This window comes from Salarias fasciatus, chromosome 5, assembly GCF_902148845.1.
Source record: "Salarias fasciatus chromosome 5, fSalaFa1.1, whole genome shotgun sequence".
In the NCBI taxonomy this organism is placed as follows: Eukaryota; Metazoa; Chordata; class Actinopteri; order Blenniiformes; family Blenniidae; genus Salarias; species Salarias fasciatus.
This window is the reverse complement of record NC_043749.1, coordinates 6,342,096-6,401,443: the sequence shown is the minus strand read 5'-3', so window position 1 is coordinate 6,401,443 and position 59,348 is coordinate 6,342,096. Positions and strand designations below refer to the sequence as shown.

The following is a 59,348-nucleotide window of genomic DNA, read 5'->3' as shown; positions in this document are numbered from 1 at the left end:
ACAGGAGGCCTAATCACATGGCCAAAACAACTGCACACCTCCTCAGGTACAGGTGCAGGAGCAGCTGGTGGGGCAACTGCAGGTGCAGGGGGCATAGTGGCAGCAGCCGATTTGGGGGGACGACCCCACCGCGGAGGCTGTTCCACCTCCATTGGCTCCTCTGGCAGAACGTGCGCAGGCTTCAAGCTATTTACTGAAATCCGGACCTGCATCCCGCCAATTTCCAAAAGAAAGTTCTTGGGCTCCGCTTCCAGGACGTGGAACGGGCCATCATAAGGAGGCTGCAGCGGGGCCTGGTGGGCATCATGGCAAAAAAATACAAACTTAGCTGCCATCAGCATCCTCGGTACATAGGAGCGGGGGAGGCAGTGATGAGCCAGAACCAGGACAAAATGCCGACTGGCCTCCATGGAAACGAGCCGTCCAACCGCCATTGACCAGGGTTCCAACAGATAAGGGAGGAATTCTCCGGGAACCCGCAGCGGCTGACCCAGGATCAGTTCTGCAGAAGATGCCTGCAGATCCTCCTTTGGGGCCGAAAACAGGCCCAGTATGACCCCCGGCAGCCGATCAACCCAGTTGCAGTCCGTAAGGCTGGCACAGAGAGCCGCCTTCATGGAGCGATGGAAACACTTGCACAGCCCATTAGCCTGAGGGTTGAATGCCGTGGTGCCTTGCAGTTTCTCGCTGAGGTTCGTTGCCACTGCTATCCAGAGCTCGAAGGTGAACTGGGGGCCTCTGTCCGATGCCACATCCAGTGGCGTGCCGAAACGGGCCACCCAGGAGGATATGAAGGCCTGAGCCACCACTGCTGACGTTGCCGACGCCAGCAGGACCACCTCCAGTCATCCGGTGGTCCGGTCCACCATTGTGAGGAGGTGCGTAATGCCTTAGGAGGGGGGCAGCGGACCAACCAAGTCCAGATGGACATAGTCAAACCTCCGTTCAGGAACAAAAAACGGTTCCAGTGTGGCGTTGAATCTTGGCCTTCTGACACGCCACGCAGGAGGCTGCCCAACTCCTGACGTCCTTCCTGAGACCTGGCCAGACAAACCTTGGCCCCACCAGCTTCACGGATGCCCTCACCCCAGGGTGCGACAGTGCATGGATAGCGTCGAACACCTGGCGGCGCCAGCCTGCAGGGACCATAGGGTGGGGCTGTCCTGTGGAGACATCACACAGGATCACAGTCCCATTCCCCTGGAATGAAACGTCCTCCAACCGTAACCCTGTGGCAGCTGTCCTGTATGCCTGGACCTCAGAATCAGCCTGCTGGTCAGCGGCCATAGCAGTGTAATCCAGCCCCAGCTGAACAGAGCCCACGTGCGCTCTGGAGAGGCAGTCATCCACCACATTGCTTTTACCAGCTACATGACGAATGTCCATGGTAAACTCCAAGATGACAGAGAGGTGGCGCTGTTGTCTAGCAGACCAAGACTCACTGGTCTTGGACATGGTGAGGTGAGGGGTTTGTGGTCCAAAAATGCAGTGAACTGCCATCCCTCCTGCAGGAACCAAAAACGGCATACAGCGAGGAAAAGGGCCAAAAGTTCTTGGTCAAACGTGCTGCATTTCTTCTCGCTGTCACTCAACTGTTTACTGAAAAATGTCAGAGGCTGCCAGGTTCATTCACCCACTGTTCACACACCGCACCCGCCGTGTGTGAGGCATCAGTTGTGAGCGCGACCGGCACCGCTCGGTGAACTATGCCTGGGCAGGGCGAAGCCAGAGGAAACTCTGGTGGAGGCCCACAGCGGTCCTGACGTGCAAATCGGTTGTCTGACCTGGGTATAGGGGCAAAAGTCTCATCGAACCATCTAGTATGGTTCCATAATTCCGAAGTGTCCCTCGGGACTTCTGAATCTCAGACTCATGGTATTATCTGGTAAAGTGAAAGGATTGACATATTCATAGCTCCAGTTAGTTTGTTAGTTAGACTTTATACCTGACAGGGTAGAAGGTTTAAAATTGCCTAAGTCACAAAGGCATGTACAAAAATTTGCCTCAGTCATTTAATTCTCTCATGTTGCATGTTTGACTGACCTTGTTGTTTGTATGTCAATATGCATCTGTTGGAATAGCTGTTTTGATTAATATTGTTAGTAACTAACATATATTCAACCAATGGTTCAGTTTTTTTTGTTTCCTGAAAAATCTCAAAAAATGACTTAGGTGATTATTTTAAGAAGGCGTCGTTATGTATGTATGTATGTATGTATGTATGCATGTATGTATGTATGTATGCATGTATGTATGCATGTATGTATGTATTTATTTATTTATTTATTTATTTATTTATTTAGCTGTTAACTGAGACATTGTGTCTTTTGAGGAGTCGTTTGATTATTTATCGCTTTTCCAGTTGACTCTGCTGAAATGATTGGATAAATTCACAACAAATTTTCCAGTGTTGAATTAACTCTGAAAGTGTTAAAGAGTGGTCTCATATATACACTTTTGTAGTGTTAAAATCTCAACACTGACCAGTGTTAATTTTCTAATGCTGACACTCTGTAGAGTTATATTAATATTCCTCTCTGTTGACCAGTGTTCCTATTTAACTCTATACAGTGTTAATTCTTAGAATGAACACTTTAAAGTGTATATTTTAACACTTACATTTAACACTACAGCAGTGTATATATGAGACCACTCTTTCAGACTCTTTCAGACACTTTCAGAGTTAATTCAACACTGGAAAATTTGCTGTGCAGGACCTCCATTAAAACCACGACCAACTAATCAGTGTTCCTTCTATTGACGACGCACGCCGGTCGATGAAAGGAACTCCTCCGCTTTTCGGCGCAGGTGAGTCAGTCAGCCACACGTGCGTCGGCGCTCGTCGTATAAAGCGCTAGCAGGTGTCTGCTGATTGTGTGCTTTTTTTTTCTTTCTTCCATTAGTCAGTGTTCCCGCGCCGTGGCTTCATGCTTTGTGATCTCGCTGCTGCTGCTTAATCTCACAACTCATCTTCACCACAAAAATGAGCGCTGGAGGAGGAACTCCTTACATCGGCAGTAAAATAAGTTTGATCTCCAAGGCTCAGATCCGGTATGAGGGCATTTTGTCCTCCGTGGACACGGACAGGTCCACGGTTGCTCTAGCTAAAGGTAAGATTTTACTTCAAAGCAATTATCTCCTGCATTTAATGTTGCTGCGGCTGAAGAAGCATCTTGTGGTTTGACGTTTCGCCAGTTAAATCCCATGGAACCGAGCACAGGCCCACTGACAGACCAGTGCCGCCCAAAGATGAGATCTATGAGTACATCATATTCAGAGGCAGTGATATCCGAGACATCACTGTGTCTGAACCACCAAAGCCACACCATGGACTTCCTCGTGACCCTGCTATTGTTCAGGTATGTGAGTCCAAGAAATTTGTTTTAATCTTATTTCTTGTAGTCTATCTTTTTTTCCTTCTTCTTCTTCTACCCCCTCTGCTTGGTGATTTCAGTCATCCCTTGGCGGCTCCTCTGCTGGGTATCATCCACGCTGGAGTCCATACAGAGAAATGATGCCTAACTACAACCAGCTGGCTGCAAGTTCTCTCCTCAACCAGCAGTACAATGCAGCACTAGGCCTAGGTAATAATGAAAAGGATAAGTTCCACAGCATTTTTTTTTTTTTTTTTAATCCAGAAATTTTGAGCCTCTTTTTCATGTTAAGTGTCAGGACTGCATGCTCCGGTCAGAAGAGCCCCCACGGTGGAGCAGGCGGTACAGACTGTGCCTCTGGCCAGTGCTGCACAGAGAAAAGGAAAGACGGCAACCCCGCCACAGACCAAGCCGGTCACCCGTCCACCTCCGCGCTCCGGTCGCACTGGCGTGCAGGTTCCGAAGAAAAGCACGCCCACCAGTAAGCAGACTGTTATTGCATGTTTAATCCCACTTCAGTTAACAAATCTTTTCACTTTTTTTTTTTTTCCTCCCTCCTGTTTGTAGGTCAGACACAGTCGCAGCCAACTCCACCGAAGGCCCCAGGCACTGAGAACCAGAAACCAAGGCAAAAACAAGGTGTTCGTCACAAAATGCACATTATATAAGCAGTCCTCCTGACAGAATGGTGGTTTAGTTTGACAGGCATTTAAAAAATGACACGTATGTTTCCACAAGGGATAGCTCTCCAAATTACCACAGATGACCCTGGTTTAAGTTGTTCCTAAACCAGTTTCACTGCAGTGTTTTGCTAATTTGAAACCCGTGCACCTGTTTTCAGGTAATCGCAGGCCAAGGAACAGGAGTCGAGGTCAACTTCTTGTGAAAAACCCCAAGGCCACAACTCTAGAGTTCGATTCCGATTTTGACTTTGAGACGGCGAATGCTCAGTTTAAAGACGATCTCACCAAGGAGGTTGTTGGTGCGTTCAGCTCACAGCCAGACAGTCCTTTAGCTTTGCTGAACCCAGTCAATGTTCATTTGTTTCTGTATCTTGCTGCAGTTGAGAAAACGGAGTCTGAAGCCCGGGACGGTCAGGCCACGCAGGAGGAGGAAACCATCGGAGAGAAGTTCTACGACAAAGCCAAATGCTTCTTTGACAATATCTCATCAGATCTGAAGCCCAGGTACTTGCATAACCTCTTTCTCATTTGTCAAAGTGTTGTGAAGTTTTGTCATTAATTTCACGTCGCGTGCTCTCAGGCGGACCACCTGGGCCGAGGAGAAGAAGCTGAACATCGAAACGTTTGGAGTGCCGGGCCGCTTTCTGAGAGGCCGAGGATTCAGGGGTCGTGGGCGAAAAGGCCAGAGCACCCCGGAGCAGCGAGCTCCTCTGAATATCAGCAGTGCAAGAGTGTGAAGGTTTTTGGTTGAAATGTGTTGTAAATAGTGCAGATTTCTATTTATTTGAAGTACCTCCCCCATTCCTCGCTTTTGGAGGATTTTTTTTTTTCTTTATCCGAAATGTACTTTGAATCCTTAAATGAGATGGGAGGGTAATTTCTTTTTAATCCAGCAGCTGTGAGCTGATTTGTAAGAATTCAGCATTAGAGCAAAGGCATGCAATGTGAATTAGTCTTGTAAGTTGCCCAGCTGGCATGCGTTTTTTTTTTTTTTTTGGTTGCAAAAAGTCAGTGTATTAAATATCTGATTGTCCAAATGTGAGCTGTATTTGAAAGACCAGTCAGTAAAATATTAATGGACAGATGCTTTATTTCCCTCTTTTTTGTGAAAGTGAAAATGAAAAACAGTTGCTATTAAATATGTGAAACAGACCTTACTTTCTGTTTGTATTTATTGTGGAAACTTAATTGACACAAGTTCATAAAATAAGATGGTGTTGAACAGAATTTACCTCAATCCCAAAAATAAAATAAAAGAAGCCCATAAAATAGGAATTCAGTTGCTGGTTTGCAGTGGCTCGCAAACAGAAGCCAGTTCATTAAACCTTGGTCCCAGGTCATTGAGTAGGTCCTGAATCGAGTCCTCATCGGGAACAATGGCATCGAGCTCTGTGAGGCTGGCGCAGGATCCCTCCTCTGTGTAGAAGTGAGGCCTGTAGTCCAGGTGGTTTTCTGTCTCCCAGAGAGCCGAGAGTCTCTGGAGTCGCGGTAAGAATCACAGGATGGGTGAGTACAGTTTTTAGCACAGCTGCAAGCTTCTGCAGCTACACGTAGTGCTTTAGGGAGCAGAGGAGAACCGATGACGACACAAACCTCCTGGATCAAGGTGGAGATGGTGGCATCCATCGCACAGCTGGAGCTCCATTTTTGTTGGAAGGTGACGTCTGTATCTTCAAACTGTGAACAAAGCACATGACTTCTGTTCCCCGCATGCCTCAAAAAGCACAATACCAAATGAATTTTACCTCGTGGGTTCGGTCATGGCTGGTTATCAAGGAATTCCAGTTCGTCTAAAAATTGATCAAAAGTAAAGATTAAATGAATGCGACTGTCCTTTGGACGAGGTCATGAAATTTGAATGAGCACACAAACCTGGCACCAGTTGTCGTCATACAGGTAAGAAATATCCTCTATGTTGTCTCTGAATTCTTTGTAAGTGGAAGTGTGCTTTACATCCTGTTAAGAATGACAAGAGCAACAGTCCTTTATAGTCTGGTCTAACATGTCCTTTCACATTTCTGTAAGGAATGCTTTTTCCAGAAGAATGCATAAAAACAGCCTGAAAGTACATTTAAAGAATGTTGACACACTTATTTTGCCCTGAAAAGAAACCTTCCGTCTCACCAATACTCACTTTCACTGTGTTCTGCATTCCTTGCTGAATTTGCCATTTTGTTGAGTTGTGGGAAGTTTTCTCAGAGGACACAACCAGAACATTATCAGGTAACTAAGGAGAGGAAAGAGCTCAGTCCTTTTTGCATGGAAAACAGTGAACACTTTCATGTGGAACATTGTTTTGAGCAGAACCTTGCAGTCTTTTCCTGGTATTTCGATGTTTGAGGCTACAAGGATTTCTTCGGAGCCATCACTGGGCTGCAAAGCAGTGAACTCTTGTTTGCAGGAAATGTAAACTGCAAACAGCAGAACTGTAATAAAATGAAATTTAACCTATGAATTATGAAGGTTGTAACAATACATATTACAATATATAGCATTACAATATACTGTATACATATAACAAACTACAGCCTGAGCTGTCAGTAATACTAATTTGTACCCAAACATGCTGTGGTTAGTCTCCCTATTTGTGCATTCAGTCTATTAATAGAAAGAGCGGGAAACATTTAACTCAAGCACTTTCACATCTACCACATGCTGGAAGTCAGAGGAACATTAACTCACCCCTGCCTGCTACAGTACAAAGGTGGCAAAACAAAATGTAATGTACCTTTAAAGAAAAATAGGGTTGGATTCCTTACACAGAAACAGGAGCAGTGAAACCAGCACTATGGCGATAGCACCAGAGCCAGCTTTTCCTCCTGTGGTTTGTCTGCTCCGACAGTTTGGCGTCTCGGAGCAGTCGCACACGGTTACACTGAGGTTGTAGACACCAAAGGTCCCCTGCATATCAGAAATCTTCAGGTCAACTGTGTGATGGCCGGCGTAAACATCAGGCTCTTTCACCAGACCAGCTGTGTAACCTGAGAGAAAAAAAAAAAAAAAATCAAAGAAACTGTCTAGCAGTTGTTGAAATGTTTGCTTTGATATATCACCACATGGCTCGGCTCTTCACCATATGTAGGATTCAGTTTCCATTTCCCTTTGACATTTCCCAGCAATTCAAAAGTGAAAGGCCCTCCGAAGGGAGTTCCGTCCGGGTCGAAGGCCGTGATGTTGGTGGTTGTGGCGCTGTCAGACAGACACACATCTATAAAGCTCACTGCTGGCTTTGGCACGTTGTCATTCTTGTCCGTCACTCGGATCTGCAATGTAGCTGTGCCTGTCATGGGTGGATCACCTGTTCAGGAAGAAAAACAGTCACCAAGTGCTCAATTGGTTGCTTTTCCAAAGAGACATTGAGTGTATTTACCATCATCAACAGCAAGCATTAAGACAGTGTAGAGGCCGTTGATAACGTGAGGAGATTCTCTGTCCGGCGTCTTCACTGTGGTGATGTCCCCCGTGTGAGGATCTACCGTCACCCAGCCTGCGGGATCATGCCCCACCTTGTAACTGTGGACAAACAGAGGTCACTATAGCCTAAAGAATGAAGATAACAACTTATATTTAACAGATTAAACATCCCACTTACACAAAACTGCTTGCATGGCTCATGTCAGGATCCACAGCTGTCACCTTCTCTACCCAGGTTCCAATGGCGGCATTCTCCTCCAGCTGGGCCTCTTTCACCATTACGCTGAAGGCTGGTGGATCATTGACATCCTCCACTTCGACGACCACCTTCACAGAATGAGGCTGGCCAGCAGCAGAATCAGCGCCTGTGCTGGTGTCCACTCTCCAGAGGCCAGAGGGCGTCTTCTCTTCCACTTTACAGGAGAAATAAGGAGCCTCGTTTTCCACCGAGATCGTCAGTTCCCTCTGTGCTCCTTTCTCAAAGTCTAAAGGCTTCAACAGTTAGAGAAGGAAAAAAAACCCTTAGGTAATTCAGTGATTCATAGAAAGTATTGGGCTTCGGCAGAAGTCTGGAAAACAAGATATAATTACAAGTCACAGCCATGGTGGGTGGAGCTGTAATGTAAAGCATGCAGCCGAGCCGTCTTTACCTTTACTACTGTCAGCACCCCATCATTGGTGTCTGGATCCGTTTCTACCCTGAAGTGGTCAACGTCATCACCATGTATAGTATATTTCACACGCCATGCCTCAGTCTTGGGACTGTCTCCGTCTGTCACGTGCAGCCGCAGCGGAGACGAGCCGGTCTCATCCTCCTTCACTTTGCCAGTCCCCTGTTGTTTCGGTTCAGGAAGTCGCGGTCATTGATACGTATGTTGGTGCATGTGACTGAGACTGGTTGGAAACTATGTCACCACAGTTTGTGAACAGGGATGAAGACCTACTGTTTGACCGCTGATGACTGGAAGGTGGTTGTTGCCGTCCTTGACGTTGATGACGACGGTGGTTGAGCTGGACAGACTGATAACTTCGCCGTGGTCTTTGGCTTCCACCAGTACGATCACTCGTTTAGCCGCCTTAAAACCAAATGATGCAAGTCGTAGCCTAAATATTAAAGTACTGATGCTTGTTGAGGTTTATGTAACGTGAATTCCACAGAATTGTAATCTGACAATCACGTGCACTCTCATGAGAGAAATACTATCTGTACTATGTACATGTGGAACGTTACAAATATGTGTCTTGCCTCATAATTCAAACATCCTTTAAATGAGATCAGCCCCGACTTATCGGTGAAGAACTCGGCGTCTGGAAGGTTTGGAGACACAGACTTGACTTCATAGTGAAAGGTGGAGTTTGGTGTTCCTCTCTGGTCTCTGTCAGATGCCAGCACAGTCAGGAGATGAGAGCCTGTTCGATGGGATCATAAAACAAAATATGCAGTGTGTACTTGTGGGAATTCTATAAACTGTGGCTTGCAAAAAAGAGGTCATTTCTTTACCTTGTGTTAAATCTTCGTTCACGTCGATTTCATACAGATCTTTCTGAAAGCGTGGTGGGTTGTCGTTGATGTCCCGGATGATGACCTCCACCCCTAATTTAGTGTCTGTCGATAAATCCGACTTTCTGGCCTCAAATTTGAGCTTAAGATTGACAAAGAGGATCCAAAATTAGTCACAGGTACAAAAAAAAAAAAAGTTTGATATTGTACATGTACTAGGAGATATGGTAAACCAGAGCCTGTGGAACAAGCCTGAATTTTTTTTTAGACAGTTTCCACTCATGAATGTGTAATAGCACCAGTCCTCCACATGACCTACAGGCAATCACCTGCCTTCCATTAATTTCTGATACACTGACACAGGCTTCAGACTAACGTGTTATGTAATTTTGAAATATGAAGAATTCCAAATCCTAGCATGCAATTTCACAGAAGTATTTCGACAGAGATCATAATCTGTTAGAAGGTAATGTGTTCATCCAAACCTTTAGCAGGGACCTCTCCTCATAGTCTACAGCCTTGTGGACGTACAGCGTTCCAGACTCTCTGTGGATGGAGAGAACTCCCTTTGGCTCCTCGTCCACTCCTTCACCAGTCAGTTCAAAGAAGACTCGATACTTCCGGTCTACATTTATCTACAATGAAACAATAGAGCTCTCACAATGTGCTTGGTTCTTGTTAGGTCTTTAAATTGGCACATTGTGGTTTTTACATGGGGCAAATTACATTATACTTGAAAAATAATCTCACTTGCAATAAATTCAGGTCTGGAAATTGTTAGTTTCAACCTCCTGAGTAAGGAAAATTTCCCTGGTTGATGAATCTTCTTTAAAGGTGTCCCCCAAAAAGAGATCCACAATACAATTCAACCAGTAAACGCCTCATTGTCCTGGGAGTAACCGTGTCAGTTTTAGCCAGTTTAAATTGATGAGGTTAGATTCCCTCACCGTGCCCAACTTGTAAGGAAATGGCCCAGGATGCTCCTCCTCAATCTCAAAGGAGTCAATAATCCAGACCCTTCTGTGACGGATCAGAACCTCTGAGCATGTTGCACTTGACAAAATACAAACCTGGAAAAACAAATGGAGACGGTCAAACTTGAACCTGTGCAATAAGGTTTGTCCTGTTCAAAGAAGGAATGTGTGTTTAAAGCTGTGGGAAGGGGTTTCAGTGCCATCTTTGCTCTGGGGGATGAACCTGGACAACACTCATTTCTGCAGAGTTGATGAACCGGTTCCTAGAGGCCAAGGAGAAACTGTTTTTCACAGGAACAGGAGTTTTACGATGTGACAGAGAATTTGAGACGTTACAGAAAGAAAAAATAAAAAAGGCATTTCTATTATTGATATTAAACTAAAACTCACACCAGCTTGACATTATTTAAGATAGCACTGTGTCACACACTTTCATGAGAAATCAATGAAATTCATATTAAATTGAGAACAGATTTGAAGGTTAAAAAACATTAAAGAAATAGCATTTTAAAAAAAAGAAAGGTATGAAATAGTGTGAAAATACATACCAGGAGGAAGAAGCCCAGCATGATGCTTGTTCATGTACTTTCAGCTCACTGTGTGTGAAGACCGATGTTCTTTTTGCTTTTAAAGACAGAAGAGACCCGGCCCCCGGCGGTCTCCTCCCACTCTGCATCGCCACAGTAATCACAGGTGACAGCGTTTCCCATAAGTCACCTTTAAAATGAAGCAATAGCCTTAAGCGTGAGGTGTATTTATTGAGAAAACGAGACATGTGGAGGTTTGATCTGATACCAAAGAAAACTAAAAAAAAAAAAAAAAAGGTCTGTGTGGAAAATGCAAAGCAATAACACTGGTTTTTATTTCCCTTAATTCAGTATTCCATTAACAGCAGAACATGAGCAGCAAATTAGATGTTCATTGTCATACTACTTGTCTTTTATTGGAAAATATTTGCTTATTGTATTTGAAGAAGGCATCACTGTCTTAAAACCTCCCCTAATTTTTATTTAGAGACTCTCATATTTTCACTTACCTCCATTGTTTGTAAAATGCTCCTGCAGCATTTTTCTTTGCCTCTTGTTTGCTCTTTCCACTGCTATTTTGGGACGTTTTGCTCCCACCCATTGAGTGAAATCTATACTTTCTTGATCTTTTCTTGTACATAAACTATATATGTTTATCAGAATTATAAATCAAGAGTTTCTCTTCTATTTACTTGTCATACAAGATTGAAACAAAACAATAAAATAACTGACACGTGGCGACTTCTATCTTTAACTTCCTCTGTGCTGTTTAATTTTGTTCTGTCAAGTTTTTCTGCTTCAAACATGAAAGCGTTTGTGTTGATTTGAGATCTTTTGTGCGTTTCCCTTTGGATTCAGGCTGCAGCTTCCTCGGGCCTCGGATGTTGCCTTGAAGAAAGTGACGTTTATCTCACTTTAATTGCCACAAGGAAAAACTGGAGATAGAAAACTGAGTATTCGCACTGGAAGTATGTTTTCAAAAACAGGGAGTTTAATAAGCACACATCACCCCAAGCTATGTTACATTTAGTTGCTCTTATTCTGGGTATCGCTTTGCTGCTGAGTTAATACAGTACAAAATTATTCATCCATCAACTACAATCCATGTGGTTAAAAACATTGGAGGGAATTGTGTCCGTTGCTACACCAGGAATGGAGAAGAAGAAAAAAAAGGAAATCTCGATATATTAACAGTTCGTGGCCTCCATCACACACACTGAACACTATGCAACCCATAAATCAGTGGTAAAGGTTGAAAGTACTGAGAAGAGAGAGTTTTTGGAAGACAGTCGAAGCTGACAGTCTTGTGACAATATTTGTCGTCCCAGAATCCTTTCTTTGCCCCCCGGCTGAGCCGTTCCACCACCGGGCTGCAGGTGAAGATCTACTGCTGAGCGGACGGATCCCCTGACGACGGAGACGGATTCGGACTTTTCGCCTTCTCTGCCTCGGCGGCTGCGGCCCTTCTCTTTATCGTGCTGGTGTGTGTTTCCTCGTCGTCCGATTCGATCGCCGGGGCGTCCACACCGTTGACGTTGATAGTCTGGCTGTCGGTGGAGGACTCTGACGACGTGGACGACATGCGGGACTTTGCATCAAGACTCTCGAGAACATGTCGAAAGAGTCCATTGCTGATTGCTTCCTCGTCGTCGTTGTTTCCTTCCTCTGGAAAATTGGGGAAAAAGTAACATTTGATGATTTGGGTTGTTTTCTTTTACCCTGATGTATGGAGGAGTCAACACACCTTCTTCTCCCACAGAGCTGAAGAAAACATCCAAACTCTCTTGATCAGAAATGTCTATTAGCTCCATCTGATCCAGAAGGTCCACATTCACCTCCATGGATGAGACGCTGCCAATGGGAGCTAGAAAAAAAACAAACAAAGGGAAAACAGTGGCAGTCTATGCATATTTCCACGAATACCAATGTGAATTTCTCCCACTTGAACTCACGTCTCTTGTAGTCCCTGATGCAGAGATGTGCTGAGGACAGGTAGACGTCCACGTCGTGCTGGAAGACTTCTTCAAAGAAACGCTGCCTCTCTCTGAGCTTGAGCTGCTGCGCTGCATCCACATCTGGCAGCCTCTGGGCTCGCTCCGTCTCCGCTGCTGACCACAAAGAAGAGACAAGACTGAAGACTGCAGACAAGTCAGAGACCATCTGGCGCTGCAGCATCCTGAGACACCGAGAGGTCAGAGACGTAGGAGCCAGAAGGGGGAGACCTTGAGCTGCAAGTGGAATGTACACAAAGTGTAAAGGGAACTGAATTTGGTGTGTGTTGCCATCATAAAGTCAAATTACACATTTCCAAGTTAATTTCAGGTATTTTTATACAAGGTTCCTTCTTGTAAATTGTAGACTCATGAAGCGAGTGACAATTCAGTGATTGCTATGCAAGAAAAAGCCATGAGTTCTCTGCACGCACGCACACACACACACACACACACACACACACACACCCCTGCTGTAATAACACTGTGTGCCATACCGATGTGAGAACATGGAGTTGTGATATCGTGATAGTGTGACAGCATTAGAAGTGAAGGGAGGGGGAAACATGTACATACCAGAGCCTGACTGCACATGAAGCAGCACATGAGATGACATAACAGATTCATTCAAACGGAAAACCACAGAGAAGGAAATCAAATATACAAATATATATGAATGAGGAGGTGAAAACATTCAGCCTTTTTATCATTTTTATGTCCTCATAATGCACCATTATTATTATTATTATTATTATTATTATTATTATTATTATTATTATTATTATTATTATTATTATTATTATTATTAAGAAGAAGTTCAGAAGCTTGTTTCATATATGTGACATGAATGTGTTTACTAGAAGAATATTCATGATTTTTTGGGAGAGTTTTTTTTTTTCATTTCTTCATACAATTGACAAAATACATGCTGCACTTAACTCAACCCATAGCAGTCCATGTTACACCGCTGCTAAAGCTGCGTCTGGCTTCTCAAGCACTTTTACGAGCTGCAGACAGGGATTGAGCTAATTGGATGAGGCCTCTAAGTCTGAACTGGGAATAATGGAGTGGTCTCGGCTGAGAGCAGCAGTCACTGCCGCTCTATAAATACACCAGAGAGTGATGGACAATCGACTCGTGAAGTCAACGAGGAATACCAGGAAGAGAAAACAATGTGTCTAAATCTGCTGTGTCTGATGAGAAGAAGAGACTGACTTTGCTACAAGGTCTTTTTATGTCCTCATAACGCACCATAAAACCTTGATAATTGCTGCTTAATCTGCTAATGCAGTAAGTCCCAAAACTGCAGGGTCGGCATAAAAGCAGCAACAGGTCGCCTTCTTCGGACTGCTGCATCAGCGCACTCGTGCCGAGGCACATGTCAGCGGCGAAAGTACAACATGAGCCTGTCACCGCGCCCCGGATCGTCCCCGTTTGACAGGATGCCTCCGGGGTGCAGAGGAGACGGCTCCAGAGAGGACACAGAGCAGCCCAACCTCAGGGTCCTGCTGACAGCAGCTACAGGCACGCAGGCTGTGGGTACAGACAGGATCACGGAATGTGGAAGCGAACGAATCTATCAGCAAGCTGACAGCAAAAACATCTCGCTGTACTTAATTTTCTTGCAGTTTTATTTTCACAATTGCTTCTTTATTCTGAAGTAAGGCCCTGCACGAAGAGCCTGATGATGGATCAATAATGCTGATGTCTAATCTTTACATTTTCACTTTGTGTCTTTGTTTTCATCACATTTGAACCCACTTTCCCTCCTTTTTCTTCAAATCGCATGAGTACATACTGATAGTGAAATGCAATAATAATAGCTGCTTAAAGTGAAGTGTTTCATCAATCACGTCTTGGATCTGTATTCCTGCTTGTCGACATGTTAGCTGTGAATGAAGCGGATTCCTGCAGTTCACTCTGGAGAACCTGAACACTTTTTACGGCTCGTCGTTTTCCCACAAGGAGCAGTACTTTGAACCGCTCACTTCCACTCTCCCACTTTGAGTCGTTTTTCGATCTCCTCTTTAAAAGAGACAGAAAGCAGTCATCAGTACCTGCAATCCCCTGCAGGAGGGGATGTTAGCGATCACAATCATGCATCGTGAGAGTGAGACGGCGCTGTCAGTACACCTGTTACAAGTGTTTTATTCCTGAAATGTTACAGAAAACGCTCATACCCCGAGGAGACTCGCGTAATCATGCATACTGTCTATTTTTTTTTTTTTTTTTTTTGCATTTTTCGTCTTTCCAGCATTTCCGTCGGGGCGTGGATGTGGAGAGGGGGTGGCGGGGTGTTGCAGGGTTGGGATGGCTTCTTTTGTCATCGCACTGTTACACAATCACAAATGCTATTGTCTTCAGAGCCTGAAGGAAGCATGAGGGAGCAGTGCTGACGAGGCAAGATGCCAGTGACAATCAGGAGCTGCCGGTCTGATGTGCGAGTTCAGATGAGCACCGCTTCTGGTTCAGGGTGATGATTTGAGGACATTTTGTGAGACAAAACACAGAACGTGGACAGCTATCATTATTCTCTTATCTACAGAACAATCAATCATCCCTAGAATGTTTGTGCTCAAAGATAATGAAGGTTCCCACAGACGTGTGTATCATTACATCCTTCAGTGTTTTCTCGCTCAGGTAAATAATGATTGATCACCGCATTGATTGTTTCTACTTTGAGGCCGAGGCCCATGGAGAGCTAAAGGTTAGCTACAGATGTATATCCTCACATTGATTTTTTTCCCTCCCTATCCAGTTCTTCTTTTCTATTGAATCGCCTTAATCAATATGAGTTCCCCTCGCTGCAGACGACCCCCGTGACCTCTGATTAGCACAACTGCTCACATGGGAGAAGCTCTGCTGTCTAAAGAGAAAAGCTTGGCTGCAGCATTCACCGCCGGTGAGATGATCATGTGCTCTGCTACAAGCTTCCCACAAAGCAAAGTCTTCAGTTTCAGGCTCTGAAACCTCGGAGGGACGCGCTGCTGGAGGGGGAGGGGGGGCGGCGAGAGGACGGAGGCGAAAACAACCTGCAGCCATGACTTTGGCCAGATATGTTTTTTTTTATTTCTTTTTTTCTCTTTGGAGAGCATCCCCTTTTCTGCCACTGTTAATCCACTTCCCTCTTCCTCCACCACTACACTTACCCTCCCTCCTTCTTTTATACCCCACTCCGTCTTCTCCGTCTCCCCTGCCCTCCTTCCTGTGCCATGCCCCGGGACTTCGGAAAGGGAAAGGTCATAGATCAGCTGGACATGCACAATGACTGGAACGGACAGAAAGATAGAGACACACAGGGCAGGCTGTACGTGTCTGCCAATACCCCCCACCCCCACCCCACATAAAGACAAACCCAGATCCTCCGCTCGCAGAGGAAGAAAGAGCCCATTCAGGACCAGACAAAAGCAGAGATGTAAGGGAAGGGGACTGGCCTGCCCTCCTCAAACATGACGCCACAGACAGGAAATCATTTCAGATTAAACGCAGCGGTAATATTAGAGTGAATTTATCTTTAAAGGGACAGAAAAACCCCACACCAAACTGTTAAATGGATGAAGTAGGACTACACCTCTGTGTTACGTTCTGAGGAAACTGTGTCATAGTTACATTTTACAGAAGAACAAGGTACGGCTTTCGACGAATACAGCGTTATGTAACGATGAACTCTCTGCTCTAATGTATTCACTCGTACTATCTATCACAGTTAAACACCACAACATCTATAACGTGGCTCTTTTCTCCATCCTGTTTTGAAGGACAGGCCTTTTGAAATGCCAGCTTAGAGCCACCAGCTGCACAGATATAAGCAGCATCACATTGATCTGAGGGCTGAACGGAGGGATAGGAGAGCTCGGTGTCGCCCACAGGCTGCCATTAGCCCATCGCTGCGCTAAATGAAAATGTGAGCTCACAGGCAGGCTCCCCAGCGACAGACTGAGAGAAGGTCAGAGAAGCACACAGCCAAGAAAGAAAAGTCGCTCCAGATGATCCAGTTGTTTCTGGTCGTCATGGGATGAAACTCCTGGGTTTGCAGCAGTTAAACGGAATCTCAGTGGGACCACGGTTTCCTCTCCTGCTCTGATTATAGAGCCGGTTGCCGTGCTCTGGGTCTCAGACTGCCGCAGCCTTTTCTGGGAAGTGGTTTTCTTACACAAACGGATGAAGTCATCCCTCTTTAAATGACGGCGGTGGTACATAAAACCGCCTCGCCGTGCACGCTGCCAAGAAAAAGAAGAAAAAAAAATGCCTTTGCATCCCGACTTTCTGCTTGTTTGTTGATTCTGTTGTTGTTTATTCTGAGTATTTAAAAGAACTCTTTATTAACTCTTCATCATCAACCTGGCGATGTGTATCCATGAACTCTGCACACACAACTCAAGGTGTCGGTTTTACATCCTCTCCACTGATTCTTGTGATCTTCATGGACAGGGCGTGAAGGCTGAGCTGACATCAGGAGGGACTGAATGGTGGCGCCTCTGCTCTATGCAGATGATATTGTCCTTTTGGCTTCATCTCATGATTGCCTCCAGCACTGGAAAAGCTCTCCTCAGGTCAGATTTGTGTTTGACTGTGTGTGGCGTTGTTCATCGGACTACAGGAGCCTTCTCAGCTCAAATTTGTGGCATTTGGTGCATATTCTACCGCAGCTGCTTTCGCATTCACGGTGCACCAGAATTGGATTGCTGCAAGAGTTTCGTTGTTCTTTCACACCGGCATAACGGCACTGCAGGAAGATCAAACACTCAGTAAGGTCGAGCCTGATGTGACCGGGGGTGGGGTTGGGGGTGGGGTTGGGGGGGGGAAGCAGCTTTAACGTAGCTGGTGTTGTGCCACAAAAGAAACAAGCAGAAGTTGAGGGAGACAAGGAAACGTAGGCGTCTTTGAAAACCCACACAGACGAAGCTGAAGGGCCTTTGCACAGGTAGCACAGTGATTAGCCAGAAGGTTTCAATCTTTTTTTTTTTTTTTTTTTTTTTTTTTTTTTGGTGGTGGTGTTTTCTCAGTGGGTGTGAGATTCTTACAGTTTTGTTTTTTTTTGTTTGTTTTTAGTTTTCATGCTTAGTCCCACAAGTTAGAGTCGAAGTCGAGTCAAATTGACATTATCTATTAGGGTTTTTTTTTTGTGTTTTATCTCTGATGGACTTTACTTTATTCAACCAAGTTACAAAACAAACCAATACAGATTTTTAAAAATTGTTTAATTACTTTATCTACTTTTCTTTTTACCATTTACCTGCTTTACTTTTTGTCATGTATTTAACCCTTTTTTTGTTTGTTGTTTGTTTGTTCTTCACACAACAGTTCTGTGAAGTTATGTAGGCTATGTTAAATGGAAAAAAACATGAGCATCTTCTTCTGTGTGATTTCTATACAACAGAGCAAACTAAACAGTACCGGTTGTTCCTATTCAGACACTTTGAAAGAACAAAAGGTTTATTTCACACTGACAGAGTCTAAACCGTGTCAAGACTGAGCAGAAACAGACTGTAAACACAGAGAGAAGGCGAGCATGCGAGGACAGGGACTTGAGGTGCCTGTAGAAAGTCTAAAAATGAAGTGTGGGAGCAGAGGGGATTTTCAGAAATGAGTCAACACACCAGTGTGGGAGTGGAGATGAAGAGACAAGATGGAGGGAAATCTGCATGGGCTTATTAGGTGTTATTTTCACCGAGAGTGTCTTCTGTACCTCTCAGCGCTGTGTTGACCTTAGCAGCGACAGCAGGCTGTTAGCAGCCTACAACTGGTCATTAGCGGATCGGTGTAGCTGCGGTAAAAAAATAGCGTCTCAGTGGTCATGAAGGACTGCGGAGGGAGAAGCTTTATCCCACTGTAACTCTGAAAGCCAGGACGCCACCAGGAATTGTTGAACTGAGAGCGTCTTACTCTGGATCGCTCCTCTAGCTTTTTATACGCTTCACGCTGAAAGCATCTTGCTGTAGATCATTTAAAATGACAGAAGGAGCTTTGAACTGAAGTGAAACTGAGATGTGCTCACACTAGTAAAACAAAGAAAGAAAGATGTCTTTAGACATCATGTTGTTTGTTGTTTTTGGGTTCTCTCTGAGTTTCATGCTTCGCTCCCATCGCTGACATTTACTGGGCTCCTGTTGCAACGTGGCTGAATTATTCATGACAGCTGCTGAGATGTGTCTGGACCGCCGTTTGAACTGTATTTCATGGCATGTGCTATATGTGTGTTGATTGTGTGTGGAACGAAGCACTGTCCTGCGCAGTCCAACAACAAGGGCATCAGTGTTAACGCTCTCCGTCCTCTCCTCTAACTGGATTTCGCTCAGAATTACAAAGCGCTGTTTGTAGGTCGCTTTCCTGTCCTACTGCCCTCCATGAGCCCCCAGCAGACCGTCATGAGTTTTCATCAACACAATGGGCACGAACAGATGACAAAGCACGGCCCATAGCTGTGTTTTTCACACTCTGGCGAATGAGATTCAGCCTGTTTATAATGGACAAATGAGGACGCGGTTCAGTGAATCAGCAGGTGACATGAATGAGTCTCTTCCTCTTTCAGGGGAATTCACTGCCAAATAACACCGAAATATATTGTGGTTTGTTTTGTCTGCATGACTGAGACAGAAATGTTCCGTTTTTATCAAAGGCTGACATGATGATAAACAACATCCAAACTGCTTTCTGTCCCTTCGCTAAAAGCTGTACTTATAATTTTGATGGATTTAAAGACAAAAAAAAAAAAAAACTCAGGGTCTGACATTTTTACTGTGTTGATGGAGACTTCAGCAGGATTTCTACAAGCTTCACCATGAACTGTAAACATACAGATGTAATTATAATGACATTATTCCACAGTTTGACTTTCTCTGGGTTATTAAGTGAAAGCAGGGATTGAAATCCATACAGCCATCATACGAGTATATGAACAGCTGGAGTATAATTCCACTTTGAGTAATTAAGAAATTACTGCGATGTTTGGGCAATGAGTTTGTGCTTGCTTGAATAATGATCCGACTCAGAAGTTATCAATCCATTTAAAAGCCAGTGAACCGTTGTTATTAGTTCTATAGATCTGGGTTAATAGAGCAAAGCTGCATCTGCTGGAGCGAGGACGTAAACTTCTCTGTGACCGGAGTCTCATCCTTCCTCTAATGCCTCTTTATCCAACTTAGGGTTGTAGGATCTGACTCCAACGTGGACAAAAAAAGCTACATCCTGTACATCCTGGTCCGAGACGACAGACAACTGCATACAAATGCATGCACGTGTAGAACATGGAAACTCACAGAAAGACCATCAATCCTGACCCGAACCATGAATACCACGAGTCCCTTGAACCACAAAGCGATAGTAAAAGATAACAAAGGTCTCTAAGTAGAGCAGGAGAGTGGCCGACTGAGCCGACTCCCAGAGGTCAACGTTATTATCTGACTTCAATGGAGGAAATGGACTGGAAGCACAAGAGCAGGACGCTGAGATTCACTCTGTTTGTGTTTGACTGGTCACAACGTCATAATAAAGAACTGGTCAAGTTCTGCTATGGTCATAGAATTTGCTATTAAACTTCTCATAATAGTTTCTTTAAAGCAGTATCTATAAAATTGTTTCTTGAGCAAGCAAGTGTGTCGCTTTCTTCAGTATTCAAAAGAACTGATGACATACTGATAGTCAGCGGCTCACTGAACCTGACAGAAGACTCAGGAAGGAAAAAGCAACTGACCCCAAGACCCCAGGTAATCAGCTTTTCTGCTGCCGCGAATGGTGTCAAGCAATATGTCGCAAACGTATAGTATAATAACAACTACATACCACATGAACATCATTCAGGATTTGTCTGCCTGATGAATAAAACTCTAACATCTACTCACCTTTTTCTCTGCACCTTAAGTTGATTGAGAATTGAACTATTCAATTCTCTCTGTGTATTCTCTTTAACTGACCAACCACACGCATGTTTAGCTCTTTTATAATGGGCAGCCCAGGCCAGAGGCTACAGTTGTTTTTCCCTTCTGGGCTCTGAGCTCCGGTGATATTTGCTTTATCTCTGCACGGATTCCGCTGAGCAGCGGGTAAATGGATTTGTGAGAGAACTAATGAAGAGCGCTGGTGTGTGTGTCTCTGGGGACACAGCGCAGACCTCTGATCTGATGGGAACCATAACTAGCCATCCAGACGTGACTGTTTCACTCTAATCTCATGCAAGCGCGGGTTTGAATCCGAGTGACAGTAAACTGCAGCACAACTGCGTTAAAGCTTTTAATCTGAGCCCGCATTGATAATATTTCTTCTGATTACGGTTTGTTTTTCCTCCAGCTCAGAGGCACGTCCAGTGTAAATCCTGCAGCATGTGATCAACTGTCACATTTTCAGCACGATGATTTGCCCATTAAGCAGCATTTATACTTCCTCAACCATATGTGGGTCATACCCACAGGGATCCAGCGAAGACAGGACTGAAACGGTCCGTCCTACGGCCAGTGCGCTTCCGTCTCTCAACTCTCAACAGCTGGTCGGCCCTGCTCTCCACTGCACACCGGCTCTCTCTGGCACATTCCCACAACGATCAGAAAGTGACAGTGCACACCGAGCACAGTCTCCCCGGGCAGAGCAACAGATGGGACGCGTCTTCTCTGGAGTCCCAGCCCTGATCCTTTTTAGCCTCATGAAATCGCTGATCTCGGTGGGACTAATTTGATTCCAGGTCCTATCTGGGTTGATGTCTGCGAAACATGTCGCAGACCCCGCCGCGGCGAGTCCACCCTGATGAGATCTGCACACACAATCCCATTAGAAATAACAGATCTTTGTCTTGAGCCGTGCGGTGGCCCCAATCCAAGGCTGCCTCAGTCTGTGTAACGTGTGTGTGTGTGTGTATGTGTGTGTATGTGTGTGTGTATGTGTGTGTGTGTGTGGGTGTGTGTGTGTGTCTTTGTGTGGGAATGCGTCCCTGTTTCCGTGTAAGAGAGTGACCCATTCATTTGGTATTAGTGAACATTACTCAGTGATGATTCAACATTCCTGTCTGAATTTGGGCTGCCGGCACCGCGCTCAGACCCGTCACCTCAGGCAGCATCAACACAACAGCAGCTTTAACACGTCGCCACAGCAGCTTCCACATTACACCTGACAAACACACACACACACACTGTTACATCGGTTACAATTAAGTTGGGAAATGAAAGAAGAATGAAGACTACGACATTTTCAGAAACAGGCACATTTGCCTTTTTGTCCTCTGCTTCATCAGAGCTTGAACATTAAAATTCAGATTTTTTAAACATGATTTCTATCAAGTTATAATGTGATTTAAGTGGATACTTGCTCTCGCTCACACACTCCTCTAATTTATTTAGAACAACTGACCAAATTGAGCACATATGAAGTTATAAAGAAGAGGCACTCACAGGACAGGCGTTTGCTGTGCAGGTTGGCCGACGAGGAGTTCATGATGCCTGGAAGTTGTCAGAGGCTTCAGGACAGTCGGGGAGGCAGGATGTGTCAGTGGTGGCCGATCAGCCCTGTGAGAGTCCAGCGGAGAGTCCGATGAGCATCTCCCGCCTCCTCTGGCTCCTGGAGGGACGGATGTGAGCTCTGACGCCCCGCTGCTCCCCTTCCCCACTTCCCTTCTTCCCTCACTGGACTCCCGGCCACTCGGACGAGAGCAAGAACAAGATTGTGGCTCTGTGGAGAGAAGCAGCTGACCAGTGACAGGAGGAGGGAGGAGCTGGGAGAGGGAGGGAGGGGGGAGAGACAGAGAGAGAGAGGGAGAGAGACAGAGAGAGAGAGGGGAGAAGGGATTGGGACGAGGGAAGAGGGAAGATTTTATGTAACTGCGTGGAAAATACCAAGGAAATACAGACACATGCATGTGTTATTTTTGTCTCCCCCCCTCCTCCCTCATCTCCCCCCTCTGTGTTTCATGTTTTAGTTGGAGAGTTAAACCCTCTCCCTCGCTCTCAAAAAAAACTTATTTGTCCACTTTTATTTAGTTATAACATGAAGTGCATTAACAATTTTTTCCCACACATGAAAACATTAAAAAAAATGTAAATTGAGATTTTTTCTGTATGTGTAACAAAAAAAAATGACAAACTGCCTTCAGAAAGTATTGTAATCTGTAAATAGATAAATAATTATTGATTTTTCCTTTTAGCTGACATACATGACAGTTTATTTAGTTTACAAAAATGCAGAAATTGACTTCATAATCATTCGATTTGATTTTTTTTCCTCTTAAATCTTAATAAAGGACATTTTTGTGGTGGTCAGTTTTGGGGAGGGGTCAGCCTTGCGATCACTGAAGGCTTCCACTCACTTGATCCTTGTGTCATTTGTGTTGTGTGCATTTCCTCAAAAACTCCTTTACTCTTTCATAGTTACACATACTTTTACTTTTTGTCCAAGGTTCAAGTCCAGGTCAGGCTTTAGGGGAATTATTTATATTTTATTATTATTTCCACCTGTTAAGGATTAACACTTGAGCCTCACTGGGAAACATTCTGATGGTTCAGTCATGAGACCTGCCAGAGCAGCGTCGATCCTCGATGTATCCTCAACACCATCTAGTGGACACCAGCTGTCTGCTCCAGGTTCTCGAGCAGGACTTGATGATTTCACAATATTTGCTTGCGAAGCCTCACAAAGCAGCATTGCATCACAGACTTTTCCCAAACCCAGCATCAGCATCCGAGACAGGCCTTTGAAGTGTGTGTTTTTCACAGATGCATACGAGGATAAATGCAGATGTGAGTCATTGTGAGAACATTTGTAATAATGACTCTGCACAAAACAACTAACTTGTTGATCTGCGGCAAAAACTGCAATTTAAAAAAAATTAAATGATACAAGTGTTTAAAAAAAACTCCAAATGATTTTTATTTATTGAAAAATCCAAATTAAAAGAATAATCCACAAAAAGTCGGTGATGATGTGCTTATTTTTGAAAGTGCATCAGTATGGAAACTTTCATTACCGAACCTCACGCTCGGTGTTTGTGCCAAGCTGCCAAGTGAAACTGCAAATACAAGCTGTAATGTGGCAGTTGGGAAGTGGTGGGAGTTGCTGGTGATTTCTAACAATACAAACACACTCTCTGCAAATGTCAGCGGTGGAGGTGGTTTTGTCTAAATGTGTTAGTTGTGGCAAAGGCTGCAGTGCTACACTTTGAAACAGTTGTGAGCCTGCGTGTGTGTGTATGTGTGTGCACACCGATCAGCCACAACATTATGAACGCTGACAGATGATGTGAATAACACGGCGGAGAGATTATCTCAGTCAGCAAGTTCACAGTTTCCCTTGCTGATGAGCTTTGAGGAGTAAAACTGGGGAAAGTTTAACGACGAGTTTAGCAAAGACCAGATTGTGATGGGTCAGAGCGTCTGCCAGATCTTGGCTCTGCAACGGTCAGTATCGTTCGAGAGCGGACCGAGGAGGGAAATGAGGTCAAGAGTGGTTCAGAAGAACCTCAAGGTCCCGTGGAGGATCCATTTGTTACCGTCAGGACTTAAAAAGACCTGCCGCTAGCCTTTTGGTGGCCGATCCCACGATCAGGAGGTTGAATGGAGTCCCGGGCTCCGGGCTGTTTTGGAGAAAGGGAAGAACGAACACCGTATTAGGCAAGTGTTCATACTGTTATAGCTGCTGGTTACAAATGAGAGAGGCGAGAAAGAGAGACGCACAAAAAAAAAGGCAGTGGGCAGAGGAAGCATGATGTGACTCAAAGTGAGAAATCCTCCTCACCACAAACTAAATCATGCGTAGGCTTTCCCCTGACTGGGGGTTCACCTGCTGAGGCCCTGCAAAATCGATCGCTGAGAGCCGAGCTGCCGAGCTGCTCGGGCAGATGAGCGTCAGAAGCTGTGTCCTCTTTCTTGTGAGACGAACCATAGAAGATGTTTCGTCCATGAGAACGGCCCTGTTCTTTTCCTGCAGGGAGCCGACGGCGTCACCCAAAGCTGACCTTTTGATGTGTTGATCAAAAACACCGAGAAATCAGCCGTTTGGTTCGGGCAACTCGCTCAATAAGGATGAAACATTATTAATTCACATCTGCCCACTGAGGTGAGGAAAACAGGAAGTCAGAACAACAGGAAGAAGTAACGGCAAACAAAGGCTATCTGTGATCACACTGTAGATGTGACTGGAAGATTATCGTCCTCAGACTGAATCCTTTTTTTTTTTTTTTTTTGCCGTTTCTTTTTGCTTTAATGCCTCTGCGAGTGAGTTCAGGCTCGTCTAAAGCAGCGATTTCTCGCCCTCACTACACCAGGCAAAACGCCAAAGCCATCAGGCAGTCATACGCCTACCATCAGCTGAGGAGTTGCACAGCAGTCTCATTTCTAATTATACACCCAACAACAGAGAGCCACGGAGTGAGGGAGACAGAGAGAGAGAGAGTGTGGAATATGGAGAGAGGAAGAGGAGGTTGATTACAAATGGAAGAGAGGCTAGGAGTGCTACTCAGCAGCAAACACGGGGTGAACAAGTTCAGTTGTGAGAGACCGTAAGAGAGAGAGAGAGAGAAATAAAGAAAAAATAGGGTAGAGGGAGAAACATTAAATCTGTCTGAGAAAGGTTAACGGGACTGACTGACGGACTGAGCAGAGTGGGAGTGTAAAATGTAAAAAGCGAGTAGGAGGGATAAGAGAGAGAGAGAGAGAGAGAGAGAGAGAGAGAGAGAGAGGAGGAGAAGAGAGGAGAGGAGAAAAGGAGGAGTGCATGTCTGATAGACAGTCTGTAGAGCTTGTCTGGATTCCTCTGCTCTGCTTTGCTTCTTCACCTGCAGCCTGTGAGGACGACACAAGCCAGACAGGTGTGTGTGTGTGTGTGTGTGTGTGTGGGTAGAGCATCTGCCTTCACGCTGTTAACATGGATGGACACTCTCTATGAAGATGGATGCACAGACAGACACAGATGGGTGAAGGATGAAACATGTAAGTGAGTCTTCAGTTAACAACTGTTTGTCTCATTTTATGCTCAGAATAATTCTTCTTTTTTTTTTTCTTTTTTTTTATCTTCTTGAAGAACCAGCTATGACATAAGTGTTCTGCATGCATTACTGGGGAACTCTGTGGAATAAACTTGGGTTTTAAAGCATTTCAGCGTGACAGGGAGAATTACCACACTAAGTATTATATTGTCACGGCTTGATAAGCGATTCCTGAGTCGAGATTGTGATTATCATGACAGCAGCAAACACACTGGACTGTGCTGTCTGTACATCTCATTTCCATAGATTAGTGACCTGTAGTGACCACGCTCCCTTTGTAGGGTTATTAAGCCTGCAAACACCTCAGGCCTTGTTGAGACAACATCTAATCATGCCAGTCTGGGTCACTGTGAGTACACAGCCCACACCTCCATGTCATTTGAATTCATTTACATTCACGCCACAGGTATTTCGCTGACAAATACTAATCTATTCATTGCCTGGTGGTGGTATAGCGCTGACTGCTCACATGGGATTGTCAGTGTGAGGGTGTTGTCTGATCCCACACACGCACTCAGACATAATAGCTAAACAGCTCCTATCAGAGACATGCCTGTCAGGAAGAGTGAAAGAGGTCCATTCAGCGGCGAAGCTCAGCTGTGCCGATGACATAATGAAGTGAGCTTTGCACTGACAGGCTGCAAAAGTCCCCGGCTGCTCTTTACCTCCACTGTAAAGACTGTGGCTGCAGTGTCTTTCAGCAGGTAGGACACCGATTGTGTGTCTGGTCACAATGCACTTATATTTATCCCACTTCAGTGCACTGACTCACTTCTATGCATGCATGTAAGGAGGAACGTGGCTTTCCAGAGGCCAGTCGTGAGATAACCGTAACCCCCCCCCCCCCCCCCCCCACGTTCATTCACTCAGTGTACTTATTTTTTATAGAATGACAACTTTATTTAAAGACATAATTAACATGGAAGGAGGTAAAATCCCTCAAAAAAAAAAAAAAAAAAAAAAAAAAGAAGGCTAGCTCAAACTTTACACCCACCACCATCATTTCACTTCGCCGTGTCCTCACGCCACCCATCCACACTGTGCAATACTTTGTTACCATAGTAACTTTTTAACAAAGGAGTTGGGAGACGTCTATCAAGCCGAACCCCGTCAATATAGCAATTGGTGGTTGGAAAGCTGTCATTTCAAACTGATGGTGAAGTTATTGTTGGGATGTCAAAGGGACATTTACAGGCTGCGATCTCGCCACGTGGCACTTCCAGAGGGGGGAAGGGAAAAAAAAAAAATTCTGGCATGAATCAACATCTGAAAAAGAAAGCAGCAAAAAAAAAAAAAAAAGAGGCTTCCTAAAGGGGATGCAATTAACTTCTCTTTCATGACACCTTAGTTGTGAGGATGTAAAGTGCTCTGATATTTATTTTTTCCTCCAGCTCAGACTGCGATGATGACCTTGGATCTGCAACACTTGCCAAGACACAAATGGAGTCTGTGATCACGACGCCACCTCTTCGTCTGCGGGAAGCCATGCCGTGCTGGTGCAAGTAAAAGGCAGCCAATGAGCTTCACGACAAACCCGGCCGTGGTCCCAGACAGGGACAGCCTCCCACTCAAAAAGCGCGACCAAAGACCAAGTTCACCTGTGCATCAACAGCAGCAGCAGCAGCAGCAGCAGCAGCAGCAGCAGCAGCACGATGCTGCAAATTTCAAGGTGCCGTACCCGTACAGGGGCCTCGGTGAGTGTAAGGCCAAACACACGGGCCCGATCCAGCCGGTGCCGAGGCGGGTCCCGGCGCTGTACCAGCCCTGGATGCAGACCCACACATCCAGCAGGTCCAAGCCTCACGTCCTCTCTGCTTTCAGAGAGCATCACGGGTGGGCAGAGTGGCGGGACTTTGGTCCCCTGCACCCCGGCTGGGACTTCTCTCACCACTATCAACACCAAAGGCACTTGTCCAGCACAGCCGTACAACACCCCGGCCACCTGCAATACCCCTTCAAGTTAGGAGCCATCTCTCTGGTGGCTGAGGAGTTCCACAAAGCCAGTGGAGCGAGCGGCTGGGAGAGGACACTGAGAGACCGGAGCTTGAACCCAGAGCGGCTGAGCTACGGCAGAAACAAAGGCCCGTACGAGAGAAGAGGAGACCGGAAAGCGGAGTTTTTCCCAAGAATTGAGAAGACAAGTCATCTGTCGCTGAGCCCACGTCTACCTCAATCCCCACATGAGGATCTCGCATCACAACAGGATTTGTTGCACAAATCGGCAAAAGCTTACAGATATTCTGCCGCCGGAAGTTGTTTCACGAGGGATGCCTGTGACGACTCAGACACCTCAAGCACCACCATGAAGGAGGAAACACCACGCTCTCCCCCCGCCCGCCCTGCCGAGCGCGCTTCCTCCTCAGACTCTCTGAACCGCTTCCCCTGGCTGATCCCTCACTTCGTGGCAGGTTCTCTGATTGAGCTGCGAGACGGTCAGCTGCGGAGGGTGGAGCACCTGCAGACGGAGGACTTCCTGCTGGGCTCGCTGGCTTGTCCAGACCTGCGCCTGAGCTGCTGCACGGTGCAGAGCATCTCCCCGTCGGCCTCCGCCTCCTCCGTCTCTCGCCTCCTCATCCTGCTTCACGAGCAGCAGTCTCAGGTGAAGGGAAATCACCCTGCGGTATTGATATTCACAACAGAATCCCGACAAGCAGCTGTTGTCATTTTCCTTGCATAGTATAATCTGTACTCAGGTCATGGAGCTTTTATAGGTTTAGAGAATACTAACTAAATATGGCTGCAGCAGGGAGGGTGAAATCGGAGAGCGTCTGGAATGAATAACGAAAAGATGAGATTATATTAAAGAAATAGGCTTGTTGACATTTGCAGCTCAGCACAGCACAAGCAATCCAAGCCTGTAATAATTTGCAGCTGAAAATAGTCCCCAGCCGTCGCACTCTTGTCTCCTGTAAAGTAATTCTTGCTAAACATTACAGTGGTGGCGGGCTTTTTTATTATCGAGCGGCATCTTTAGTCGCTGCGACTATATGCTGGGGGCATGGTGGGAATATTTATGAAATCTCATCAAACTGTATTTCAGGGTCTTCTGTACCTGCTGATACGGCAGGTGCAGTAACACTCTGTATTACCGTGGAAGCTGTTACTCATTATTTCCGTCGTACATGAAAACAGTTGCAGAGACGCTGTCTGTCAGAGATGCTGAAGTTTTTTTTATTTTTCTCCCCAGTGTTGACATCTCCGCTCTAAATAAGACACAAGTGGTTTGTAACTGTCTGCGTGAGGCTAGTTCATCCCAGCTCTTTCATTACCACCTCTCGTTTTTGTCATTGATTTTATATAGAGTTTATGTAATTTTTGTTCTGCATGATTTTCCAGTATTAGATCCTCTCAGGAGTGCGTCCAATGGAGCGCTGGTCGCTGAGAAAACCAGAATAATGGCCGATTCAAATAACATCCACACCATGTGACCTCCAAACAATTAAAGACTGATTCACAAAGTATTGACAGCTGGACTGTCACAGAAACGCCACCGTATGTGTGTGCATTAATAAAACACCACAATTAAGATTTCACTACATTATTAAGTAAAACAACTTGATTACTTTTCAATGAAAATAATCCACCTTACTGTAGTGAAGTACTGACTTTCATTTTCTTGCACAACACTGAAGCCTGGGGCTCCTGTCTCTGGTTCAGCATGCACTGTTTTCCAATAAATTGATCTTTCAGAGAGTTTGCATTAAAAAATATTATTGGTAAGTGATAAAAGACATTTCCGGAACACTTGTTTTAAAATATCGACTTAAATATCACACACTTGGATTTGGACTGTTGCACATTCTGTAAGTCTGACTTGTATTTGTCACACTTTCATGACATCCGAGTTTTATTCATTGTCAGTACATCAGCTTTACAGCTATTGATGAGAGGAATTATACTTGAACGACTGAATAACATTTCACAGAGCGAAATGTTTTCAAAGTTTCTGCTGATAAATGTATTTTTATCACATATGAAAAGGGCTGAAAATAAAACTCTATAGAAACTTTAAAAGATTAGGCTGAAGGTTTAACAACCCTGTTGCTTCAAATGATCAAACAGCCATGTCTTGTTCTGTTACTGTCAAGATTCAAGATGATTAGATTCCCTAAACTGAAACAACACCACCCCCTAGTGAGTGTGTGTCCACTCTGACCTGTGTGTGTGTGTGTGTGTGTGTGTGTGTGTGTGTGTGTGTGTTCCCTGCAGGAGCTGGTAGATGTGTATGTGGAGTATCCCTTCTTCGTGCGAGGCCGGGGCTGGTCCTCCTGCAGCCCTGAGCGGACGGCCCGGCTCTGCGGCCTGCAGTGCCGCCAGCTGAGCGTGGGGGACGTCTGCCTGGCCCTCACACCCGTCTCGGCCCCGCAGATTGCGCCGTCTGCCCCCCTGGAGCAAAAGGCATCACCAAAGAAGCCGGAGGGAGGGCGTGAGGCCCCGGGGCCAAAGCGAGCTCAGACCCCTCTGTGCACACACACGGCTCCGGGGCCAAAGCCGCAAACGGGGCGGAGGAAGGCGGGACCGGAGGCTCTACGCAGGAGACACTACTCAGCCCCTGAGCTCAGGGGCCCGGGGACCAACTGCATGAAGTGAACAGGGGGGCAGTGTTTTATGGGGAGTCGGTCTCCTTAACGCTCAGCAAAAATCAGCCTGAGAATGCTGTATTCCTACCTCCTCAGTATATTTCTGTGCTTGACTGTCATTTCCGTTTCAGTAGGGAGGAGCAACAAAGAACAATACAGTAACATTAACTGTCAGGATCTCCTGAAGCCAAACCTCCATCAGCCCAGCAGCATTTGTTCAAAGCTGTCAGGGATCACCGAATGATAATTACTTGTGTCAGAATTCAAGTTTTCGTTCTCCGCTCCCCTGATCAGCATCTTTACAATGCATCATATTTTATTCATGCCAGGCAGGGTGAGCTTCAATCTATATTGCCACAGGGAGCCGCTTCACTGGCAGTTCATCTGAGGGAAATCCGGGCGCTTCAAACAACACTGTTGGTGGAATTCTCGCTCAGATGTGAAAGTTCACATTATTTCTAGCTGTTCTGACTAAAACAGCCCACGTTCCTTGTGAAGCACATAAAAAAAACATAAAATAAAAAAAAAACTCCCTCAGGTCTTTTTGTTGCTGTTGATATAGTTTAAAGTACATCTCTGTTCCGCCTAATATAATGTAGTAAACGTATTTTCCTCAGTTTAAGAGGGTTAAACTGACAATCAGCACAACTTTTGTGTATGTAGGGTTTAATTTTCAGCTTCTACCTCCATTTTCTATCTACAAATATGATCTGTGCGCACAACAGTGTGGGCTACGAAGCCTATGAACCCTGCTTCTTGGTGAATGTCTATTTGCATGGTTGTTTCATGCCTGCGTTGTAGATACGCTCTGCTTTTTGTACTGATGCTGCTTTCTAAGTATCGCTATGAATGGAGAGACTAATGCTGTCGTAGCGTGTCGAGTGTTGTACGGTGACTTGTCGGCTCTTCGATGTGACTTTTCTCCCACAGAGGGAATAAAACTGACCTGCAGATCATGTGAGTCCAACTGGGATATCACAGTTTAAGCTTGTGGATTGTCTTTTTTTTGTGTGTTGTATTTTCTGTTATATACACACTGCTGGGTGTTTAGGTGTTTCAGCTCAGCGGGGATGTTTCTTCATTTTTTCCTCAAGGAACAGCAGGAAAGAAAGGTAAACCTCAAGCATTTAATGGACTGTTTAAAAAAGGATTGATGCTGTTGAAAGATTCAAGGTGTATAATTAGAAGAAAAGTAGAATTTAAAGAGAAGCAGCCCTTCAACTGAAATGTCTCGTTTCAGAGAGTCATGAAATGAAAGGCTCTGTAAAGGGTCAGTCCAGGCTAAATGACATATTTAAACACCACGTCTCACTAAGTTTTGCACAGCTCAAGTATATAATTTAGAGAAAAAAAAAAAATCTGTATAATGAGGAACTGTGCATATGTTATCCTTAATCGGATTTGTATATCTATGCATATCTAAGAAAGCTGCCCTTGAGCGATGATCCGCCATGTTTGGAGGGAAGGAAGAAGCCCAGACTTCATTTAAACTAGAAGTAAAAACATCTTCCATCTAGACACCTAAGGTTTTACCTTTATGGGGAGATAAATGCTCATCGCTTCAGTTACATCAAGTAACCAATCTGCTTTCCTTTAATGGCAATCGCCTCCCGAGTCGAACCAGCAAGAAAAACAGGAAGGTTTGTCGTTACGATGACAAGAACAGCGGAGAGTACACGTCCCAGACGTTCCACCACAGCGACATTACCCATTGAGCCATCTGGCTGCAGCAACAGGGAAACGCCTGCGCATTTCTATAAGGAAGGCGGTGGAAATTCACATCTTCGGTTGTTTCAAGGTTGTTTCCACTGCAGGCCGAAGAGATAAAGCCGACACAACAATGTAACGCTGTCTGGCCAGTTCTTCGGGATTATCACAAGTTTGCTTTTTCTTTCCCCCCCTAAATGTAGATATTTGAAAGGATGAGGGTGATCACTAAAATCAAACAATTCCTCCTTGCCACATATCACTGTTGAAACACAAGCAGGACCTTTAATTTGTTAAACAAAGCAGAAATTAAAAAAAGAATTGTGTGTAAAAGTTGAGTCATAAATTAAGACGTCTTGGTCCATTTATTACTTGCAAAAACACGAAGTGTCACGAGTGACAATGATGCTTTTCTTGAGTCACTATTGAGGTAAGATGAAAAAATAAAAAAGCTTTCAAATGTGACATAATAAAAAAATTACAGCCTCATTTCACCCACCTGCGGCTTTGACTCACTAAAAAGCAGCTGCAGAGGAGGTGAGCACACACACACACACACACACACACACACACACAGTGTCCATGTTCTAAAGATGAATCAGACATCTTACCCACTTCAGAACTTTCACAGGTGCAGTGATTTGTGTGTGCGCAGAGAAACGGAGCGGCGCCGCGTGAATCCGGCTCATTGTTACAATACCTGCTGCTCCTCTGCATCAGACGCCAGATGTCTCACACCTGATCCCGTCCATCTGGCCCGCAGAATTTTGTTGAAGAGGGCAGCTTCTTTTGAAAGAAAAAAAAAAAAGTTTCTTCTCTCATTAGGGACACAGCTCGTTTGGTGGTTCGAGAGGGAAGAATGTTTATGAGCGATGAAATCTGTTATCAAGAGCAGATCATCGCACTGCCCATCTTTCATATTCTCATCTCAGATTCGAGTTGCTGCATGTGATGTCAGCTCCGGGAAAACGGGGGAAACCGTAACTTTTTACAAGATGTTGTTAGCAATAAAATTTCTGTTTCGTTTGAGGAGTAACTTCACACTGCCGAGTGACTTGAACACCAAGGCACATTTAACAATAAAATGAAGCCATTCGTTCAGCTTTTGTCTGTGACCAATCCTTATAATTGGGCTGCGGGAGCAGAAAACTCTTAATAAAAACCAGAGAATCGGAGTAAAACTCGCTCTTTGATCATCTTTCAAGTCAGTTGTCTTTTGTCTCCGAGTATAAAACTTGTGGCTGTTTCCTCCAGAAGACCTCCAGACTGGCTGAACTCCTAACGGGACGTCAGTGACAGCCACAGGCTCGGACCACCATGTTGCGGTACTTCTTGAGGATGACGTTGGAGCTGTCGTCGAAGTAGAGCACCGAGATGCCGTGGAGCTGCGTGGGGGCGCAGCAGGGCTTGGGCACTGCGTCCGGGTTGATGAAGTGCACCTTCGAAGGTCAAGGAGCGCAAATTAAAGCCTGAATACTGCGAGGATCGTGAGGACGCCTTCGATGCTCACCAGAGTTTGCACGATGGCGTGGTTGGTGGCGTTCATTTGAGAGTTGAGGGGGAAGGCGCACTCCCCCTCGCAGTAGTACGCCGAATAGCCTTCTGGTGCTATGATCCAGTCCTGATCAGAGGAAAACCACAACAAACAGGTCAGGAGGCAACATCTGAAGATATGTATGCCGTTACAACTCATACAGAATCATACCTGCCATCCCAGGTCCTTGAAGCTGACGTAGAGCTCGTGCTTTTTACATCCCTCTTTGGAGAGACCGAGTGCATCTGAAGCTGTCAATGTAGAGATAAAAGAAAGTGAACAAACCGAAGCACTAAGCTGTGTGGCGAGGAGGTTTTCAGGGGGCGCAGTAACCTGTTGCAGCCTCCACCGCCTTGGCTGCATCTTGGGCGGTCCTCTGGGGTTTGGAGCGGTTGGACTGGCGCCCCCTGTGGCCGTGAGCGGAGCGGACGCTGCGGAACCGCACATGGTTGGCTCTGAAGAAGACGACCAGGAAGGGCTGGCGGTCCTGGAGCCTGCTGCCCGTCACCAGCCCCGCCAGTCTGGGAGACCGCCTCTGGCCTGACGCGAAACACGACACTCATCGCCTTCTGCTTACAGCCCGTAATAACCCATAATCCACTGCACGGATACAGCAGGGTGGGCCGGAGCGTCGTTACTTACCGTGGATGTCCTCCACGAACAAATGCAGGCCGAGGTTCTGCTCGGGCTTCACCAGCCACAGGTTACTGGTGGCGGTCAGGTCAAACACCAGCCAGCTCTCATCTGACGCCCAAATATTCTGCTGGTCCAGCAGCAGAAGCTTCACTTCGCTGAGGACAGAGAACGATGTTCCACATGTTAGATATCCATTTATAAAATCACTGCAAGACACAGAACTCATTTCAGAGGAAATTCTAACTACTATGGCATCATATGTGCAGAATAAGAGAATAAGAGATGATATAGTGATTAGAGAGCTTTACTTTGTTAATCCCAAACTGGGAAATTACAGTGTTACAACAGCATCAGTAGAAACAAACAGAAAATAAAAATATAATTTAAGCAGAAAAACACTATAAAATGACAGCTGTATACATAGCATATATATTATATATACATACATGCACATATATACACACACCTGCATACATATGCAATAAGTACAACCACAGAGAACAGGGTCAAGGACATGAGAAATGTGCTGAATAAAAGATATGAGAAGTGTGCTGAGCAGGATAATAAATAAGAGTGCTATCCAGAAAAATGGAAACAATATAATCTAAAATCTAATTCAATGAAGTTAGAAATCAACATCACCAGAGTTTCACAGGATTAATACATGGATTCAAAACACAATGTGATGTAAATTCTCTGGTAATTTCCCTTTAATGCCCCTGCTGTGAAGAATTTCAGAGCTGCACCTTATTAACATGCTTTCAGAAGAAACGGCCCGGTCTGACATGCAACATCTTCAGGTCAGAGGTCACAGGCAATTGTTTTCACCGAGTGTCAGACATCAGGGAGACATCTGTCTTTTGTCTGCCTTCACGTTACCGACAAGGACAATGGCGTTGTCTCCGACGCCTTGGCCAGCTCCATTGTCCCAGACGCAGACCTGCTGGCTGCGTGCAAGCCCCGTCTTAATCAACACACATTCAAATCACTCCGAATTTTAAAACTAATTCAGCCGGAGGTTTCCTTACTTTCCATGTTCATCATCCCCGATTTTGTAACATGACAATTTCAGGATAAAGTATGACGGATAACATGAAATAAATGGATTTATCCAGTTGAAACTCTCTGGATGGATGCACGACTCCTTTCCACCCTTAGACCAGAATGTGTGTGTTACATAAAGCCAGTTTGGAGAAGGAGAAAAAAAAAAAAATTGTAGTGTGGGTTGGTGGTGAAGGCTGTGAGAAAGAGGGCGATGTGTGGAGATTGAGTTGTAATTTATTTCGCGTGTGGTTTGAAAGAGGGAAAATAAAACGGTGTGAAAGGAACACAAGCGCTGACAGACAAAACAGAGCCAAACATGAAGGAATAACCACCTGTGCAGCCGAGAGGTGTGACGCGACGCGGCTTCGGTGTTATTTGTGGTCGGAGCAGCGCGAATATAAATGCAGGTCTCCCGGGAAGTGTCCGGTTCTGACTCCGCCAGCGTAAACTGCTGCAGAGAACCGCCGCATTTCTGTAATTGACACTAATGTCTGTGTAAACAGCGCCTGTGCCGAGGCCACCGTCAGCAGGAATAACCGGTGGCGAGATGGAAGCCTGACGGGCGGGTTTTCGCAGAAAAACACACGGCAGCACAAAGTGTTCAGGCCAGTTAAGCCCAACTACTTGTACTATGTCACCAACGTTACAAGATAACTATATTTAGTGACAGAAATGTTGAAAAAACATCTAATTCTCAGTGGTGTCCAGGTTTTCTGCAGAAGGCTACTCGAAAAATTGGCCTAACCCTAACCCCTGATTGTGCGAGATCCTCTCGTTTCTGTTTGTGCATACGATATCATTCGTATAAAGATTGAGCAAGAGACGTTTCCAGCGAAGGAACATGGAAGCTGAAAGGCAGCGAGCATCCTCACCTGTTCGCAGGGTCCTGCTGCACCTGGTAGACACTGACTCTGAAGGTTTTGTTTTCATGCTGTTCCCGAATGAAGTCCTTGTAAATCCGGAGCTCCGCCGCCGTGATGGCCTCTCCCTCTGGGATGCGAGAAAGGTCGAAGCGAAACTCTCTGGTGTGCTGATGGAACAGGAGGTCCTGATCCTGTTCCACTGTCGGAGGGAGACGAGGGAAGGATGAGAAGACCAGACTTTAGGTGGTTTCCAGGTACTGATACCACTTCGATGACCTTTTTATTTAATGTACTGGTGAGGACACACACACACACATACACGGGAAAGGGAAACGGTTTGGTACAAGCAAGCAGTTAGCGGTCACCATATCTGTTCTCTATCTCTGATGTGTGCTGCTCGGACGCTCGCCGTCAGAAATAGGAAATATCCTGCCTCCGTGTGTCAAACGATTGATCTAAACATCTCAAGTCAAGTCTGCCATGCACGCCAAAGTTGCGGGGGGAGAAAAAAAACACACATTCGCTGCTCAGTTTGGCTTCCCTGTTTAAATTGCACACATGTGCCGACCACAAGAAAAGGCCTGTTAAGGCACAGCCCGGAAAACCGCTGCAGCCAGCGTGCTTTTACAAACACACTCACATAAAACACAGAGCCACACAAATTCATGTGTGTCTTTACTGCCACGGCCTGTACCCAGCCACACCTCCCTGATCACTTTGCAATGCGTCGCCGTACAGCGGAGAAACGGCAGCAGCAGCGAGCAGCGCCAGAGGGTTTCCGCCCAGTCTCACGCCGGCCGGACCTCTCCGACACTCAGGGTTTCCAGAAGACGGTGGTCAGGGAGACACCAGAGCTTCCTGCAGCTTTCCAGTGTCATGTTTTCACAGCATCAGTCCTCGAGACGGGCCGCGGAGGTCTCCGGTGGAGGTGTGCAGAGGGAGCGGCGGTCCGTCCTGCCTGCCCGGCGCTCACCATGAGATCATCCCCACGTAATTCACCGTTCCAGCCGATGTGCCACCGTTGTTCCAGGGCACAGACATCAGGCCTCACGGGACACAGACACTACAAGCACAACATTTGGCATGGCGCTCCAGAGCTCTCTCACACACACACACACACACACACGGTGACTCACAGTCTTCTGAAAACACTTTTTACAACGCAGGACCGCTCATCGTTAAGAGCAGTGCATTCTGAGCCCTGCGAGTCATTTGTTTGACCGCAATTAAATGCTGGAGGGGAACAAGGGGTGATTTTATGAAAGCAATAATTGCTTGTAAGGACTTGGTGTGTTTATGTTAGGGACCATTAGCTGCAGAGATCAGACCTCAGATATGCAAACATCCCTCTGGGAGGCATTTCAACACTCTAGAACGCTCCTGCCCCTGCAGGGCCACACAGCCACTCGGCTGTCATTAAGCTATTGTAATTTCATAGTAGACTGTCTTTTTTCAAAATCAACTTGGGGGGGTTGTCAGGATCTATCCAGTTTGCACACACAGATTAAAAAGAAAAAAATATCTCAAAACGCTGTGAAAATCTGACCTGCTTTAATTGGATGCAATTAAATGTAGTGGCATACCTCCATGTTTGTCCCCATACCTGCATCCACTGGCAAGTCTACCCTAATTAGTGCATATTTTCCAAAAGAGGGTGGAAATTATAGATTTGCTTAAAGAAAAAAAAAAGGTGAAGGACTTTTCACGCAGAGAAAGAAGAGCGATTGAAGCTGCAAGTGTTTCCACCGTTCAGAAAGCAACTAATTTGCACATGAATGTATCAATAAAGAGAAGGTTAATATGATTTTCTGCTGAGGCAAAAGAAAGTCTCCCATATCTTTATGCTGCCATGAGATCAGCTTAGCAGGACGAGCAAGTTCCTTCCTGTTCCCAGTTTCAAAGAGCATTAACACTATTTTTTTTAAAATAAAAACCAATAAAGCTGCTGCACACCAGCATTTTCTCCTGGCCAGTTCCGTATAACACCACATCACTAAAACAGCGCGCATTCATGTGCATGTAGACTTTCTGTGACCTTATAACTAAACCGTTCCCTTTCCCTCCAACGTCATTAATGTTCTCTCACCGAATAAATGTTGCTGATTCAACTGGATTTTTTAAAAACTAATCTACAGCAGGTTGCCTTCGCATTGGAGGCTGTGGTCTCTGGGAGGGGAAATACCATTATCCAGTTTGCGAAGTGATTTTAAGGAGACCACCAAGACAGAGCAGCTCCGGCGCAGCGTGGGAGCCCCAGTCGGCTTCGCCAGTCGACTGCACGACCGGCAGCGGTCAACTAAAGAGCGGTTTAGCGCACGTTCATTATGCTTTTGATATATATTTTCATAGAAAAATGATTTCTTTAAAGTCAGCGTCTTCAAACGTGGAATCTGCAGTTGATTTCCAGAGACGACCTTTCCAAAGCTCATTAGTCTAAAAACTGTCAGATAAAAGTTCAGGACTTTGGACATTTAAGTTTTATGTTTGTGACTTTCAAACCATCTCCAAATGTTTTATATCAACCACATGTTTATATGCCGATTAAAAAAAAAAAAAAAAAAAACTCTAAATGGCTCTCTATGTGAAGGTTTGAGTTTAAGATCAGTCACAGAACAACCCGACTGGATGGCTTAAGGTTTCCTGGAGACGCAAGGACAAAGTTTATCTCCTCACATGAACCTGAAGCGCTGATCCCAGCCGCACGCCATGGTTTTGGGTGTAACTACATGGTTCAGGCACCACGCGGTCACCCATTTCCCCATAAAGGACATCAGAGCTTAAATATATTGTCCAAGGTTCAGTAGTTCTGGAGTAAACAGGCGTGGACAAAGCGGAGCACCTGCACCGAGCAGTGTTAGTGCAGAAATATCACACTTGGAAACAGACAGCATGTTGATCTCAGGCAGGTTTTCCCTCGCTGCTCAGAGGTTTAGAAAAGCCTGTTCAAGTCCTCCTCAAGCGAACCAGAGCCTTGCTGAACTCTCTCCCCCCAGAGCTTCGAAGGGATTCAGAGGAAATCGGATACACGCATGTTGTCATAACATTTACAGCCTGGAATGCACAATGCTTGATTTCAAATGAAGAAAGTGACCCAAAAGCCACTATGTCAGACACAAAGAACTATTATTGACTAATGCGCTGGGTTGTGGTGAAATCACTGTTAAGGGGACTGACTGAAGATTGAGAACATGTGAGACTGTCTTTCTTAAACTGATCCAGCTCCATGGTGAATAGGTAAAACTTCCTCAAAACTACAGGACACACAGAAACAGCATGCAAATTATAAAACACAACTCTTCAACAATAAACCCCACATTTACTTATTTTGTAGCTTCATATTGATGAGAGATTTAGGCACATCATAAGTTGATATTCTGTTATTTAGGAGGACAAACTGTGTCCATTCGCTGAATGTGATGGGGAACCTCAATCTGCACGTTTTACATGTGGCTCCGCTCAACTTTGACCCTAAAGAGAGTACTCTGTGCAGGATCCAGGTGATCACTGATGAGGTGTGTTGCAGCAGGGGCGCATCTAAAACATACAGGGTCCAGGACTGGGAGATACTGAACGAAATGGGCTTTTCTTACCGAGGTTGGCGAAGCTCATCACCGTGTCCGCCTCGTCCAGGAAGCGGCTGTCCTGCGGGGTCACCACCGGGTAGCTCTGGGTGGGCAGAGCGGGCTTGTGCAGCGGATATCCGCGCGGCGGCGGGTCTGTGGAGATGGCATTGTACAGGTCCAGCATGAACATCGGGGCGGCGTTGTTTGTGGTGCGCACATGCGGCCGCGGGCGGTGCGGCAGCCCCAGGATGGAGAGGATCTCCCGCTGGATCTCCCTGCGCTCCTGGCTCCGCAGCCGCCCCTGGATGAAGCTGTTGGAGTGCGCCTCGTGGTCCAGGGAGAAGTTGGACAAGGTGACCCGCACGGCGAGCACGCAGTAGCCCCATGACAGCAGGGTCGTCGCTGTCGCCAAGGCGCGCCTCGCCATATCTGCCCTAATTTTTACGCGCGGGGGTTTTGGATGATCGAGAGTTTAAAACCGGAGGTGGTGATCCTTCATAAAGAGAGCAAACACGCGCAGACAGGCAGAGTGAAACACAACACCATCACCTGGTCCAACGCTGAGTATCATTCCCTCGCCATCTGCCCGGACGCACTGGCTCGGTGTGATCCAGCCATGCGCTCCTCCGCTGGCAACGTGGGAATGGCTTTTATTGAGGCGCTGCGTCCGGAGGGGGGGGCGAGGTGGGGGGGGGGGGGGGGGGGGGGGGGGGGTGGTGGTTCAGGGTACATTAAACCAACACTGGGACTGAGACACCGTGTGTGTGGGAAAGGACAGTAAAGTAGATAAATTGTAATCCAGTCACAAGTTACACTTAATTGATGGTGAGATGGGTGCAACCTTAAAAAAGGACCAGTCAGAGAAAACAGAAGCAATTTAACTACCATGAGGATTTTATTTGAACAAGATCGTTTTATTTGTCAAGATTAGACAGCAGCAACAGTAACGAAACATCCAAATAGTGAGATGAATATAATAAGTAAATCTGTAAAGACAGCCAGACAACTATACGAATACAACATAAGCATAGGTAATAGGAAAATGTGATTTATGTAGACTTCTCATATTAAAACTGATTAAAGAATATAGTAAATACAAACAGTGGCTGATGCTTGGACATGGTTTTGGTGTCATTTCCAGTCAGTTCCATACTCGAACTTCATCAGTGGTTTGTGTTTTCATTGTTAAATTGCTGTGAATTTATACATTCATCTCTAATAATTTCATATAAAACAATGAGAGATTTTCTGCTAATGATTTGGCAATATATTTTTATTAAGTTTTGCTTGGAACTCCATTTGTATGCTTTTGAACTTCAGAAAAAGTATATTTGTGTGTTAAACATATCTGATGAATTATTCTGATGCCTCCTTTTGTGTAGGATGATAACCCCAGTGAACTTTTGAATGCATAGCAACACTACTCTATGTAAAAATATAAGTAAGGCAGTAAAGGTTCTGATTTTTTAAATGATAAGAGGAAAGAGATTTTTTGATGTTTTATTTATTCATATTTCTTTTTGCTGCATTTCAACTACAGTTTATTTGTTTTAGGATTTTTATTTTTTATTTTTTTTCCTGCAGGAACAAGGTTCAAAATTTAGCCCTTGAGGATCCAATGTTTTTTTTGTTTTGTTTTGTTTTTTCAATTGTCCAATGTCAGCATTGGTCTGGACCAGTCTTTTGGGTTACACTGCTTTCCTCAGCATCTGCTTCTACTGCGCAGTGAGTGAACTATTCAACAGATTAAATGGCACAGTCTAAAACAGCACTGAAACCTTCATATATTTTGCCTATAAAATAAAACACAATGTCTACTTCATCCTCAAGTTAAGTTGTATTTGTCCATGGAGCAACTTTCAACAAATCAAACATCTCTTGGAACCAATGACAATATGTGTGTACACATCTGGTGACCAGTAGACGGAATCACAGAGGACTGGGTGCTTAGATGTACTTCTCTTAATGCAGATTCAGTACTGAGCACAGAGAGAAATGTGTTTTACAAATGTATCACTGCATCAGCTCAAATCAATGCATTCAAGTAAATAAATGAGTTTTAAATCAGCTGTTAGTTTTAATTTTCTGGCAGGTGGCACTTTATTTATTTATTTATTTATTTATTTATTTATTTATTTATTTATTTATGTATTTAGCAATTGCTTTAGTCTGCAAATTCTTAAATAGAAGGTTGGAGGTCAGATACAGAGAACTGCCATTATAGAAGCTCCACCAACGTGACCAGTGAAAACCTGATGAGTATATAAACTGTTGTCTTTGTTGCAAACTGTTGGACGCGGTCTTGTCTTGTCGTGTCTTGCTGCCGCTCGGGGTAGTTTGCTGATCGCGTGCTGCCCCCCAGTGTTCACTCTGCAGACTGCACGTCCCTCCGCTGCGGCGTGACGCGTCATCAATCCGCGACGCCCGCACTTCGCGCATCAAGCGCCACACTTGCCCAGTTTTCGGCTCTCTGGCGTTTGGAGCCCCAAACAACCTTCAAGCGACGCTTCGGTGTGTATATCCGTGCTTCTGCGGAGCTGTGTGTGCTCTGTTTCACAGCGGTGTTGATTACAGCGTAGGTGTCTTTTCCTTCCTGTGTTGATAAGCCTGTTAGCTCGAAGCAGCTAGCGGCGCTGAGCGTTTTGGTTAGCATTGTGGTTAGCCGCCGAGCTATTAGCGAGGTAAATCTTTAATATACACACCCATGCAGCGTTTCATTCAGGGTATTACTGCGTTGGCAAGTTTCACACTCGCCTCAGTGCCAGTAATTTCATATTTCGGTTTGGTTTTGATCCCCGCCGCTTCCAGTATAGTAGTTTCCGCTGGTGATGTCCAGGGGGAGCGAGGTTTACATGTTACAGACTTACATTTACGTATCAGTATGGGAAACGATACGTGAGTGTATGTGATCAGCTGCCGTGTTAGACGCGTCACACCTTTATTTTTTCTGCCAGGTGGACATCAGGAATACACTTGATGCACCATGAGTTTGTTTGGAGCAAACTCTGGGTTTGGCGCAGGAGGCACAGGAGTGTTTGGAAGCACGACGACAGACAGCCATAATCCCATGAAGGTGAATGTCCTGCACAGGGTTTGACATACTTTCTTTGAAATATTTGTCTGCCTCACTTCCTCTAAAGTATTACTCATCTTTAACATGTGTTGTTTGTGCTTGTGTCAGGATGTTGAAGTGACCTCGCCTCCTGATGACAGTATCAGTTGTTTGGCCTTCAGTCCCCCCACCATGCCAGGAAACTTCCTCATTGGAGGCTCCTGGGCGAACGACGTGAGTAGTAATTTACCAGGCCATCACAGTAATGCAGCAGGTTACCACTGTTGCTCCATTGCAGCCAGTAAACTGAGCTAGGGTGTCTCTCAGTGAAATTTGCATCTTCTCTTTATTTAAGTTGGTAAATATATATCTTCTTCTTATCTGGTGATATTTACTGTGAGTGTCAGATTTTTCACTTGTTTATTTAGTGTAATTCATGTATGCACAGGTGTTACGTAGGTTTTGAACAAGAGAAAGAGTCCATTGGTAGTAAATGCTAAATCCGAGGAAAATAAGTAGTATTAGAGTAGGAGTAGTATAATGGTAGAGAAACACATCAAGATGTGACTTTGTTTAAAAAGTCTTGATCGAATTCACTGTCAACTTTCTGAAACCTCACCCCACGATTCGCTGTCATACAGGCATAGCTGGCTGTTGTGAACCTCTGTACCTGTTGATCCTTTTTGTGGATTAACTCCCAAGTTCACTAAAATACATATGAGAATTTCTTTTAAGAGATAATTTGGTAGATTTCACAATATTCTATTTTAGATATTTATTCTGTTTTCTGGTCCAGTATTTCTTTCATGCTTAGTGAAAACCACGAGGCCTCATAAACCATGATTACTACAGTTCCATCAATGTAGAGAAAGACTCAGAAACACTTCTGACTGGAATCTCACGGTTATGATGTGGTTTGAAATTGACATACTTTAGCCATGTTGTGTGGTTCCTCCTCAGGTCCGCTGCTGGGAGGTACAGGATAATGGACAGACTGTCCCCAAAGCCCAGCAGATGCACACAGGTCCGGTACTGGATACATGCTGGAGCGATGTGAGTCTCATCTAACAAAGTAACTCGAGCTCTGCGGTGCTGTGCATTTGTTTTATGTTTGAATCATTTATGAACTGTCTTTTACTTTAACCAGGATGGGAGCAAAGTATTCACTGCTTCCTGTGACAAGACGGCTAAGATGTGGGATCTCAACAGCAATCAAGCAATGCAGATCGCGCAGGTTTGGATTAAAGCTTTCAGATCAACCGGTGTCTCTGAACGAGCGAAGCAGGACGATCTCAAACTGCTCATCATGTCGCTTCACAGCATGATGGCCCAATTAAAGCCATCCACTGGATAAAGGCTCCTAACTACAGCTGCATCATGACCGGCAGCTGGGACAAAACACTGAAGGTAACGGTTTTACATTGGCAAAATCAGTTACTTCGCTCCAAAATTTTTCACATGCTAGTTTTCGTGTCAACACACTGCTCAAGAGAGAGTCAGAATATACATGGTGAACACATTTTCTGTCTTTGCTCTCAGTTTTGGGACACCCGCTCACCCAATCCCATGATGTCGCTGCAGATGCCAGAGAGATGCTATTGTGCAGATGTTGTAAGTAGGCCGTGACGGAGTGCGGTTGTTTGAATGTGTGATGAGTGAAGTGAGAGCTCTATTTCGCCGGTTTGGTCATGTAGGTCTACCCCATGGCAGTGGTAGCAACAGCAGAACGAGGTCTCATCGTGTACCAGCTGGAGAATCAGCCGTCTGAGTTTCGCAGAATAGACTCTCCTCTCAAACATCAGGTGAGCTTTGATGCTTCATGAACAGCCTCGTCTTTTCCTGCTTTGAACTTTTGTTTATTCAGTGAGCCTTGTAAATAAAACCCAGATATATATTTTTTTTTAATCCATTCCAGATGTAAAACACTTTATAAGTGTTGACTACCTGTTGATTCAGTGACCTGTCCCGCTCTCGTCTTTCAGCACCGCTGTGTCGCCATATTCAAGGACAAGCAGAATAAGCCCACAGGATTTGCACTGGGGAGCATTGAGGGCCGAGTGGCAATTCATTACATCAATCCTCCTAATCCGTGAGCAGCTAAACTTCTCAGATACTGTCAAGTGCTCATACACACCATTGTGGTTTTTCTCTCCAAGTTTAAAAGTGTTGCTTTCACTTCCTCGGCCTCAACATAGATGTGTTTCCTGATTGTTTACAGAGCCAAAGATAACTTCACCTTCAAGTGCCACCGGTCCAATGGAACCAACACCACCACTCCGCAGGACATCTACGCTGTACGTAGTTCTTGACCTGTTGTTAATAGAGGTGTACAGCGCTCCCCATGTGATTTTAAATCTGAAGACAAATAACATCAGATCGAGATCAGCCTGTGCAGACATTTTATTATGGAAGCAGTTCCCTCCTGGCGAGCCAAGTAGACTTAGTGTAATTGATCACGGTTGTGCCTCTTCGGCAGCCAGACAGCATGTCAGCAATTCCAAAGTTTTAGTAATATTTTAACGAAATATATATATTCAGTGCCTGACAATAATGTGCTAATGGTTTTGTTTTGAGTTTGCTGTTTGAACCATTTTATCACTTCAATAGTTTTTAAATTACTTTTTTTTTTTTTTTAATTTGAGTTGCATCTGTAAGGTTTGTCTGTATCTGTAGTTAAAGTAAAGTCTGTATTTATCAGAACAAAGATCTACTGACAATTGTCTTGTATCAACTGCGTGGGAATGTTTTCCCTCAGGTGAACGCCATTTCCTTCCACCCTGTCCACGGCACGCTGGCCACCGTGGGCTCAGACGGACGCTTCAGCTTCTGGGACAAAGACGCCCGCACGAAGTTGAAGACCTCGGAGCAGCTGGACCAGCCCATCACAGCCTGCTGTTTCAACCACAACGGCAACATCTTTGCATATGCTTCCAGCTACGACTGGTCGAAGGTGAGCTGGGGAAAGGCGACCTTTGGGGCATTTTGATACTTGCACTTTGGTATCTGATCACGTTTCTAAATTTGATACTCAGGGCCACGAGTACTACAACCCCCAGAAAAAGAACTACATCTTCTTGAGGAACGCTGCCGAGGAGCTGAAGCCTCGGAACAAGAAATGGTGAGAGAAGGGCAGCTACTGTCTGTGAACCTGGAGACCGTGGTCATTGGACGGGGCTGCCTCATTTCCTCAGAGACCCTCTGCCTCTCACTGGGGGCCTTTCATGCACAGGATGTGGGCAGAGAGGATGCTGACATTAGGCAGGACATCGTAGTTGGCGTAGTCAGATCTCTCGCCGTTCACGGCTCTTGGTAGTCTGTACTGACCTGAGTGCAGTTATGCTGAAGGCTTGTGTGTTTCCTGCTGTCAAAGTGTATACAAGCTTCTTTCGCACCTATGCAATCAGAAATAACATAAAATCCTGCTGGCTTTTACAGCATGTTTGGTTGTAACTTCTTAAGAGTTGCAGTGTGTTCCTTCGCAAAAAAATAATAGTGTTTTGGATTGTTATTCATTGAAATGAATAAATAAATCAGGACTTTTAGAGACAGGCAAGCAAATTATCATTTGCTGTTTTTTTGTGTTCTGTTTGAGGGTTTTCACAATTTAATTCTGTGCAAAAGGATCACCTTTTCAGAAATAAATAACGCCTCAGACAAAAGCCTGTGACTGACTGCTCCCTCCTGTCTCCAGATTCATCGTGCCAAGTCGCATCTCTTGTGGGAAAATGCAGAAGACCTGCTGCTTTAGTGTGTGTGTACGCTCAAGACAGACTCCTTCCTTTCGGCAGACACCTGGACCAATGCTGTGGTGCTGTGTTCTGTGCATGGACCAATCAGAGGGGCCTACCCACCCTGGCGTTGATGACAGCTGCATGACAATTGGTCTGAGAGGTCATCATAGAAAGGGAGGGATGTATTTGTTCATCATGTTTTTTTAATGTGTCCAGTTGTTTTGTTTTCTTGGTTTTTGGTTTTTTTTTTTTTTTTGGTTTTTTTTTTACAGCGAGCCGAAGACTTTTCATTCACTGTTCAGTTGCTGTTGAGCGTCATCAGTAAACTGGGTGTATACAAATAAATCTGCATATTAGCTTTGAACATGTTTATTCTAACTTGAAGGGGGGGGGGGGTACTGAAATTGAATAAAACCAGAATGTTTGCTGTATAAATGTTAGTGGGGGAGATTAAAACGGACTGTATTGTGCATGCAAGTACATCTCTTTCAAAGTTCACGATTTCATATTCCACCCTTTCGTCTGGAATCTCTCGCACTGGATGGCAACAAAAGCATAAAACCGTCTCACAGTGGCCTCCCCGTCTATTTGTTTAAGTCCAAGCTCGCCAGCAGGTGGAGCTTGTTGCCCCTGTCTGTGGGGGGTAAATCCAGCTGTTGCTCCTGGCAGGGAACTGAAACGGGACAAATGAGATCAAAGCAGGACAGTGGCTCTCAGGGACACACAGCTGGAAATTAGGGGGATTTATCAAGAGGATATGAATGAGGGCGCGTGGGCCGCTACAAAGGCCGTGTGTGAAAGGTCAGCCAGTTCATAGCCCAATAGGTGTGAATTAAATGCCTGTTTATTGAGGTCATTAGAGTATCACCTCGCTGTCAGCCTGACCCTTGGCACTTAGCAGTCTTCCTCCAAGACGCAGCGGGAAGTCATGCTGCGGCCTCGCTGTCATCCGCTCATATCTGCGTTCCACGGGTGACATCAGTGTCGGTTTTGTAATTTGCAAGCTCATCAACTATTGGTTGCTTGCCAGGGATGTTATTTCAGCAAACTCCTCCAGATGGAACTCACTCAAGCTCATAAGTGTGATGGGCTTTCCCTTATTCATGCATACCAGGAGCATTTAAGAAGAACTTACTGGATAAGCATGAATAGGCCGAGGCTTTGCTGCACAGAGCCTTAAACAAACAGCTACTATTAAATTCAGTAGTTTGAACTTTTCCCCCCCTCTTTTCCAAGTTCCTGTCAAGCAAGTCAGACAGATGTACGGAGGGGTCATCAAGTTTAAAAAAAAAATAGCTTTATGATTGGTATTACTAAGGCTTGTTCTGTAGTATAATCTCTGAGAAAGAAACGTACTGAAGACCCTGTTTCATTTTTGTTCAAGCAGTAATATAAACTGAAACCTAGTCCTCCTTGCACAACTTCTTCCCTCCGCTTTCTGTTCTGCAGTGTCATGCCTATGAAGTGAGGAGATCATAAAATAAGCCGTTGCTGATTACACTGAGGACGAGGTGATTTAGGCCAGAAGTGAGACAATTACTTCCTCATTACATCTCCACAAAGCACCATGTGGCAGCAGCGCAGCGCTCTCCGTCCCAACGCGCGGCTCTTTCTTTGTGTTGTAAAAGACAAAAGCAGGTGCAGCACAGCGCCCGGTGTGGGCGGGCCAGTGGGAGGAGCCGCCGCTCTGTGTGCCGCCTCTGATTGGTCAATAGTTGTGCGGGGGCGGGGCCTCCTCACTGCACTATAAATTCTCCCGGCACAGTTTCTCCAAGCGGCACAGGAGCAACCAGTGTGGATCCGAGCGGAGGAGTTCGCGCAGCCTGACTCGTGCGTGTCACCGGGGTTGCTGCAACTTTTAACCACGTATTGACAGCGGGCGGAAAACTACAATAAAAGTACACCGAGCGCGTGAGTGTCGGGCGCGCTGATGCTGGGACGGTAGCTAGCAGGCGGTAGTTGAGTGTTGCCCGTCGTGCCTCGGCGCTCTTCCCCCCGGCTGACCCAATGCTTCTGCATCAGTTCATGAACGGAGCCCTGGAAGTCATGCATCCCACCGCGCTGCAGAAGGACACCACCTTCACCAAGATCTTCGTCGGGGGGCTGCCGTACCACACGAACGACGCCTCTCTGAGAAAGTACTTCGAGGCGTTCGGGGACATTGACGAGGCTGTGGTGATAACGGACAGGCAGACCGGCAAATCCAGAGGATACGGCTTTGTGAGTATGAAGGCAGCTTTCGCTCCGTTAGTGCCTCCCTGTTGGAATTTCGACTAATAATTTACCTTTCGCTGCTTTTTCACATAGTTTAAATTGATACTCATACAAATTAATTCGTCAGGACGTCATGTATATAAACTGCCGTCATTCCAAACCATGTTCAAGGAAGTCCTTCCATTGAGCTTCACTCAGTGTGTGTGTGTGTGTGTGTGTGTGTCAGTTTTCTGCCTAGCTGGCTGTTATTTTAGCCTAATGAGGATGAGGGATCACACAAGTTGATGGGTAACTAAGAAGATTATATTTCAACATATGTTTGAGGCCCCCCAACCCCAAATGACGCCCCCCTCCTCAGTAGTCACTCATGAAAAACCCCAGATTAGTGTGTGTACTACGAGTGTGTGTGTGTGAGAGAGAGAGAGAGAGAGAGAGAGAGAGAGAGAGAGAGAGAGAGAAAGAGAGTCTGCTGGTCCTGCTTGCTTTATATGGGTATTTTGGAGCCGTGGGGAGGTTGACCTTGCACACCCTGCCCTCCATTGTCAAAGACCGGAGCACATGATTTACATCACATCTTGGCTCCGGAGAGAAATTCCAACATCAACAAAATACTTCTATCCTATTATATGTATACATGTTGGAGTTCAATCGTTTCCATTGTGTGTTTGTGTTCACAGACAGACAGCTCAAACCTTTAAAGAAAACTTTAAACACACATACACACACAAAGAAACACCCTCCTCAGTGTTGTTTATGATGGGTGACCTGGTCTGGGTCTTCGCTCACGGAGAGAGTGGAGTGGAGTGGAGTGGTAGGGAAAAGTGCTGTTCACCAGGATCGTGTTTACCTCCAGCGCTTCATTTCTGCTTAATGAAATGTGTCCGAGATGTGTATTTAGACTACATTATTTATAGGTGACTTATCGTTGTTGGGGCAGATAAAGACAGATGCTCAGAACACAAAGAACAGAAGCAACACAAGAAATGCAAATATTTACCAGATCCCTGGAAGGACTCATCAGCTGCTCTAAGGTATCAGCCCAAACAAGGACTGGAAAACGGTTATGAGTGCATGTTTAGCTCTAATGACTGAATTGTAAGACGATTGCTGTGTGTTTACACATCAGTGCTCGAGATCGAAGGGAAACTGTTCTGTGACCTGAGCCGGTATCGAACGGCTGCGTACAGGGGCTGGTGTTTCAGGTTGAACAGGATCAGGGCAATGTGGGTGCTGCCTAGGACAACACACACACACACACACACACACAAGATCAGCATGTTTTACATGACTCCCTGTTTTTTTTTTTTTTTGTTTTTTTTTTTTTTTTTGAATGTTGCGTGAGGGGACCTGCTAATTCGGTTTTCCAAGCGATCCAGTCTGAGCGGTAGCTGGAAAGGGAGGCGCTCGGAGCGGAGCATACCTTTTTTTTTTCCTTTTTTTTTTTTTTAAACACACTTCAGAGCTGGATTAGCAGAGCACCCCCCGACAGCACAGCTCTTCAGTGTAAACACAGCCTCGTTCCCTTCCTGTGTGTTCACAACACGGGCCCTGGAGTGGGCTTTGTTCCGGATCCTTCCACGATGAAGAGGCATATACCGCCTTTTAAAAATGTCCGCTTAAAACAATGCAAGCCGTGGCCTACATTCACTGCCCGGTCCACACACAGAGGTGACTCCGAGTTGGCAGAACACAGCAATCAAAACAGAAGGGCTCTTCTAATGCCAGGAGGGAGAGAGGAGGGGTGGACTAATACCAATCTCCTTATTTTGTCTCTAATTGGATAAGCTCCTTGTTGCTTTTCTCAGATCCATATTTCAGCAGCTCTGCCCATCCCTGAGTGGCAGTGGAGTGACTGCCTACTGCTGCTGTGGGCAGTTTTCAAAGCTTATCTTTGTGCTTTGTTTGTAGTTTCTCTGCTTCTCCAGAGATCTTGGATCATAACAGAGGAAGGCCCGTGGGAAAGGGGGTGCTTTTATGATTAGACCAAAAATCTGAGGCCTGATTTGTTTCAAGCGTCGGTGTATTTGTTTTGGCGAGCGCTATGGGGAATCATAACGCCTCGAGTCTGTCAGGTGATGATTGCGTGTCTGATTGTGTCACCAGGTGACAATGACTGACCGGGGAGCAGCGGAGAGAGCCTGCAAGGATCCCAACCCCATCATCGACGGCAGGAAGGCCAACGTTAACCTGGCCTACCTGGGTGCCAAGCCTCGCAGCATGCAGACGGGTAAGAGTGGGTTTCACACAGGTTTTCTCTATTTGTGAAATGATGAGAGAGAGAAGTTTTGAAGCTCTTCATATTACTAAAATGTACAAATGAGGATGAGGCCGTCCCTAAACGGCATATAAACAGATTTATGACTTGTTTGCTTTGTTGCTCAGACAGAAGCACATTTTTTAGAAACTTGTGGTTGAGCTGTCGTACCCCCCCGAGGGTTAAAGACTCGTTTTGCTTCTGTTTAGCCAGCGACATGCTGCCATTAGTCCACGCCGCTGTGGTAAATAGCATTCAGTTTCCTCATTGCAGGCATGCTTCTGCTGTTTCTTACAGCACACTTACAATAGCTGTTCCATGGCAGCTCTGAAACAGGCCGTGCCTCTGTCTCTCCGTGCCCTCTGTGCATTGTTCTCCGATCCTCCTCTGTAAATGCAGATGTGTGTGTCTGACAGCCAGCCTCCTCTCTTCCAGGCATATCCATCGGAGTGCAGCCCATTCACCCAGCGCTCCTCCAGAGGCAGTATGGGTAAGTGAGCGGGAGTGGGCGCTTGTTGTGTTCTCTCGGTTTCTTTTTCGCTCTGTGCATCGCCAGCAGGCTGCTCTTCTTCTGACAAACTGGCGATGGGTGGGGGGGGGGGCCTCTGGAAAGTACATGTCAGTTTCTGTGTCCACATGCAACTCTGTGAGTGCTCCATTAGCATATCTGAGTTTTCCAGGCCAGGGAGATGGTTCGCATATCTGTGATAATAGGAGCGCGTTCCAGAGGTGAATGTATGACTCACTTGTGAACTTCTGTCAGGAGCCCCTCGACTCGTCCACCTGCCCGAGTGAGCTCCGTTACCGAGAAGGCTTCTGAGGGGCCGTTTCTGTTGTAGAAACGGCCCGGATAGCTTCTCGGAGCCACGGTCTGCCGAGCAGCTAATGAGCATTTCACTGCAGTAATGACTCTCCTCCCCCCTGCAGCTCTCACATATCACGCTTCAAGGTACAGCTCAGCACCGTTCAGATCACACACACACACACACACACACAAGACCCCAGATCCGTCTGGAGGGAGGAAATGCCAGGAGTCCAGCCCACATGTTTTGACACACAGTGCATCTACATAAATATATAAACCAACAAAAATGTCTTTCATTCAACACTGTTGTCAAAAAACCAATTAACAGTAAGTCAATGACAATTTTGATTCTCTAACAATTAGAATCTCCTTAAAAGCTTGAGAATAATTGATCAGCCAAATGATAGGTGCTTGTCCTCGTATAGATAGGTTTTTAGTTACACAGGTCTGTGTAAGGAGATTTATTTTGTTTTAGAGGATAGTTTGAGGTGTTTTTTAGTCCATTAATTCGATCTAATAAAATTCAAACTTTTGCATGAAAGCACTGCTCAGCCTCTGTTCAGTAAAACCTGATCACGTGAGATCAGTGGAAATCCCAACACTGTCCACAGGGACCCGAAAGAATGGGAAAACTTTTTTAGGCGGTGAACATTCTCTCTTCATGTCCTCATCAGCCGGTCTGAGTTCTCGATCCGAGCCGTTTCCATTCATGTGTCAGGACCTCAGGAAGACCTGGGGAAGTCCTGCTGATAGCGCTGCGGGTCTGGCTGGTCCAGCAGTAGCCTCAGAGGGGTTTTGCACATGTGGCTCACGGCACAGCGTGGAGTGGTACGTCTGACAGGTGCTGGTTCATATTACAGCTCTGTGGACCCCCGTGACCACCACCACCACCCCAGGAGGCACCGGGAGCACCTGTCCTCCTGCCTCTGAGGTTCCTCTGGAGCGGGTGACAGACTCAGGCCTCCCTAAGATGCACAGTGTACAAGTGGCTTTTCTTTCTCTCACACACACACACACCCCACCCCCCAGCAACATATGGTGCGAGGAGGACCGGGTCTGAAGTAGGATTTTGATCAGTGATGGTTGGAGCTTTGCATGTAGCGGCAATGTGGACTTACTGCTTAGTGTGTGTGTGTGTGTGTGTGTGGCTGTTCAGCAGCTGCTGAGGGCCAGAGGGGGTCACCAAGTCCAACGAACACGGTTTTGATGGGGGTGGGGGGGGGGGACTGGTCGGTGCGCTTGCAGATTGATCTTTCCTCTACCTCTCCTACCACTTTGTTGCTTCTCCACATCGTACACATGAAGTCTTTTTTTTTATAGTTTTTTTTTTTGTGTGATCGGATCAGGAGCCAAAAAAAAGAATTCAGTATGTCTTCGAATGGTGTGTCTGAAAACTGACACCTCTGTGAGAGTGAGGGGGGTGGGGTGTTAGTGAGGGGGGGGGGGTTTCTCAGCCTAATGCTTAATGAGGCAGTGTGCTTCCTTGGAAACTCACCTCTACAGGTGTCAAACAAAACAGCCCCCCCCCGCCCCCCCGCTGCTTGAAAAAACATAATCCATTCCCTTTAACAAAGAGGGAACATGGAGATATCAGATCCCACTAATTAGCCTTTTGCGGCGTTTTCCCCCTCAGCCGCTCTTGTCCTGTCTGTTTTCACACTCGGAGTTCCAGCGAGCCGTGCACCCAAGGTCATCTGTGTTCTGCTGTAGAAATATTTAACTGCTCGGTGCGACATCGCCCAGGCTCTTCGCGCCGCCTCATTATCTGGCCTTCATCAGCGGCGAGTCCGCGGGCCCGGTTATTCGCCGCTTTTCCAGAAACGGCTCGTGTTGCGAGCTCGCCGCTGTCGTACTTCAGCCCGTCATTTGCAGAGTGGCACTGAGTCAAACGCGCGCTGACTGGCTGTCAGCACAAAACCAGCTGACCTATGATCTCCCAGCCGTCATCCACGTCCAGCCCCCCCCCCCCTCCGCCGCTGTCCCCCACATCCACTTGGCATCTCTGTGACCCGGGGACTCGCTTCTGTCCCGAACTTGTTCCCATCCTTTTTTTTTTTTTTTTCTCCCCCCTCCTTCTTTTTAGATAAAAGCAAAACGTACAGCTGACATCTCCATTCAGCTCGACATTCTCCTTTCTGTGTGTGTGCACACACTCCCACACCAAAGATATTTAAAGCTCCATTTTACAGACGGGTCCGGTCTCTCCTCTTTGTTCCACTTTACCTACACAAGGTCACTTGCCCGTGGCGACACGCTGTCAAGGCTCGGTGGAAGGCAGACTCATTATGCATGACGCCACTGAAAGCACATATGCCCCAGAGCATTAATGTATGGTCATCTTTGTGTGTTTGCGAGCGAGTGAATGCCTCTTTGTAAGTAGCTTAATAGCACTGTGAGGGCAAAGTGTGGATTGTGCTACAGTCGTGCGTGGGGGTTGCCCTCATTTGCTTATGCTTCAAACTTCCAGCCCGGAGTTGTCTTGTTTGGCATTCGGAGCGTCGACTTGTCTCCTTTTTTTCATTCTCATTCTGCTTTTTCTGACACACAACTGTTGTAAATGACTTGTTAACACTTGACCAGCTTGTGTTTAGCCAACTTAATTACAATAAATTCCTTTCAGATTTGGCTCTGACTGCTCTGAAACGCGTCCCATGCACTCACTCGGTGTACAGTAGCACCTGCTGATGGTAACCGTCGTCCCGTCCATTCTGACCGGAGGACCGGAAGATGCCCACAGTAGAGTCCCGGGGACAGAGCGTATCTGCCCGCCCTCCCGCGGCCAGCCTCTCTCCAAGGTGCCAGTGATGGCTTGAGAGTGCAGTGCAGTGTGCCGTGATGGACTGGAGTGCCTTTCTTCTTTTTTTTATCTTCCGTGTGATATGAAGTGAAGAGGTTTTGGCTGATTGTGCTGTGACTCTTTCCCTATTATGGCATGGTTTGGGGTGTGCAGTGGTAACTGGTGTGTGTTTCTGTGTGAGGAGGGGGGGTGGCAGCGGTAATGCAGAGGGTATGCGAGTGTGATGACATCCCTGTGCATGCATGCTTTCATCTTTGTCTGTGTTAACTTCATAGCTGCCTCTTTATTACTGATCTTCCTTTCATAGACTACGTCTATAAAAGAGCGGAAAAAAGCTTGACCTTTAAAATCTGTCCATAAGACTTTTTTTTTTTTATTATTATTTTGTATTACAGGTGAAGACTCGCGTGATTTATAAAATCTTTTCCCTGCCTGCGTCCCTCCCCCGACCAAACAAACCAGGGAAATAAAGTTGAAGTCCTGAATAAAAATAGACGCCTCTAAAAGCTGCTCGCCACAGCAGCGCCGGTGCGGTCCCCAGACCCCACAGCTCTAATCAGCTCTATCTGAGCGTTCCCCATGAGGCCCGGGGAGCCCAGCACCCCGGCCCTGATGAGCTCCCCTGTCACCTCCACCTCCCACAGCAGCCAGCGCCATCACCTGTGACGGTTCACAAACCCAGGGAGAAGTCGGCAGCCGAAACTTCTGTTCTCGCGACACACTTCCTTTTTTTTTTTTTTTGTTTTTTTTCTCCCCCCCCCGCCTTTTTGTCATTGTGTGTGCGCTTGAGTGTTCAGAGAGTGAAGAGCAGCAGCTGTTAAAACACTCCGCTGATGCCTGAGCTTGAAAACCTGCCAGTAACGGCTGACTCTATCATTCACCCCCCCGCCGCTCCTCCCCTCTCGTTTACCACAGGAGGCCCGACCTAACAGGTTTTGTAGGTTTCACTAACTGACACAGGCAGAGCGTTGAGTCACCTTTGCTTCATAATCTTCTCGGCTTCCCGTCTATTTGCTCTCAATATTTATAAATTATAAATGGATATGTGTGAGAACTCCAGTTCCACCTACAGACAGTTTATTTTCCCCACGGCAGCGTATCAACGGTCGATTCCAGGTCTGGAGACGTTTCTGTTCTGGTCTCTGAACCCCCCCCTCTGCTCTGTTTGTTTGTCTGCAGGTTGGCCCAGCCATACATTTACCCACAAGCGTTCGTCCAGCCCAGCCTGGTGCTGCCCACTCAGGTCTCCACTTCCGTCAGCACCAGCCCCTACCTGGACTACAGCGCCGCCTACAGCCAGTACGCCCAGGCCGCCTTCGAGCAGCAGTACCCGTACGCCGCCTCCCCGGCCGGCTTCCTGAGCTACAACTACGCCACCAGCCCCTCGGCCGCCGCCACCGCCGGCCCGGCCGCCGCCGCCACCGCCCCGCCCACGGTGCACCCCACGCTCCCCTCCGCCGCCGGCCCGGCCCCGACCTTCCTGCACTACGCGCCGCAGCAGCACATCCAGCCGGATCGCATGCAGTGAGTCCAGAGCGGCGTGAGGAGGAGGAGGAGGAGGAGGAGGAGGAAGACGAGGAGCAGGAGGAGGAGGTGGTGGAAGGGGAGCAGCGGTCGCAGACCTTTGGACAGAGGATAGTGAAACACCCGACGGGGTGACCCCGCTGTTGTCAGCGAAGGCTTTCAGGAAAAAGATGGGGTGGGACTATTGCACTATACGATCAGGATGAGCTGCTCGGTCACTGGTTAAAGGGCAAACGGGGCGGAGGGCTGTCGGAGTTCAGGCTGGGAAGCGAAGCAGCAAAAAGTCTCTTCCAAGGGCTTCCAGGAGCCGACACCTCTTTTTTTTATTATTATTATTATTATAATTATTATTTTTATCATCCTTTATTATTATATTGATGTTCTCGTCTGTTTATTTGTATGCTATTATTATCGATGTTGGCATGTTTTTGGCTCAATCAGTGGAAGCTCCACACGTCCGTGGTACACACAGGTGATTTAGGAGCCGTCTGGGATCTGCAGCACCTCCGTTCTCCTCATTTAGAAGTGTGTGACATTAAAGGCACTGCTGCTTTAAGACACTGGAGGCAAGATGTAAAAGAAGCGGGTGTAAAGTGGGGGGTGGGTGTGTGTGTGTGTGTGTGGGGGGGGGGGGGGGGGGGGGGGGGGGGGGGGGGGGGGTGTAAGGGTTGAAGGTTGAAGACGGGGGTGGCGATCGGGGAAACATCAAGCGGAGTTCTCCAGGATATCTGCTGCGCTCCGGAGCGCCTCCAGCAGCAGGCGGCTCCGCTCAGGAGGACGACCAGGCTTCACCTCAAGGACGCAGCCGGGAGTTTTCACTAGCAGACTGTGGCAGCTCCACTGTCTTGAGACGGTGACGCCAGGACTATACTTTTATTATTATTTCTGATTCAAGAGGCCTTAAAGAGAAACTCCTTCTTTTCTCCTTTTTTTTTTTTTTTTTTTTTTTTTTTTAAATCGCCTGATTTTTCAAGTGCTTCCCCCTCTCCCGCGCCACAGAGAGCCGTTTGTATGTAACTGAAGTTTTCAACAGTCGCGTTACTCTGATTTACTTTGGGTCTCGATGATTTCAGATGGATGTAGATAATCACAAGCAGTATGTGGGCGTCGTGGGTCCAGGAGCATTGTGTATCAATGTTTAAAAGGTAGCCGACACTGAGCTCGAACACCAGTGTTTGTTTTGTTGTCTTCTTTTTTTTTTTTTTTGTCTCTGAGATTGTCAAACTGCTCTCAAAAGGACATTCATGTACAGCATTTTAAAATGTTTTCAGTCATCCATTACATTTACAATAAATATTTATATCTAGGTATTTATAAGAGGTACTAAGTTAAAATAGTTTTTTTTTTTCTATTATTATTCTAGTTGTGGCACTTATGTCATTTAACTCTCAGATCCACAGGTCTCGTCTGCGTTAGGTTTCTTTCTCGCCACGCCGGTGGATTTGCTCACATGCAACTGCAGTACAAACACTCTTCTGTCGACCCTGGACTGGTTCGTTGGAAACTCTTTAGATTTTTCTTTTTCCTCTTTATTAAGAATGTCTTTTACAGTCCCTTCAAAGAAGCCATACCAAAAAAAAAATTAAAATAAAGAATTTGTACGTAAAGACCTGAAGTTTTTCTTTGGAAATGAAGAATCTGTGCTTAAAAAAAAAAAAAAAAAAGACCCTCCTTGGTCTAAAGTGGGGCCCAGTTCCGCTACTAGGTGACGGGGTTCAGTTATATATGTGTGTGTGTGTTTGCTTGTTATCAAGAGTGTGTGTGCTGTCAGATCCTGTGGTGTGTGTGTGTGTGTGTGTGTTTGGGGGGGGGGGGGGGGGGGGGTTCAGGAGGCCCAGACCTTTATCAAAGCCATAACACCACCACGCTCAGGGGAGCTGGGTGTTCCCTCGGCCTCACCTCGGCTTTCATTCCCTTGGAAATAATAAAAATAAAAAAGTATACACGTTGGCAGAAAGTGGCTCCAAGGCTTGATAACAGACCTGTTTTTTTTTCTTCCCCCTTCAGTTTTTGCCAGACGAGCTGGGTGAGCTCCTGTCCTGCAGCGTCTATACATGTTTTTTTTTTTTTTTTGCATGCAATCAGCTTATTCGCGAGATGTGTCCACACTGCTAAACCCCCACTCAGGCTCCCGAACAAAACCCAAGGCGCGTTTTTGTAAGAAACAAAACAATACCATTATCTGTTTGTCCTCATCCAGCCTGTAATTATCCACCGAGTGATGATTACTACACAGCTTGGAGTTCAGTGCTGTTTATGTTTTGATTAAAATCCATTCAGACCACATTTGCTGTGGAGTATTCTGGAAACGTTGCCTGTTCTGGAGCACCGCTCAGGTTTTCCACTTGAAAAAAAGACAATTTAAATCAACAGGACAGATGAAAAGTCAGCATATCATTACATGAATTTTGGAACCACACGTGAATCAAACTGAAATCAGTGTGTGATCCGGACCTTTCTTTCCGGTGTGACAGCATCGGGTTGTTGTCAGTGTGAAGCTGTGTTTTAGAAAAACAGCTTGCTGTGGCAGCAAATATGTAAAAGAGCCCATGTTGACGGAAGCCATGCCGAGTGTTGGGACGCGCTCTACAAGAAGCCCGCAGGTTTTACTGCTGAATCATGTCACAGATTTTTAAACCTGGCGTTGAGCAGAATTGATGTGGTCTCTGCCGTTGCTGTGTTTCCTGCTTTGTTACTGTAGCGGGGCGACTGTGGGCCCCCGCGTCTTCTCTTTGTCTCTGTTTATCTTTCGCTATCACCTCCCCGGACCCCCTCCCCTTCTCGTCTTTTGTGATCTCACTTCACACTTTGTTTACTCAACTTTTCTGCTTGTCATATTTGGACCACCTCTCTCTCTCCTGTACTAAAGTCCCCCCCCCCCCCCCCCCCCCCCCCCCCCCCCCACATGCTGCTCCTTCCCTCCACTCGACTCGCCTCTCTTCTCTTATCTGCCCCCCCTCCTTGTGAGTCACACGGCAGAAACGGAGCCGGGTGTCAGCGTGATGAACGAGGTCGTCCAGGCCCGGCAGACCTCGTTGTGCTGAGTCACCGCCAGGCCCCGCTCCGGCTCGGGCCCCGGCCCCCGTTCAGCCTCCTTCACAGGCACATACCAAGTGGGTTTGGTTGATTCTCACCCTGCCGTGTAAGGCTGACGTCAACTGATTCCTCAGAACTGTCATAAAAAAACAGGCCCACCTTATCAGGCGTCAGGTTAATCCCAAACATCCAGAGCTGCGTCTTGTTTTCGCCGTCTGATGACATGTAGGGCACATTTGCAGCACCCTGACTCAGCATTATGTAAAAAGTAATCTAGATATCGAAGTTTGTGAGAAGAGGAACTATTCAAAAAGTTGAAACAGAAGACACTTAATATGTCTTACAAAGGCTCTACACTTCTTTTACACAATTTTTTTAAACATCATATAAAAATAAACTCCAGATTTGAGCTGAAGGAAAATAAACTGGTTGTTGTAATTTAAATAAATGCTCTGAACAACCAAATCTTTAGCTGAAATATCTTTTTGTTTTTTGTTTACTCCTAAAAGTCCAAATGGTACAAAGGTTCATGAATCATTTGTAACCTAACAGTATCAATGCAGTCCTGCTCAGCTTCATCCTA

General features: G+C 46.0%; 7 protein-coding genes across 14 annotated transcripts; 4 read left to right on the top strand and 3 right to left on the bottom strand.

Moving 5' to 3' along the window:
* Positions 1–2,892: 2,892 nt before the first annotated feature.
* On the top strand, positions 2,893–5,030 carry LOC115388897 (protein LSM14 homolog B-like). Its single transcript, XM_030092204.1, has 8 exons — positions 2,893–3,110; positions 3,196–3,359; positions 3,455–3,584; positions 3,673–3,855; positions 3,942–3,998; positions 4,216–4,356; positions 4,438–4,561; positions 4,638–5,030. Exons 1-8 carry the CDS (start codon positions 2,984–2,986, stop codon positions 4,792–4,794), a joined length of 1,083 nt encoding a protein of 360 aa, XP_029948064.1. The 5' UTR covers positions 2,893–2,983; the 3' UTR covers positions 4,795–5,030.
* A 303-nt stretch (positions 5,031–5,333) lies between these two features.
* On the bottom strand, positions 5,334–10,523 carry cdh27 (cadherin 27). Its single transcript, XM_030090893.1, has 13 exons — positions 10,495–10,523; positions 9,920–10,042; positions 9,458–9,607; positions 8,973–9,114; positions 8,718–8,881; positions 8,416–8,547; positions 8,122–8,304; positions 7,650–7,963; positions 7,428–7,570; positions 7,131–7,355; positions 6,817–7,038; positions 6,365–6,483; positions 5,334–5,534 (listed from the first exon to the last, which is right to left on the bottom strand). The coding sequence occupies exons 1-13, from the start codon at positions 10,513–10,515 to the stop codon at positions 5,334–5,336; spliced, it is 2,139 nt and encodes a 712-aa protein (XP_029946753.1). The 5' UTR covers positions 10,516–10,523.
* Positions 10,524–11,451: 928 nt separating this feature from the next.
* On the bottom strand, positions 11,452–22,110 carry LOC115388549 (dysbindin-like). 2 transcript variants are annotated; one of them, XM_030091717.1, is made up of 4 exons: positions 21,842–22,110; positions 12,426–12,581; positions 12,218–12,337; positions 11,452–12,138 (listed from the first exon to the last, which is right to left on the bottom strand). In XM_030091717.1, the coding sequence occupies exons 1-4, from the start codon at positions 21,882–21,884 to the stop codon at positions 11,858–11,860; spliced, it is 600 nt and encodes a 199-aa protein (XP_029947577.1). In that variant the 5' UTR covers positions 21,885–22,110; the 3' UTR covers positions 11,452–11,857. The 2 variants fall into 2 exon arrangements, with proteins under 2 accessions (XP_029947577.1, XP_029947578.1); XM_030091718.1 differs by having other exon boundaries at positions 11,456–12,138; positions 12,426–12,578.
* LOC115388546 (uncharacterized) lies at positions 21,295–30,950 on the top strand. Of its 4 annotated transcripts, none has more exons than XM_030091710.1 (4): positions 21,295–21,304; positions 25,249–25,373; positions 26,817–28,024; positions 29,635–30,950. In XM_030091710.1, exons 3-4 carry the CDS (start codon positions 26,942–26,944, stop codon positions 30,013–30,015), a joined length of 1,464 nt encoding a protein of 487 aa, XP_029947570.1. In that variant the 5' UTR covers positions 21,295–21,304; positions 25,249–25,373; positions 26,817–26,941; the 3' UTR covers positions 30,016–30,950. The 4 variants fall into 4 exon arrangements, with proteins under 4 accessions (XP_029947570.1, XP_029947569.1, XP_029947571.1 ...); XM_030091709.1 differs by lacking the exon at positions 21,295–21,304 and adding an exon at positions 21,337–21,358; XM_030091711.1 differs by lacking the exon at positions 21,295–21,304 and having other exon boundaries at positions 25,150–25,369.
* Positions 30,951–32,647: 1,697 nt separating this feature from the next.
* Positions 32,648–39,779, bottom strand: LOC115388547 (bone morphogenetic protein 7-like). The gene is made up of 7 exons (XM_030091712.1): positions 39,380–39,779; positions 35,799–35,988; positions 33,889–34,037; positions 33,580–33,786; positions 33,418–33,497; positions 33,223–33,333; positions 32,648–33,151 (listed from the first exon to the last, which is right to left on the bottom strand). Exons 1-7 carry the CDS (start codon positions 39,777–39,779, stop codon positions 33,002–33,004), a joined length of 1,287 nt encoding a protein of 428 aa, XP_029947572.1. The 3' UTR covers positions 32,648–33,001.
* Positions 39,780–41,768: 1,989 nt separating this feature from the next.
* On the top strand, positions 41,769–46,587 carry rae1 (ribonucleic acid export 1). Of its 4 annotated transcripts, none has more exons than XM_030091716.1 (13): positions 41,769–41,863; positions 42,307–42,425; positions 42,534–42,638; positions 43,365–43,457; positions 43,552–43,638; positions 43,725–43,811; positions 43,944–44,015; positions 44,099–44,206; positions 44,387–44,493; positions 44,623–44,698; positions 45,160–45,354; positions 45,437–45,522; positions 46,193–46,587. In XM_030091716.1, coding segments are annotated over exons 2-13 (1,107 nt in total). In that variant the 5' UTR covers positions 41,769–41,863; positions 42,307–42,335; the 3' UTR covers positions 46,194–46,587. The 4 variants fall into 4 exon arrangements, with proteins under 4 accessions (XP_029947576.1, XP_029947575.1, XP_029947573.1 ...); XM_030091715.1 differs by having other exon boundaries at positions 46,096–46,587; XM_030091713.1 differs by lacking the exon at positions 46,193–46,587 and having other exon boundaries at positions 45,437–45,526.
* A 1,334-nt stretch (positions 46,588–47,921) lies between these two features.
* LOC115388544 (RNA-binding protein 38-like) lies at positions 47,922–56,348 on the top strand. The gene is made up of 4 exons (XM_030091706.1): positions 47,922–48,355; positions 50,453–50,576; positions 51,039–51,093; positions 55,385–56,348. Exons 1-4 carry the CDS (start codon positions 48,143–48,145, stop codon positions 55,731–55,733), a joined length of 741 nt encoding a protein of 246 aa, XP_029947566.1. The 5' UTR covers positions 47,922–48,142; the 3' UTR covers positions 55,734–56,348.
* The last annotated feature ends 3,000 nt before the right edge of the window (positions 56,349–59,348 follow it).

Excerpts from the sequence above, each read along its gene's own strand:
- LOC115388897 (XM_030092204.1), top strand. The coding sequence starts at position 2,984 with ATGAGCGCTGGAGGAGGAACTCCTTACATCGGCAGTAAAATAAGTTTG. Across the intron at positions 3,585-3,672 it reads CAATGCAGCACTAGGCCTAG|GACTGCATGCTCCGGTCAGA; the intron begins GTAATAATGAAA and ends GTTAAGTGTCAG. Across the intron at positions 4,562-4,637 it reads TCATCAGATCTGAAGCCCAG|GCGGACCACCTGGGCCGAGG; the intron begins GTACTTGCATAA and ends GCGTGCTCTCAG.
- cdh27 (XM_030090893.1), bottom strand. The coding sequence starts at position 10,515 with ATGCTGGGCTTCTTCCTCCTG. Across the intron at positions 9,115-9,457 it reads AGGAGAGGTCCCTGCTAAAG|CTCAAATTTGAGGCCAGAAA; the intron begins GTTTGGATGAAC and ends GTCAATCTTAAG. Across the intron at positions 7,039-7,130 it reads GAAACTGAATCCTACATATG|GTTACACAGCTGGTCTGGTG; the intron begins GTGAAGAGCCGA and ends TTTTTCTCTCAG.
- LOC115388549 (XM_030091717.1), bottom strand. The coding sequence starts at position 21,884 with ATGAACTCCTCGTCGGCCAACCTGCACAGCAAACGCCTGTCCT. Across the intron at positions 12,338-12,425 it reads CATCAGGGACTACAAGAGAC|CTCCCATTGGCAGCGTCTCA; the intron begins GTGAGTTCAAGT and ends TTTTTTTTCTAG. Across the intron at positions 12,139-12,217 it reads CAGCTCTGTGGGAGAAGAAG|AGGAAGGAAACAACGACGAC; the intron begins GTGTGTTGACTC and ends CCAATTTTCCAG.
- LOC115388546 (XM_030091710.1), top strand. The coding sequence starts at position 26,942 with ATGAGCTTCACGACAAACCCGGCCGTGGTCCCAGACAGGGACAGCCTC. Across the intron at positions 28,025-29,634 it reads TTCACGAGCAGCAGTCTCAG|GAGCTGGTAGATGTGTATGT; the intron begins GTGAAGGGAAAT and ends TGTTCCCTGCAG.
- LOC115388547 (XM_030091712.1), bottom strand. The coding sequence starts at position 39,779 with ATGGCGAGGCGCGCCTTGGCGACAGCGACGACCCTGCTGTCATGGGGC. Across the intron at positions 35,989-39,379 it reads GATGAGCTTCGCCAACCTCG|TGGAACAGGATCAGGACCTC; the intron begins GTAAGAAAAGCC and ends TCCCTCCGACAG. Across the intron at positions 34,038-35,798 it reads CAGCAGGACCCTGCGAACAG|CGAAGTGAAGCTTCTGCTGC; the intron begins GTGAGGATGCTC and ends CTCTGTCCTCAG.
- rae1 (XM_030091713.1), top strand. The coding sequence starts at position 42,336 with ATGAGTTTGTTTGGAGCAAACTCTGGGTTTGGCGCAGGAGGCACAGGA. Across the intron at positions 42,426-42,533 it reads ACAGCCATAATCCCATGAAG|GATGTTGAAGTGACCTCGCC; the intron begins GTGAATGTCCTG and ends TGCTTGTGTCAG. Across the intron at positions 44,016-44,098 it reads GATGCTATTGTGCAGATGTT|GTCTACCCCATGGCAGTGGT; the intron begins GTAAGTAGGCCG and ends TTGGTCATGTAG.
- LOC115388544 (XM_030091706.1), top strand. The coding sequence starts at position 48,143 with ATGCTTCTGCATCAGTTCATGAACGGAGCCCTGGAAGTCATGCATCCC. Across the intron at positions 48,356-50,452 it reads AATCCAGAGGATACGGCTTT|GTGACAATGACTGACCGGGG; the intron begins GTGAGTATGAAG and ends TTGTGTCACCAG. Across the intron at positions 51,094-55,384 it reads CTCCTCCAGAGGCAGTATGG|GTTGGCCCAGCCATACATTT; the intron begins GTAAGTGAGCGG and ends GTTTGTCTGCAG.